The sequence below is a fragment of the Odocoileus virginianus genome, chromosome 32 (assembly GCF_023699985.2).
Source record: "Odocoileus virginianus isolate 20LAN1187 ecotype Illinois chromosome 32, Ovbor_1.2, whole genome shotgun sequence".
In the NCBI taxonomy this organism is placed as follows: Eukaryota; Metazoa; Chordata; class Mammalia; order Artiodactyla; family Cervidae; genus Odocoileus; species Odocoileus virginianus.
In genome coordinates this window covers 19,253,288-19,325,376 of record NC_069705.1, presented here as the reverse complement: position 1 = coordinate 19,325,376, position 72,089 = coordinate 19,253,288, and the positions used below count along the sequence as shown (strand labels likewise).

General features: G+C 40.9%; 1 protein-coding gene and 1 long non-coding RNA gene across 5 annotated transcripts; one reads left to right on the top strand and one right to left on the bottom strand.

Moving 5' to 3' along the window:
• Window positions 1-42,704: 42,704 nt before the first annotated feature.
• LOC139032593 (uncharacterized) lies at window positions 42,705-51,185 on the bottom strand. Its single transcript, XR_011485131.1, has 2 exons — window positions 49,190-51,185; window positions 42,705-42,895 (listed from the first exon to the last, which is right to left on the bottom strand). It is a non-coding gene; the product is annotated as an uncharacterized lncRNA (long non-coding RNA).
• A 21-nt stretch (window positions 51,186-51,206) lies between these two features.
• Window positions 51,207-69,452, top strand: ERI1 (exoribonuclease 1). 4 transcript variants are annotated; one of them, XM_070459946.1, is made up of 7 exons: window positions 51,207-51,456; window positions 55,315-55,493; window positions 56,746-56,956; window positions 61,767-61,850; window positions 63,182-63,291; window positions 64,974-65,088; window positions 66,401-69,452. In XM_070459946.1, the coding sequence occupies exons 1-7, from the start codon at window positions 51,349-51,351 to the stop codon at window positions 66,641-66,643; spliced, it is 1,050 nt and encodes a 349-aa protein (XP_070316047.1). In that variant the 5' UTR covers window positions 51,207-51,348; the 3' UTR covers window positions 66,644-69,452. The 4 variants fall into 4 exon arrangements, with proteins under 4 accessions (XP_070316047.1, XP_070316049.1, XP_070316050.1 ...); XM_070459948.1 differs by lacking the exon at window positions 51,207-51,456 and adding an exon at window positions 51,489-51,624; XM_070459949.1 differs by lacking the exon at window positions 51,207-51,456 and adding an exon at window positions 51,689-51,851.
• The last annotated feature ends 2,637 nt before the right edge of the window (window positions 69,453-72,089 follow it).

Genomic DNA, 72,089 nt, shown 5'->3' with positions numbered 1-72,089 from the left:
ATGTGTACTTTTTATAAAGAAGAATCACTTTATTTAAAAGCATGATTTTCATCTTTTGATATATATTATCTTTAATCTTTATCCCTCTTGTACAAATAAAGTGTATCTATTCAATATTATAAAAAAGTCAGGAAACACATGTAGGCCTAGTAAGTCCTGAAGTGAAGTGAAGTCGCTCAGTTGTGTCCAACTCTTTGCAACCCCGTGGATTGTAGCCTACCAGGCTCCTCCATGCATAGGATTCTCCAGGCAAGAATACTGGAGTGGGTTGCCATTTCCTTCTACAGGGGATCTTCCCGAATAAGTCTTAGGACCCCACATAATCCAATGGCCACAGAGAATTCCATCGAAGAAGCATGGTAGGCTAGCCTGTATGCCTCTAATGGTGCTGTGCTGATTATGTTCTATTTGTTGCACCCCATTTCCTCCAGAAGCACTTCCCCAACCTCCTCCATGCTGCTTCATCCTCTTAGAAGCCATGTCTCATACATACAGCTCGTATACACACCATGTCACCCGGGTTCCCTGCCTTCTGCTTGGGTTCATCCAATGGGAAGACAAGTAGCCCCACATTTCCACATTGTAAAGTAACTACTTCCCAGAAGAAATATGGAGTCCTACTTGGGGATTGTGCAAAAGTAGATCTTGAAACAAGGCCTTGAATGCAAGTCATTTATTTAGGGGAGTGATCCCAAGAAACAGTGGTAAGGAAATAAGGAAGAGAAGGAAACAAACAAGAAGGTATACTGTCAAGCAAGTCATGCTGTGGGCAATTGAAATTTAATCTCTTGGGAGAAAACAGGGAGAAATTTTAGAAATAGTGAAGAATATGCATCTCAGAGCTGTCAACCCTGTGAAGGGTGAGTTATTTATCATCAATTTCCATCTGTCATTATGGGTGGATGACCCAGGGACAGCGTATGTGACAACTTAAGGGATATGCCATCGATTTCTCCAAAGCAGTTGTTGGAAGGACTGAGTCAGTGGAGTGGGCGGGGTTGATGCCAGAATGCTTCTGAGAAAGATGTGGTGATGATGTGTGTAGACAGTTCTTTCAGAAAGCTTGATTCTGAAAGCGAGGAGAGATGCGGGGGCGGGGGGGGGGGGGGGGGAGCCTGTGGCCCAAAGGCTGTAGGTTTACAGCAATGTTTTTCAAACTGGGATCTTTGAAAGTATTCTCAGTGCATCAGACCTGAGAATTTAAACACACACACACACACACACCCATACAAATTGTATGTCCAGAATGCCCACTGGTAACTGAAAACTACTTGGGGATTTCAGTTGCTCTGATCATATTTGTGTTTACAATCAAGTCGCAGCCAGGCAGTAACACTTTAAAGAAGACTTTTCAACAGAAATTGTTCCTGCTGAACCAGAAAAACGATGATCTCCACGGAAGTAAGCATCTGTTTCTGTGTTGACAAGAACACTGACCCTGTCCTGTGTGCGACTTGTTCCAGCTTTGGAGATGTCTGAATCAGAATGAACATTCCCAATGGAAAACTCTCGGGTCTTAGCAAAGACACTGAGACTCAAAGAGAACAAAGAGAAACAGAGGGAACAAAATATTGGGGATGAGGGATTTGTAATATTAAAACAGGAACACAAACTGAAAGCTTGACCACATGTAACCAATAAATCACGCTGACTACTACAGGACACCTTTCCAGAAATCAGCTCTGAAGACTTCCAACCCCGAAGGACTCAAGGACTTGATTTTCACAGAGGAACTAATTTAGTGGGTCTATACGAGAATGTCTCAAGCAAGATGCAGTGGAATTGGGCTCCCCAGTGGCCATGGCAGCACTGGAGCTGGGAACATAAGAGGTAAGCAAGATGTGAAAAGCCACGTGTTTGGCCATCCAAGAGAATCTTCTTGTCTGTATGAGAATGCAGGCCATAAACATGATTTAGTGTGTATGTGCAAAAAGCAAAGAGAATCTGTCATAGGTAATCTCAAGATTCTGATGTCTGATAACCAAGCTGAAGAACTTAGCGTCAACGATTACAATAAATCATCTTAGAAGTATTCAGTGTTAAAAGTAGTTTTACCAAAAAAACAAAACACAAAAAGACATACCCCCCCAACACACGCATATACCCACAGAAGAAAAACACTTTAACAGCACAGCTGCTTGCAACTTGTTATCTGGTCTTTCCAATCTTGATCTATAAGCCTATGTTTATTAAATCCTGTGGTCAATGTGTTGAATATTTCATGAGTGATCCCAGACAAACCACATCAGCTCCACTAGTCTGTTTTCCTATCAACAAACAGGGAGAACTGCCTTGATTTCACAAGGTTATTATGAAGCACAAGTGAGATAATATAACATAAACACAATTTGTAAATGCTAAAGTGTAAAATTATGAGATATAATACTCACATGTGATTGCTTCTTATATGCTTTTATGCATCATTTTCAATAGTTACAAAATATTCAAATTGAATTGCTATCATTGTTTATTTAAACAGTCTAATTGTTGCTTATTCCTGCTTTTTGCTATCATAAAAAAGCTGATTACAAACATCTCTGCATGATTAGCAATTTTCCCTTCTGAAATATTTCCTTAAAATGAATTCCTGGAAGAAGAACGACTGAGTCCAAATAGTAGCTGGGGTATATTTTTCTTTAGATGATGTACATCTTCTCTTAGTACAACACCCCTACCCCATCCAAAACTTAATTATAATACACCACAATTCAGACAAATTAAAAATGAAATCCAATCCTGGTGATGGCAGAAAATCAGGATATACAAAAACCATAACATAATTTTTGAAAGCAAATAGTTAGATTTTTTTTTGATCCTGGATCATGTCTCCCACTGGCTAAAAATCCTCTTTTTGAAATGCAAAGACCCTGACCTGTTAACCTTCTTTTCCAGTTTTAGTATCCTCTATTTATGTGAGACCTGGTTTTCAGAGAATAAATGTCTTCCCATTTGAGGCTTCAGGCATCATCTTCTCAGTTGGATTAGATTCAGAGCAAAGTAATTTTGGTGAAAGGACTGTTTGCTACACAGATTTTTAGGTTAAAGCCAGGGACATTAATTTTGTGCCACATGTATATAAAGTCCATATATTCCTCATGATCTGGTTGCAGTTTTCTGGAAATACTATCTTAATATTTGTAATGTATCTGCAGATTCCTAGGCTCCTGAGCTCTACATGCTCACAGTATCAATTATGATACTGTTTTTGGAGGCTTAAATGCTCAGAATGGCAGGAGTTCTCTCTGTGTAAAAGATTCCTTTTTTTTTTTAATTGAAATTTTGCTTTCCTCCAGGCCATTTCTTTAGGGATGGCTGCAGGAATCAAACAAGAAATATCTGACCAAAGAAATATGGTTCAGTAGAAACTTTACCTATAAGATGTTTCAGGGAAATTTAACTTATATCACTAATGAAGGGACTAGTGTGGTTGATTATTGAATGATGAACTGCACATGGATCATTTTGCCTCTCCAGATATTTCTTTTTGATTTTTCAAAAAATTTTTGACCTTGCCATGTGGCATACAAGATCTTAGTTTCCTGACCAAGGATCAAATCTCTGCAATAGAAGCTCAGTCTTAACTATTGGACTGCCAGGGAAGACCCCAGATATTTCTTTTATAAATGGTCTGAGAGGGAATTCAGTTCAGTTCAGTTCAGTTCAGTCACTCAGTCCTGTCCGACTCTTTGTGACCCCGTGAACCGCAGCACGCCAGGCCTCCCTGTCCATCACCAACTCCCAGAGTCCACCCAAACCCATGTCCATTGTGTCGGTGATGCCTCCAATCATCTCACCCTCTGTTGTCCCTTCTCCTCCTACCCTCAATCTTTCCCAGCATTAGGGTCTTTTCAAATGAGTCAGCTCTTCGCATCAGGTGGCCAAAGTATTGGAGTTTCAGCTTCAACATCAGTCCTACCAATGAACACCCAGGACTGATCCCCTTTAGGATGGACTGGTTGGATCTCCTTGCAGTCCAAGGGACTCTCAAGAGTCTTCTCCAACACCACAGACCAAACACATCAATTTTTTGGTGCTCAGCTTTCTTTATAGTCCACTCTCATATCCATACATGACCACTGGAAAAACCATAGCCTGGACTAGATGGAACTTTGTTGGCAAAGTAATGTCTCTGCTTTTTAACATGCTGTCTAGGTTGGCCATAACTTTCCTTCCAAGGAGTAAGTGTCTTTTAATTTCATGGCTGCAATCACCATCTGAAGTGATTCTGTAGCCCAAATAAATAAAGTTGGCACTGTTTCCACTGTTTCCCCATCTGTTTGCCATGAAGTGATGGGACCAGATGCCATGATCTTAGTTTTCTGAATGTTGAGCTTTAAGCCAACTTTTTCACTCTCCTCTTTCACTTTCATCAAGAGGCTCTTTAGTTCTTCTTCACTTTCTGCCATAGGGTGGTGTCATCTGCATATCTGAGGTTATTGATATTTCTCCCGGCAATCTTGATTCCAGCTTGTGCTTCCTCCAGCCTAGCTTTCTCATGATATACTCTTAGGAGGAGGAATAATGAAAAAGTGCAGGCTAAGAGATGTGTCTGATTTCAGCTTTCCCACTAAACAGCTACAGTAACCAAGTTACTATTTGAGCTTCAGTTTCTTCAGCTACAAGGTTGAATCTAACAAACAATCTTTCTATATGCAGCAAAGGTCATGTAGAGAGCCAAGTAACATAGAAAGTCTTTTTCTAAATGTTGTGCTGTTGTTGTTCATTGCATTTGTGTGTGTGTGTCTGTATTGTATTGGTAGAGCTTCCTACTTCTCTAGTTCTACTTCTCTAGTATCAGTAATTGAAAAACAGGTTGGAAAAAAACAGTGTTCTCCTATGTTTGGGCAAACAGGAATCAGGCCACTCTGACCTCATGGTCACAGAGAGATTGCCAGAAATCCTACAAAGCTCATCCAGTGCTGCCCAGACAGTGTGTGTGGCTGAGAGGAAGATGGAAGATGTGGTGGAGAGAGTTAATGCCTGTTCAGAGCTGAACAGGTACTGCCAAGGTGCTGCATGTACTAAATGCTACAGTAACACCTGCCTGGCAGTCACTGTTAGCTCTTACAGAAATGGCCAGTAGAGTTATCTCGGGAAGCTGCTGTCATTGTTGCTCAGTCGCTAAGTCATGTCCCACTCTTTGTGACCCCATGGACTGTAGCACGCCTGTTTCCCTGGCCTCCACTATCTCCAAGTTTGCTCAAATTCACGTCCACTGAGTTGGTGATGCTATCTAACCATCTCATCCTCTGTCTTCCTCTTTTCCTCCTGCCCTCAATCTTTCCCAGCATCAGGGTCTTTTCCAATGAGTCAGCTCTTCACATCAGATGGCCAAAGTATAGGAGCTTTAGCTTCAGCATTAGTCCTTCCAATGAATCTTGGGGTTGAATTTCCTTTAGGATTGACTGGTTTGATCTCCCTGCAGTCCAAGGGACTCTCGTAAGTCATCTCCAGCACCACAGTTTGAAAGCATCAATTCTTTGGTGCTCCGCCTTCTTAGAACATGCACTCTGCAGGGCTGTGTGGTCATCCCAGTGGCCTCCGGCTCACCCAGGCTACATACCTCTGCAAATGTCTGTTAGAGTCACCCTTTCATTTCTCCCTAAAACTTCACTAGCCCTGCCACCTGGCTGAACACCATGCTGCTTCTTTACAGCCTCCTCAGCTCCAGGAAGAACCAATTGCTCTTGGCTTTCAGGTGCCCTTCCCTGGCTCTCTGCCTGGAGGGTTCTTGCCCCTGCTTGCTAGCCTGCTAAACTGGTAAGCCTGTCACCATTCAACATCCAGCTAAAGTGTCTCTTCCAGGTGTTGTGTCACTTCCTTCTTCGAACTGCCTTACTAGCACCCAAGACAATACTATCTACACAGGACAGCACGAGTTTCTTGGAATCACGCATTTCATTTTGATGTCTGTATTTCCAGAACAGAATCTGGCAAACAGGAGCTCAGTCCGTACTTTGCCCTGCGTTCTAATCATCTCATCTGCAATTCCTATTTGGAACAGGGAGAAGGGAGGAGGAGCTTTAGATGAAGAAAGTTGTGGAAACTGCCCTGGGAGAATCTATATGAAGCCATGTTCAAATTTCAATTTGCTTTATGGAAACTCATCTTTAAACAAAGGAAAACGGGACCAGATGACGTAGGGTCTCTTTTAGTTTCAAAGATCTTATCCCTCCACATTCAACCCCCAGTTCACTCTCCCACGAGTTTCTTTTAGAACTTTTTTGGGTTGTACGGGACTCTCATTGCTGCACGTGGGCTTTCTCCAGCTGCAGCGAGCGAGGGCTACTCTTCGTTGTGGTGCACGGGCTTCGCGTTTGCAGAGGCTTCTCTTGTCTGGGAGCATGGGCTCTAGGGCACACAGGCACACACGGGCGCCAGCTCTCAGCTTCTAGAGCAGAGGCTCAATAGTTGCAGTGCAGTGGCTTAGTTGCTCTGGGGTGTGTGGGATCTTCCCAGATTGCGGGTCAAACTCATGTCTCCTGCATTGGCAGGTGGATTCCTATCCACTGTACCACCAGGGAAGTCCTCTCTTACACTTTCTATCAACCAACGGCCTATTTAGGTTAACAAATTACTTTTTTCAAAACTTCATTACTTGCTGGGAAAGCTAAGCCTTATTTACCCTTTAGTGCAAATTATTCTAAAAAGAAATTTTGCTGTGGAAAGTCACGTGCTGGGGGCAGTGAGAATACTTCATTGCTTGCTTACTGAAGTATAACTGACTTACAATGTTATATTAGCTTCATTTTGTCTTTTGTTTATGAAGTATAAATGATTCACAATATTATATTAGTTTCAGGTGTACAACAGAATGACTTGATATTTTTGTACAATACAAAATGATCACCACGTGGAGAAGGGTACTTTGAATGGAGGACTCTCCAGGCATATAGGTTACAGTTCTAATGCTAATTAGTGCTTCTGCACTGCAATCCACTTTTGGCCCAAATTCCTGGCCTGTGCAAAGCCATTCTCCATGGTGTAAAGGATCCGGGCATCCTTGCCAGGCAAAGCTCATTTCAAATCCTGGCTCTGTCACATACTGGCTCTATGACTTGGGTGCGTTACTCAAATTAAAGAGAGCCTATTTCTTCACCCATAAAATGGTGAAAATAACAATATATATCTCACAGGTTGTCAGGGGGTTAAATGAGATGATGGGGCTAAGGTCTTGCCATCCAGCAAGTGCATGTAAGTAGGGACCATCACACCTTTGTATGACCCTGGGGTTCCCCAGACTTGCCAGCAGTAGGTCTGGTTGGTTGGCTATCAGGTCTTGCTCTGAGCTGGAGGGGGGTTGGTGTGAGAGTGGTTTGGTGGTAGGACAGGAGGCCTAGTGGTGACCAATCACGTACGGCACACTGTGGGGCCCTGAGGTTTGATCAGCTGGGGGCAACACACTTTCCCGGAGCTCCAGGAAAATCGTCAACCCACAACCTGCCCATGACCCTAGATTCTGGAGGGTCTTGCAGCTGAAGATCTTTTCCATTCCTAGCCTGCTTAACTATGGAAACCACTGCTCTTTATAAAGCTGTGAAATACTCAGAATTTTTTTGTTTCAGACATAAAATAAAATGCCAGGATCAGTTTTGCACCTGTAAACACTCTATCTCACCTTTGGAAGTGAAGCCCATAGAAGGTTTTTTCTCAAAGTGGGTGTTCAGAGTAGCTACACCTAGGCTCCATCTCAGACTCTCTGAATCATGATCTCTGAGATGGGGATGAAGAGCCTACAATGAGTCAGGTCCTCCCAGGTAATCCTGCCACACCCTGAACCCTTGCTTCTGCAAGTGCATCACCTGAGAGCTTGTAAGAAATGCAGATGCTCAAGCCTTGCCCAGACCTACTGAATCTGCACTTTTAAATAACTGTGCTAAAATAGGCATAACACAGAATCTGCCATCCTAACTATCTTTAAGTGTACAGTTCAGGAGTGTTAAGTATATTCACATTGTTGTGTGGCCAATCTCCAGAAGTCTTTCCATCTTGCAAAACTGAAACTCTGTACCCATTAAGACAACTCTCCATTTCCTCCCTGCCCTCCACGCCAGCCAGAGGCAACCACGCAGAACTGCAATTTGACAAGCTCCCCAGCTTATTCATATGCCCATAAAGGTGGAGAGGCACTACCCTGAGTATGAGACCCACACATAAAGTTAGGAGCCACTGTGACTTTCTTGAGGCACCCAGGCCATGATCTTAAGTCCGGCAATGGAAACCAGTCAGCAGAGCAATGACTAGACTCTGCAGACAATTCTGATGCATGCTCAAGTGGTTTGAGGACCCCTGCTTTCGACCAGTGATTTGCACGCTTGCCTACACACTAGAACCATCTAGGAACTTCAAACTTCACGCCTGAGACCCATCCCAAACCAATTAACACTAGTCTCTAAAGCCAGAGCCCAAGTAATCTGTATTTATGAAAGCTGTCTCAGTGATTCTGATAACTCAGCCAAGTTTCAGAACCACTGATCTGGACAGATGAAGGAGGGTGTTGGGATTCTGTGCCGTGCATGGAATTTAGAGGGCAATGATGGCTCCAGGGAAGGCATGTGAATGACTGCTCCATTTAAAAAAAAAAAAGCTGGGGACTTCCCTGGTGGTCCAGTGGTAAAGAATCCGCCTTGCAATGCTGGGGACTCAGGTTTGATCCTTGGTCAGGGAACTAAGATCCCACACACTGTGGAGCAACTACACCTGCATGCCACAACTACCGAAGCCAGAGAGCTCCGGAGGCCATGTGCCACAACTAGAGTCTGTGCACCAAAACAAAAAAAGATCCTGCGTGCCACAATTGAGGGCTGAGGCAGCCAAATAAACACATAAATAAAGCAATTAACAAAATTTAAAAAGCTGGCCTTGTGAAAAGAAATGGCTGTCCTCTGAGAAGCCCTCACCCCTCCCATTGCCTGTCATTATTTCCGGTCACAGGGCTCTGTTTATTTTCTTCACAGCATTTACCACAATCGGCAGTTATCATGCTTCTTGTCTGCCTCCTTTCACTAGACCAACACCTGCCTCAGTGTAACAGCCAGGTTCAGAGATCTGGCTCACCTCCCCCCTCTCACAGAGCCCCTGATAAATATTTCAGCGAGTCAATCAATCCTGCGCTGTCACCCATTTGCCCTGCCTGGTGGTGGCTTCTGATGGTGAAAGCGACGGCTAAGCTGTCAGGACGGAGAGAATCATGGTGGAGTGGCGGGAGGAACTGGGGGTCTGCATGGAGCAGTCAAGGTTAGTGAGGGAGAGTTTTCCCAGGGGGAAGAGGCCCCGGGGAAGTGCAGAGAGCAGTGTAGATGGATTCACTGGGTGAAAATCAGAATTCTTCAGTGAATGGTAGGGACTTTGAGCTAGTGAAATATTGAGTATACAAATGGGAACTCATCTAGAACCTCCCAGCTAGTGATGCTTGAACAACAACACGTTTATACAACACTCTTCCACCTGACTCCCATCCCAGGTGGAATTCTGTAATGGAAAGAGCATAGATTTTGGAACAGACCCACATTCCAGTTCTGCCCCCTCTTCCAGCTGGCTGTTCAACAACAAGAAGTTACTTATGTGAGCCTCAGATTCCTCATCTAAAAAAATGGAATAACAATGATTATCCCACAGATTACATAAAGCACCTGGAAAAGTGCCTGACAGAGCACAGCTCAATGAATGTTAATTCCCCAATCTGTAATCTGGATTTACTAAACTACTCTTTTACAAACTGCTTCTTCCTTTACTTTTTTCTAAAAGTAATTTTTATTGGCATATAGTTGCTTTACAATGCTGTGATTACTTCACTGATCCTCTACATGTTTGAATGGCAAAAAAAGAAAATCACACATTGACTTGTGGATTGACTTCTATCACTGCATTGAGAGCTCTTGTATACTGAATACATGAAAAGTTGAAGGATTTATTGAACTTACTTCCCAGGCTAAATGGAAATGCCTTTGAGGACAGGAACCTTACCTTCTGCTTCCTTCTGTCCTCTGCACTGAATTTTGCAGTCAGATACGAAGATCTGAAATGGACTTCCCAGATCTTCCTGAGCTACTGATATGATGGGAAGCCGTGGTTGCTCCAGAATATTCTGCATCCCTGAGACAATCTCTGCTCAAATGCAGCCCATCTGTGCATTCCTGACACTATGACTCTATCTCAATTCTGATGACACTCTGTACTAATTGAACTAGGTTTTTCTCTTTTTTAAATTAAGGTTTTTATATGCTTTATCTTTTAACAGAATTCAAAGTATTATAAAGAGGTATAACATCTTTCAATCACCATGCTATTATTTAAGACATTGTCCAGGAATGCAAACTTCTTCACCCAGTCTAATTTTTCCCTTTTCCTTTAGTAACAGAGCCCAAATTCTTGGCTGTACACTGCAGTCCAATTAAAGGATGACATTTCTGATTCTCACGAGCAGTTGACTGAGTCAGATGTTGGGGTATTTCCCATAGAGATGTGAGAATACTGTGTAGCACTTCTGGCTGAAGTCTCCTTATTAAGTGTTTATGTGTTTATTCTTCCTCATCTGTTGCCAGCCTGGAACATAGATGAGATGGCTGGAGCACCAGTTACCTTCATGGACCATGAATACCAGGTTCACACTTTTAGAGATTACAGAGCTAGCAGCCAGAAGGAGACTGAGTTCTTAAGAAGAATTCAAACCCCAAACTGCCTGTAAAATCCCTTTGCAAGAGAAAGTGGCCAACTACTACATAAAGCTGAACTTAATTTGAACTAATATAGGTATAGTTAAATTATGCTTCTTGAATATTCAATTCAAATAAATGAAGTATAATCACAAATAATTATTGCACTGATTCCATAATGATCAAATAGTTTACAGTCTACTAACTGCACTGAACTACTGACTGAATGTAGCATTTTGACTTGTAATGCAAAATTTAAAATATGAAGATGTTTAGGGAAGTGTAGCTGATCCAAAAAGCCAGTTTTACACAGCACTAAATAGCCCTAAGCCTCTCTGGGCACCACATATTACCCCTTCAGGAAAACATAAGCAAAAAAGCACCATAATAAAGTAAAAGCATACTGTTGGTTTTATGGATTTTACTAGCTATTTTTATTTATCTGAAGTTTTGAATATATTTTAGGCACATTTATTGTGCTTGAAAATTTTTATCACTAGTAAGAAATAGTCTCTGTCCTAGAAACACATACATGCCCTTTTGGTTTTTGCTTTTTGTCAGAAAATGAGCAGAGTGGGAGAGAAAAAGAGACAATATGAGATTAAGGGAATATAGGTTAAAGGCAATGAAGTGAAAGGTCATGAAACTGGTCATTGGGAAACAGGGAAAAGCAGAACTTGGAGAACGGTGATGAGAGAGTGTGTCCTCTGGGCTGGATGGACATAGGGTAGAGATAATGTCTGCTGGTTGAATGATGGATTTCTGATTATAAAGCCCGTGAATTATCTTACTCAGAGACAGGTGTGGAAACACAGGGAAGGGTTGCCAGGGGTTACTAGTTAAGAGAAGGAATGACTAGGAAGGAATTGCAGGAGGCATTCCTTGGGATGACAGAAAAGATAATGTCTCTATACTCCACTGTCTGAGATAATGAAGGTTGGCCAAGGTTGGGTCAAATATTAGGGAATGATTCAGATTTTGACCTCATAATTATACTTTTGTGAGATGCTCTTTATGAAAAATACAAAATTAAGTAAGCCAGAGTCTTGAACAAGACTCTGAATAAACAAATGAGAGCTTATCAGCCTTAGCCTTGTTGTAAATCCAAATCTGATCATTTATCTATACTTTAAAAACAAACAAAACAGGGACCATACTGTAAAGACTGTTAGTAAACATTTTCCCTTCAACTGTACATTTTGAGTACACTTCCCTGTCAATACATGTGACTGCAGCTCATCTTTTAAAATAATTCTGTGGTTTTTCTATTATTCATTATACACACACACACACACACACACACACACACACACACATATATATATATATAGAGAGAGAGAGAGCAAGCAAGAGAGAGAAAGAATGATATTTAAATTTTTTCCACGTGTTGATTCTCTCACTGGGAGATGCCTTCCATAACAACAGAGCCTGGAATATGATAAGCCCTAGATTAAATGTTTATTGAATTAATACCTTGTTTGAGCTGTGTAGTTTCCAGGTCTGACAGGGCTAAAAGATGGTGATTTCCACTCTGAAGTGCCCCCATGGCTGGAGTGGTGAGTCGGAGACCAAAGCACCAGTACTCTATTTCTGAATGCCTGTCACATCCTTACATCCTTCCTCTCTCTCTCTCTTTCTCTCTCCCTTCTGGGCTGTCAGCACTCAAGGCTCTTCTGAATGGTGGGAAACCTCATTTGCTCAGGAAACAAAATGGTATTGCAGGAATATGCTCTAGATTTCAAAGCACGTCTAACCTTTCAGGGTAAGTTTCCTGAATATCTTACCCTGGATCGATGACAGCAAAATCCCAAGCATATAACTGGAAAGATAGTGGCACTCGGAGAGTCCTGAGTCCATGTAGCCACTCTGAATTTGAAAAACAAAGAATATTAAAAATGAGTCAAAATTTCACAGGATCAAGGGGTGTGGGATTCTGGAAATGAAGTTCTCTTTCTATTCTTATGTTTCATCCCCAGTGCCTGAGTGTGTGGCAGGCACAAGTTTCAGTAACCAGGTCACATGTTTCTCTGAGTTTTCTCCAGATCCTCGAGTTATCTTGGCATCTCTTTTTGATATCCTATTTTTTAGGACGAAGACCTTAGATGGACACTGTTAGTTCACTAATCACCATCTGTTTCTACTTCCTAACATACTTACATTGTCTTTCTGATATTTTCCAATTTCCTCTGCAATCCAGACATTTCGGGAAAGCTGACCCCATCTCCAGCTCAAGAGGCGGGCTACAGGCCACAAGCCCGTTACAGTCCCCTGGTCAGTTCATCTGCTCAGGAAAGTGCCTGTGACTCCAGGTGAATCTCAGTGTCTTTCTTAGAACACAGGGACTGAGGCGCCCTATTCTCACTGAGAATAAGCCAGAAAACATTTGGCTCCCATTGCAGCTGGTGAAAGCTAATTAAACATTCTCCAGTGTTTCCTTTGTTCCTGGGCACACAGGTCACTCCATTTCCCAGCCTCCGTGGCCATATGGCCGAGTTCTAGCCAATGGAATGTGGGTCAAATCCCTGTCTCCCCTTTCAAGCCTGCTCAAGTGATCCTCCCTCTTCTTTCCCCATCTGCTGACTGAGAGGAGAACCACAATGGGGAGAGCCTGGGTAACCACTTGGAGGACAGCGTACCAAGACTGTTGCTTGACCAGGAATGCCAGACTGAACTGCATGGAAAAACAATTTTATATTATGTGAAATCATCAGAAGTTTGAGGTTATCAGTTACAGTGTTAGTCTCTCCTGATTAGTTCACTTCTTTGCTTCTTTCCCTTTTTATGGTCTCACAAATCCTTTTTATTGATTAAACATCTTTGCATTGGGTTTCCTGTTACTATTTAGAACATATGGATCCTGCCTTGCATCTTAGGATTGCACTATGGCTTTCTGGCTGTGCTCTTGATACTTATTCATCAGTTCATTTCTGGCATTCAATTTCACCCTGCCTAGGGAGCGTGATCTTGTTTGGTCAATGGTTTAACTAGTGGTTGTGGTTAGATGCTCTGCCTATTTTCTCTATTCACTAAATTAATTCTTGTTTTTTTCACTACAATTTGCTCTCCACTTAGGGACTGAGGATAATCACTACTGGCTCTATGTTGCTCCTGATTAATTATTTAATGCTTCCTAATTACTTACTAAGGAACCCAGTAGCCAGATAATGTAACTAACAGCACAAGGTAAGAAAAGACAGAAACTTAGACAAGAGCGTCTTATCCCTACTTTCATGGGAGTTATATTTCTCTATGACCAGATCAAAGTATCCACATTCCTTGTTCCCATGATTTTCACAGGAACCAAAAGACCTCAGAGGCAAATGGCAAGGGTCAAAGGAACAATAAAGTGGTTTGATTTAGTCCTTCGCAGAGAACTATTTAGAATAAGCAGCCTCCTGTGTTAACAGCAAAGGCCACACCTATGTCATATCCACATTCATAAACAAACCAATGTTAAGGAAGTGCCAAATAGGACCACAGGCAAGATCTTCTCTTTCTGCTCCAACCTTTCTTTCTCACAACCCTTTACTGTCCCACCCAAAGAAGCCTTCCTGTGCCACTCACTCCATCAGATTAGATGTTTTAAATATCATATCAACTATTTTTTAACCTATTAATCCTGCTTCCCATCTTTTCTACCCTCATTTGTATTGACCACTGGAATTACAAAAATGATTAAGTTAAATTTCCTTCCTTGAAGCACTTACAACCTCATGAAGGAGACCAAACTCATATTTAAGTTTAGTAAAATGTGAAATGCGGCACAGAAAAGGACCACTTAGCCCAGTATAAAGCTCATAAAGGTTTCCAGGGGGAAAGATGTCTAAGCTACACCATGAAAGCTGAATACTATCTGAACATAAACCATGAGGCAGAGATGCCAGCATCTGATGAGTGGAGGGACATATCCAGCTAGGATGAGGAAGGCAGATTTCTTTCCTCTGTTGTTCATGTTTTTGACTCCCTGTTCTAAATTCTTGATAATATATTCTGAGCTATTTTTAGTTCACTAAGCTTCTTCTGCTGTATTCTAGTATCCAACCTGCTGAAAAAGATGTCCATAAATGTATGTGTGTGTATATATATATATATAAATTATAAAATATTTACAGTTTATTATATACATATATATATATAATATGTTTGTTCCTTAACCAATCTATGTTGTTTTTATAGTTTTCTATTTCCTGCAAATATTTTCAATATTATTATTATTATCTTTAATCCAGTAAGCAAAACAGCTTATCTTCTGACACCAGAAGTCTATACAGCCTTTTCCCGCTGTCCTGTTTCAGCTGATTTTCCCTCCTGATGTCTTTCTCTCTTGTGAGCTTGGTTACCTGTAACTGGGCATTTGCCACTGACCTTGAAGACTGCCTGTGAGGTTTTCCTCGGGCCTGAGATGACTATGCTTCCTCCTCTGGGTTTTGCATATGCTGCTGTCAGAGTCTTAGAAACGCCGCTACTTGGGAACCAAGTCAAACCAAATTTAAGGCGTGACTTTCTCTGGCTCCCTCAGATTGTACGCACCCCAAATTCAAATGCATGTGAGAGCTGGCCTGTGGCCAATTTTCTGTGGGATTATTTTTTCTTTTCCTTCTTCCTCCTGTTCTGCTCAGTTCCAAGTAGCACTTTCTAGTCTCTTGTGGTTGTGATGCAGAAGAGCATGTTTAATTCTACTTAACTCTCACTGATGTTATTGCAATTTGAGGTTAAAGGCCATAGGGACGGTCTTCCAGAAGTGCCCTCCCTGTTGGACTTGACCTCTGTCCTTCCTGCCCCTCAGGGCTAACAACCTTGGTCAGCGGGGTGTTCTCCTTCATTCTCTTCCGGCATCTGCAGTTTTGATTCCCCATTCCCACCATCACCCCTTTCAAATATTATTCTGAAAACAGTCTTCTATAAAAAAAAAAAAAAGAAAGAAACCTGATAGGAAAAATGTAGAACAGTGGCAGCTTGACTTTACTAAAGGATAAAAATGTTTATGATATGATGCAATGTTTATTGTCAATGATTAACAACATAAATAATTTCAAGTGGCGTTATTAGTCTGTAACACTGTATGAAATTCCACCTACAGCTGCCTCGCTTTCTAGACACCAGATACCCAATTGGCAAATGTGTTTTGAATAATCAAGGATGCAGATGGTGTCATTAACTAGTATCTAATCACATAACCTTCAGTTTCTATTTTCTCAGGTCTGAAATGAGAAGGGTGAATTCTGACCTCTGAAATGAGAAGGTTACTTCAGTTCAGAGTAGCCTGGCTCTTTCAGAGCTAATAATCTGGGCTAACGATATTTCAGCTCTTTTCTCTGGGGAAGGAAGAGAAAGACAGGTTTATCCAGTATTTTTTTCTCTTCTCTGTCCAAAAAAATAGGAGTTTGCAGCAGCAAGCAAAAACATATCAATATAATAATACAGAAAAAATATATTGAGATTTTAAAATGAGAGGAAGGAAAAAAGAAATGAAAGCACAGGAGTTTATCCCATAATGTATTATAGTTGGGTCACAAAATCTATGCAGCACTTCCCAGCACTTCCTAACTTAGCAAAAACATATACTATATTTCATATATATATATATTTAGTAGTTAATAGACTAAACAGAAAGCTCCCACATGAATGTGATTTTCAGTACAGAAAAGACTGATGGTATAATAGGCATTACTATGTCTTTATTCTTCAGTCACAAGTTTTGGCAGATACTCACCGGTTAAGTTTAATGCTAACTGAGGTTCTACTATATACTATTTCAAATCGCACAGAAAATACGGCACATCTTGTCTGACCCATTGATTGAGTTTGATTTTGGACTTATCACCAACCTCCACAAGAGCACCTCACTCAAAAAAAGGATGTATTGCTCTAACCCCCCTAATGTTGATAACATGCTTCCCTCAAAAGAAAAACCATTATAGAATTTTAGGACATCCTAAAAAGAATTAAAGGTCTATAATCTATCTTTCCCATCTACATTCAGCCAGGAGAAAGAAAGAGAGTTAAAGCCAACTCCTTTCCGTGTGCTGGAAGGTCAGTTCTAATGCACTGAACCATCTGATATAGTAAGTGCATTTTCTTTTAAAAGATTTTTTTGATGTGGACTATTTTTAAAGTCTTTATTGAATTTGTTACAATATTGCCTCTGTTTCATGTCTTGGTTTTCTGACTATAAGGGATGCAGGGTTTTAGCTCCCTGACCAGGATGTGAACCTTCACTCCCTGCACTAAAAGGTGAAGGCTTAACCACTGGACCACCAGAGAAGTTCCTTACATGCATTTTAATTTTTCTGTCTTGATATTTTGTGACTCCAGTGGACTAGCTACTGTTGCCAAAGCAATATGGGTTACTGCAGGGATCCAAAGGTGTTTTTGCTTGTTTGTTTTAAAACAGTAACATGACAAAAATGGGAAAAGTAAATATACAGGGTAAATTCAGCCCCTTTTCTCTTCAAGATGCATGAAATCTAGGTCCTCTGGTCATCTCTCTGATTCTACAAAGGCTCATGAAGTGACTTTCACAACTGGTATAGAGACTTTCTCCCAATCAGTGGGGCTGGCATTATCAGAGTCCTCTTCTCAGTTTCTGTTCTCAATTGAGAACCTTCTGAAAATGTGGGACATTGAATCTACACAATATTAACTACTCACCTGCAACATGTTTACCCACAAATGGAAAAATGCCTTCTTTATGTAAATAAAGGTGACCAGAAAGGTCCAAAGTGTTATATCTCAGGGAGCTTGTGAAGAGAAGAGAGAGAAATGCAGGGTGTAAACCATATAAATAAATTCAGTTGGGTTTGCAAAAGACTCAAATGCAAATGAGAATCAAGATTCCACCATTAACTGAATTTTTTCTCTGTGACTATTCCTTCTAGTCAATATAATCTAAAAATGTTCAGACATGATGATGGACTCCAATCATCTTATGCCAAGAAGAATCAATGCCTCTACTTTCTGCAATACTACATAAAACTTCCTTAAAAACAGTTAACATATTTGCTTCCTACTAACTGAAATGCAGTATTTTAAAAATCAGAAGTCTACATGCACATCAAGAAGCCCTATAGTACAGGGCACTTTTTTTTTTTTTACAGGGCACTTTTTAATCAAAACCTCCCAAAGCAGGATCTCTTTAAGACAAATCAATGATCAAGCAAAATGTCATGTTGCTACCAGAAACCTGGAGATAACAAGTCTTTTAAGAACAACTAAAAACCAACTCAGGAACCTCAGAAAAAAACCCTATTTTGAAAGAAATATGTAGAAGCTCTAGGAAAGTGCATGTCTTATGCTGGGAAGCTCACTGAACCCCATTGGCTCCTGCTCCCAATAAATTATGCTGAGAGTGTGTCTGGAAGATAAAATATGAGACTGAGCATTCACAGGAACAGTAGAGGTTTTATGTCCATGCACATTTTCACATGGTAACACAAGAGTAGAACTCTGCTTCCATTAAAGGCAAGTACTTCTCAGTTCAGTTCAGTTCAGTCACTTAGTCGTGTCCGACTCTTTGTGACCCCATGGATTGCAGCTCGCCAGGCCTCCCTATCCATCACCAAATTCTGGAGTTTGCTCAAACTCATGTCCATTGAATGGGTGATGCCATCCAACCATCTCATCCTCTGTCATCCCCTTCTCCTCCTGCCTGCAGTCGTTCCCAGCATCAGGGTCTTTTCAGATGAGTCAGTTCTTCACATCAGGTAGCCAAAGTATTGGAGTTTCAGCTTCCAATGAATATTCAGGACTGATTTCCTGTAGGATAGACTGGTTGGATCTCCTTGCTGTCCAAGGGACTCTCAAGAGTCTTCTCCAACATCACAGACCAAAAGCATCAATTCTTTGGTGCTCAGCTTTCCTTACAGTCCAACTCTCACATCCATACATCACTACTGGAAAAACCATAGCTTTGACTAGACAGACCTTTCTTGCCAAATTAATGTCTCTGCTTTTCAATATACTGTCTAGGTTGGTCATAAATTTTCTTCCAAGGAGCAAGTGTCTTAATTTCATGGCTGTAGTCACCATCTGCAGTGATTTTGGAGCCTAAAAAAATTAAGTCTGTCACTGTTTACATTGTTTCCCCACATATTTGCCATGAAGTGATGGGACTGGATGCCATGATCTTACTTTTCTGAATGTTGAGCTTTAAGCCAACTTTTTCACTCTCCTCTTTCACTTTCATCAAGAGGCTGGTTAGTTCTTCTTTGCTTTCTGCTATAAGGGTGGTATCATTTGCTTATCTGAGGTTATTGATACTTCTCCTGGCAATCTTGATTCCAGCTTGTGCTTTATCCAGCCCAGTGTTTCTCATGATGTACTCTGCATATAAATTAAATAAGCAGGGTGACAATATGCAGCCTTGACATACTCCTCTCCCTATTTGGAACCAGTTTGTTGTTCCATGTCCAGTTCTAACTGTTGCTTCTTGATCTGCATACAGATTTCTCAGGAGGCAGGTCAGGTGTCTGGTATTCCCATATCTTGAAGAATTTTCCACAGTTTGTTGTGATTCACACAGTCAAAGGCTTTGAGATAGTCAATAAAGCAGAAATAGATGTTTTTCTGGAATTCTCATGCTTTATCAACTATTCAACGGATGCTGGCAATTTGGTCTCTGGTTCCTCTGCCTTTTCTAAATCCAGCTTGAGTATCTGGAAATTCATGGTTCACGTACTGCTGAAGCCTGGCTTGGAGAATTTTGAGCATTACTTTGCTAGCCTGTGAGGTGAGTACAATCATGCAGTAGTTGAGCATTCTTTGGCATTGCCTTTCTTAGGGATTGGAATGAAAACTGACCTTTTCCAGTCCTGTGGCCACTGCTGAGTTTTCCAGACTTGCTGGCATATTGAATGCAGCACTTTCACAAGATCATCTTTTAGGATTTGAAATAGCTCAACTGGAATTCCATCACCTCCACTAGCTTTGTTTGTAGTGATGTTTCCTAACGCCCACTTGACTTTGCATTCCAGGATGTCTGGCTCTAGGTAAGTGATCACACCATCATGATTATCTGGGTCATGAAGATCTTTTTTGTATAGTTTTTCAGTGTATTCTTGCCACGTCTTCTTAATATCTTCTGCTTCTGTTAGGTCCATACCATTTCTGTCATTTATTGTTCCCATGTTTGCATGAAAACCACAATTACAGAAAACTACACATCACAGAAAACCACTTTGCAGAAAACTACACATCACAGAAAACCACAACCACAGAAAACCAACCAATCTGATCACATGGACTACAGTCTTGTCTAACTCAATGAAATTATGAGCTATGCCGTGTAGGGCCACCTAAAATGGACGGGTCATGGTAGAGAGTTCTGACAAAACGTGGTCCACTAAAGAAGGGAATGGCAAACCACTTCAATATTCTTGCCTTGAGAACCCCATGAACAGTATGAAAAGGCAAAAAGATGGGACACTGAAAGATGAACTCCCCAGGTCAGTAGGTACCCAATATGCTACTGGAGATCAGTGGAGAAATAACTCCAGAAAGAATGAAGAGACGGAGCCAAAGCAAAAACAACACCCAGTTGTGGATGTGACTGGTGATAGAAACAAGGTCTGATGCTATAAAGAGTAATATTGCATAGGAACCTGGAATGTTAGGTCCATGAATCAAGGCAAATTGTAAGTGATCAAACAGGAGATGGCAAGAGTGAACCTTGACATTTTAGGGATCAGTGAACTAAAATGGACTGGAATGGGTGAACTTAACTCAAATGACCATTATATCTACTACTGTGGGCAAGAATCCCTTAGAAGAAATGGGGTAGCCATCATAGTCAACAAAAGAGTCCAAAATGCTGTCCTTGGATGCAATATCAAAAATTACAGGTACTGTCATTTCCAGGGCAAACGATTCAATATCACAGTAATCCAAGTCTATGCCCCAACCAGTAATGCTGAAGAAGTTGAACATGAATGGTTCTATGGAGACCTACAAGACCTTCTAGAACTAACACCCAAAAAAAGATGTCCTTTTCATTATAGGGGACTGGAATGCAAAAGTAGGAAGTCAAGAAATACCTGGAATAACAGGCAATTTGGCCTTGGATTAGAGAATGAAGCAGGGCAAAGGCTAACAGAATTTTGCCAAGAGAATGCACTGGTCATAGCAAACACCTTCTTCCAACAACACAAGGGAAGACTCTACACATGGACATCACCAGATGGTCAATACCAAAATCAGATTGATTGTATTCTTTGCAGCCAAAGATGGAGAAGTTCTATACAGTCAGCAACAACAAGACTGGGAGCTGACTGTGGCTCAGATCATGAAAGCCTTATTGCCAAATTCAGACTTAAATTGAAGAAAGTAGGGAAAACCACTAGATCATTCTTCAGAGTGCCTGAAGAACTATGGATGGAGGTTTGTGACATTGTACTGGAGGAAGGGATCAAGACCAGGAAATCAGTCCTGAATATCCACTGGAAGGACTGATGCTGAAGCTGAAGTTCCAATACTTTGGCCACCTTATGGGAAGAACTGACTCACTAGAAAAGGCCCTGATGCTCGGAAAGATTGAAGGTGAGAGGAGAAAGGGCCAACAGAGGATGAGACCGTTGGATGGCATCACTGACTTGATGATGGACATGAGCTTGAGTAAAGTCAGGGAGTTAGTGATGGACAGGGAGGCCTGGCGTGTTGCAGTACATGGGGTCGCAAAGAGTTAGACACAACTAAGCAACTGACCTGAACTGAGGGGGAAGGTTTTTTCACATAAAGCTAAAATAAAACATGAAGGTCTTTGAGACCAGAGACTGCCAAGAGGGCAGTGGAAGGAAACAATGGGGAGAAAGGAATACCTCCTCTGAAGTTAGGGTAGTTTTTTCCAAGAGCCAGGTTTATTTAGTCTCAGTTTTAGGAGAACACTTTTAAATACCTTGGACAGCTCAAAACTGCTGTTCAGGGAACCAAAAATCAAATGAAGCAAGAACAACCAGAGCAGTGTTTTAAAAATCCTAGCAAGAGGGTGGGGACATATGTATACCTATGACTGATTCATGTTGATGCAGAGCAGAAACCAACACAACACTGTAAAGCAATAATCCTCCAGTTAAAAATAAATTAAAAAGAAAAGAACCATACAGAATTAAAACTCTACCACCTTGCAGCTATGTAAACTTGGACAAGTTACTCAATTTCTGTAAGTCTCAATTTCCTCACCCATAAAACAGAAATAATAATAATAATTGTGACTACTAAATGAGATAAAGCAGGAATGAGTTTAAAAAGAAAAAAATCCTGGCAAAGCAGCAAGAGGATGAAGAGTTGGTTTTGCAGTTTTGAAGACAGGAGTGAAGAAGCAGAGGCAACTGCTCCAAAAGGCACTGAAATCCTCCAGCGTCAATGGATCAGTTACAGGGGGCAGAGGATGCGGTGGGGTCGCCCGGGGCACGCACCCCTCCCTACGCCACCCTACTATGCTGTTCACCCTTTCACTCTCCACCTCCAGAACCCTGCGATTAGCATCATCTCTGCAGCCGGGATTCCTCTGGGAGCATGGAAGCTTCTGGCACTGGAAGCCAGCCTGGTAAGGGCGCAGTCTGACCTAGAGGGCGGGGTAGGGGCCCAGCGCTTTAAAGCCCATCCACGTCCTCCAAGGAGAGGGAGGGATGCATTCTGCTAACAGTACTTCCTCTGTGGCCAGCCTGTGGTTGGCCTGTGTTGACGATGATCAACACTCACTTGACCCCGCAGGAACCACCTCCTAACTGTGCCCCTCATTTCCACCCGAAGGGTCCTCAGGTGTCTGTGACCTAAATTCGGGCGAGGCCAGGGCTTCAAGGGTCCCTCCAGTCCACCCCCACCCCGTCCCCGACCCTCAGGTACTTCATTCAATAGAGGAAGGAGCGCAGAGAAACGTGGCTGAATCAAGGGGCCTGCCCGCCTATGGACCAGTTTTAAGCCGGAAAGGTAGGTAAAACCGTTAGTCGTTCAGTCATTTCTGACTCTTCGCGACCCCCTGGACTGTAGCCGACCCCGCCCCCGCCCCCCGCCCCAGGCTCCTCTGTCCATGGAATTCTCCAGGCAAGAATACTGGAGTGAGTTGCCATGCTCTCCTCCAGGGGATCTTCCCGAACCAGGAATCGAACCTGGGTCTCCCCAAACCTACTGTAAGGGGTGAGGGGGAAGAGAGGATAAAGGCTGAGAGGCTGAGTCCCACGCGGGACCCCGCACAGCACCCCACCACCACCATCCCCCACGTCCCCGCCGTCGGGACGAGAGGCGCTGAGACCCAATTCCCCTCAGGACGCGCAGCCCGGGCCCAGGGAGCCGGGCGGAGGCCAGCCCTAGACGGGGGACCCAAGTTCCCGGGACTGAGGCGCCGCGCGCAGCTCTCCGTAAGCGGCGGCGGCGGCCCGCAGCCAACACCTCAGCCGGGACGGGCGCACGTACCTGACGCCGGCCCCCCGGGCTGCCGGGGCTTCGGCCGGGGCCGGGGCGTCTGGAGGAGGCTGGGAGGCCTTGGGCGGGGTCGGGGTGTCACACCGCCTTCCCCTCAGGCTCCAGGGAGCCGGGGGAGCGGCAGGGAGGAGCAGGGCGCCTGCTTTGGCCGCAGGACAGCGGCTCAGCTGAGGCCCTTCACAGACGAGGACACGCGCCCCCTACGCCCCCGTGTGCGCCCCACTTCACCCCCTACCCCGCGCGCGGCCGGCGCCAAAGCCTGGTTGCGAGCGCCCCCTGGAGGCTCCGGGTGGAGGGCACAGTCGGGAGCGGAGAGCGCCGCCCCTCCCCGCCCAGAGAGGGGTCCTGGACACCGGGTCCAGGACTGGGGGTGGAAGGGGGGTGGGGGTCCGGGCAGGGGGTCCAGGACTGAGGGGGTCCGGTCTCGGGTGGTCACAGCCCCGGCTCCAGGACTGGGGGTTCCGGTCTTGGTGGTCACAGCCCTGGCTCCGTACCTGGCCCCGCCGCTCACCTGGGGTTTCTAACCCTGAGGACCTCCTCTCTACTTCGCAGGTAAAGCGGAAATAACTGGAAGGTGGTGGGAGCGATGCTTCCTTTCAGAACACATTCCCGGAAACTTCTCGGATGGATGCTCAACTGCCACCAAAACCGGCGACGATATCGCTCCCCTCTGCATCCTCGGTGTCTGTAAGAGCGCCGGGCATATGGTAGAAGCCTGGTAATTATTCTTTATTGAATAAATGCATGGATAAATGAATGGACAATGTGGCTTTTTTTTCCTCCATTCTATGTCTTCCTGAGTACATTCACTTCACAAAACATCTAAGATAGAAATGCTTAGGGAGCACCAGTATTCAAAAACATACATAAACACGTTGACTTACATAAGAGGTAACCAATGCCACATGTTATGAAGCAACTTAGAAAGAATGCATGACTTTTCTGTTCCAAACAAATTAAAGGTCGAATTCTTGCCTGGAGAATTCCATGGGCAGAGAAGCCTGGCCGGCTACAGTCCATGGGGTCGCAAGGAGTCAGACAGGACTGAGCGCTGAACACTTTCACTTTTCAGACAAATGAATGCTGGAGGTATATACTGCACATTGCATCTGTTTGTTTTTGCAAGAGTAGGTAAACTAGACAGCTACATTCTCTCAGTGTAAGGTATTGTCAGAACCACAAACTGGACTTCAGAATCCATAAGATTCAGAAATGGCTGTCTCTGACACTGGGATGACATGGAGGATACTATATACAGTGTGAATATAGATCCAGGGACATAGGAGGGTCTCCCTCCCCATCCTTTTAAGGCATATCCAACAAGAACTTTCTGAAAATCTAGAGGGTGGATGGCAAGAAATAATCTCTTCGGTCTTTGTTTGAATTCTCACTTCCTTTTATGAAAATAAATAAAAGGAAGGTTTTCGGGATCAAACCCTTTCAGATTTCAGATTTACTTGTTGATGTTGAGTCACTCAGTCATGTCTGACTCTTTATGACTCCATGGGCTGCAGCATGCCAGGCTTCCCTGTCCTTCATTATCTCCCAGAGCTTGCTCAAACTCATGTCCATTGAGTTGGTGACACCATCCAACCATCTCGTCCTATGTTGTCCCCTTCTCCTCCTGCCTTTCCCTCCATGCTGGGAGGGAAGATGCTCAATGTTTGCCAGCATCATGTTCTTTTCCAATGAGTCAACTCTTCTCATCAGGTGGTCTAAGTATTGGAGCTTCAGTTTCAGCATCAGTCCTTCCAATGAATATTCAGAACTGATTTCCTTTAGAATTGACTGGTGGGATCTCCTTGCAGTTCAAGGGACTCTCAAGAGTCTTCTCCAACACCACAGTTCAAAAGCATCAATTCTTTGACACTTAGCCTTCTTTATGATCCAGCTCTCACATGCATACATGACTATGGGAAAAACCATAGCTTTGACTAAATGGACCTTTGTCAGCAAAGTAATGGGTCTCTGCTTTTTAATATGCTGTCTAGGTTTGTCACAGATTTTCTTCCAAGGAACAAGTGTCTTTTAATTTCATGGCTGCAGTCACCATGTGCACTGATTTTGGAGACCAAGAAAATAAAGTCTTTCACTGTTTCCATTGTTTCCCCATCTATTTGCCATGAAGTGATGGGACTGGATGCCATGATCTTAGTTTTCTGAATGTTGAGTTTTAAGCAAGCTTTTTCACTATTCTATTTCACCTTCATCAAGAGGCTCTTTTGTTCCTCTTCATTTTCTTCCATTAGGGTGATGTCATCTGCAGATTTACTTGTTCATGTTCTATTAATATTTACACAGAATTCATAAATATATTAGTACTATTTGGCCCATTTAACTGATCAGATACTGACAAGGTGTGATTTATGTGCTCAGAATGACACGGCTGACAGACTATTTGACTGTAATTCTTAGGGTTTTATTACCTTCCCTCCAAATGAAAAGTATGCAAATATAAAAGCACCAGTTGTTCCCAATTACTTGAGATATTTTCTGTAAACATTTAACCCATTCCTGTATTTTTATTAGTCAAACTGAAGGGAAAATATTCAGATGATTGCATGAAATTTTAAAGTAAACAAATGTGCCTTAAAATTGGTTAATAAACAGTTAAGTGGTTAAAATATGATCATCTGAGATAATAATGGAATTCAATTAGGATGATATGTGTCACATCTGATAGTCAATGGAATGGTAAATAACAAATCAAATAAATAACAAATCAAATACATAGAAAATACAATGTAACATTTTATGAATAACAGCTTATTGCCACAATTAGATAAAACTGACTTCACAAATATAAATAACAAAAGAAATACTCCAAAGCAAACCTCTTTTTTAAATCAATTTTTCCTCCCAACAACAACAACAAAAAAGCCTAAGAAGTATAGTAAAATGAAATTAGGAATTTTCTCTACCTACTAATCTATGTTTTTTCCTTGGATACAAAAAATTTTACATGCATTTGGTTGTAGAAGCCTGTTGACCTGTTAAACTAAGGGGTATTTGATTTTGTTTGTGTGACATTATGTGCATGCAGAAGTGCTAGAGTTCTTGAGCCTGAAGATATTTCAAAACAAGAAAGAGAAACAAATTTTCAGGTTACTCATGCTTGTTACACTGAACTGTTGAGGTCCTCGGAGCTCACTGGCAGAACAGTTGGCTAGTTGTCCCCTTAGGACAGTCTGCACCAAGTGGGTGGACATGCTGGAAAAATTCAAAACTATCCTAGAATCTCAGGGTCACAGAGTACCTTCTATACCAATGAGAAGCCTGCATGTACTTATAAATGACCTGTTCAGTGGCCGAACTGTTTCATTATCATATCAAAGCATAATCGAAACGGTGACACAACATTTGGCCAAGTAATTCATAGTGTTTAGTAATTTATCTACTGGAGACTCAGCTCTAGGAAATAGTCCCCTCTAACCTACTTGATTTTAGGAGTTTAGGAATATAACAAGACCATTTGGATGACTTTACTGTTCTGTCATCCCAACATTTCCATATGCCCTAACTTTTGTTGCACACATGGGCTTAGAGATTTTTACAAATAGAAATAGTTCCCTTCTCCAGGGGATCTTCCCAACCCAGGGATCAAACCCCAGTCTCCCACATTGCAGGCAGATTCTTTACCAGCTGAGCCACAAGGGAAGCCCAAGAATACTGGATTGAGTAGCCTATCCCTTCTCCAGGGGATCTTCCCGACCCAGGAATCGAACTAGGGGTCTCCTGCATTGCAGGCATATTCTTTACCAGCTGAGCTACTGGGGAAATCCTCTTCTACCCCAGTTCCTTATATTATACATATAGTGGTTACAAATAGAACAAATATGACCGTTTGCTGGTAATAGTGCTAGATGACTTTTTTAAAAAAAGACAACCCCTAATCTCTCCTAACTACACACATTTTTCTACACAATCTAGATAAATGAAATATTAATGTTTCATATGGATCAGATAAAACCCATCATCCTTCCCTTACTGTTAACTTCTTAGATAGTTTATATTTCCTGATGCCCACTGTCTGGCTTCTTTCCACTCCGTTTTCTACTTTTTTATTTAGTTGATGCTCAAGAGCCTACTGAAATGGACCCACAAGAACCGAATGGAATCTCTCAGGCAGGAATTTCTTATATACAGTGGTCTCTCACTGAACTATGGCTTTGCTCACACACCAGACTTACAGACAGCAGCTGACTCTGTGCAAAGGCTGTCAGTGGAACCAACCCAAGGGTCAGTGTAGGGGCTCATTCAGGTACTGAGCGCCCCTGCTGAGATGAGAGCCTCTTCCCAAGGCAGTTTAATAAGACAGAGATGTTCAAAGTTGAGTACTCAAGAAAGTTTTCAAAAGAATAAAACATCCTCTGAGAGGTCCAAAGATCCAGTGTAAAAACACTCATATTTTATCCTATAAAAAGATGTTTTGAATGTAAATGATCACTGCAAAAGCAACAGTTTGTAAGAGGGAGTGGCTTTTGTAACTCGGTCTTCTGTTGCTGTTGCTGAGTCGCTAAGTTGCATCCAACTCTTTTGTGACCCATGGACTATAGCCTGCCAGGCTCTGCCCATGGGATTTCCCAGGCAAGGATACTGGGGAGGGTTGCCATTTCCTTCTCTGGGGGATCTTTCCGACCCAGGAATCGAAGTGCATCTCCTACATTGGCAGGTGGATACTTTACCACTGGGGTAAAGAAGGGAAGCCACGAGGGAAGCCCATGGAAATGACGAAAGTTTGGTTATCCTTTGAGCTTCTCCTATAGTTATTATTCCCCTTATGGAAGTTTAGGAACTTGTATTATTTTCTATTTCCATTTTCCAAAGAATTGCAGATATCTTTGGCAGGACAGATAACTGAGGAAAGTGCCTAGGCTTAAAATACAATAAAAACAGCTTCTGTGGTATAAGTACATGGGGAAATAGAAGGGTACCTCCCCAAAAAAGAGTTTACTGTGCGAAAACCATATGAGAAACTCTGAATGGAACTTTGGTTATCAGGAAAGAGATAAGTTGCTTCCCGGGAAAATGGTGACATCACCAAGAACGTGGTGAGAGTTGGAGAAGATAAATTATGGCTGATTTGAAGAATCTGCCCCATGGGAGTGGGATAAATAAGCCATCTTCCAAACTCCCTCCTGATTAGGAGGGATATCAGTGTATTCTTATTTAGTGTAGCTCTAGGGACCATGGAACAAGGTAGCATTTTGGAGAAAAGAAATCAAAAGGCTCTCTCCCATTGAAGATGCCAAAAGGAGGATTTAGAATAAGTGTTCCAGGACTTCCCTGGTGGTCCAGTGGTTAAGAATCCACCTGTCAATGCAGGGCACACAGGTTCAATCCCTGGTTCGAGAAGATTCGACATGCCAAGGGGCAATAAGTTCATGTGCCACAAATACTGAGGCTGCGTGCCTAGAGCCAGCAACAAGAGAAGCCACCACAATGAGAAGCCCATGCACTACAACTAGAGAGTAGCCCCCACTTGCTGCAACTAGAGAAAAGTCCTGCACTGCAGCAAAGACCCAGCATAGCCAAAAATAAATAAATATGCATTTAATAAATACAAATTTAACAAAACAAAATAACTGTTCCATTTGAGTATATTTTCAAATGCCCTTTCCTATAAACAAAAGCAGGACATCGTCTTTAGGAATTATTTACACACGTATATTCTGAAAGGCATATGTATTCTGTTACCAAAGAAAGCTATACATGAATGCTTGTATATGAAGAAAAAGTAGTTAGACAGACATGTATAAAAATGTTAAGAGTGGCTACCTTTGGGGAGGTGATGGGGTGGGAGATGGGTGAGATTTTGCTTCCCACTTTATACACCATCTTTGAAAAAAAAGTTCACCTGAGTGCGTATCATTTTTTTTTAATGCTTTTTCCTTTTTGCTTTTTTTCGTGTGCTTGAACCTTTTAAAAATTGAAGTATAGTGGATGTACAAAAGGTATCATTTTATAACAATTAAACTTCTAAAAATATTTCTTTGTGGGGATTTCCCCGGCAGTCCAGTAGCTAAGACACTGCACCCCCAATGCAGAGGTCCTAGGTTTGATCCCTGGTCAGGGAACTAGTTTCCATATGCTGCAACTAAGAGTTTACATCCTTTGACTAAAAACCCCATGTGCTGCAAAGAAGACCGAAGATGGAAGATCCTGTACACAGCAACTAAGACCCCACGCAGCCAAGTAAATAAATAAATATTTTTAGAGAATTTCTTTGTGCACCTGATCTATGCAAGGAAGAGAATGCATTAGAGGTGTTAGAGCAATATAAGAGTGACATCACAGTGCCCAAACATGTTTGGATGCAGAATGTCAGTGATAATCATGTTTGGCTAGTAAATACTGGTATTCAGATTACTTCTGAGCTATAATCTCTTAATTGCAGATGCCAAAAGGGCCGATAATGAATTGTCAAAAATCGGCAACAACCAAAATGACCCTCAATAGGTGAATGGATAAACAAACCATAGAATATCCATACAATGGAATATTATTCAGTGATTAAAAAAAGAGAACTATTAAGCTGTGGAATTAAATGCACATTGTTAAGAAAGAAGCATATTGCTTGAAAGAAGCCAATTTGAAAAGGCTACATTCTGAGTAATTCTCACTGTATGCCATTCTGGAAAAGGCCAGACTACAGTGACACGAAAGATCAGCGATGCCAGTGGTTGGGAGAGGAGTGGGAGAGAGGAATGAACAGGTGGAGCACAGGGATTTTAGGACAATGGGACTATGCTGTGTGCCACTGTAGTGATCCATACATGACATTCATTTGTCAAAACCCATAGAACAGGGCGATAACAACAGTGACCCATAGGGTAAACTATGGACTCGGTAATAATGCAGCTATGTTCTTGGGCTTCCCTTGAGGCTCAGCTGGTAAAGAATCCACCTGCAGTGCGGGAGACCTGGGTTCGATCCCTGGGTTGGGAAGATCCCCTACAGAAGGGAAAGGCTACCCACTCCAGTATTCTGGCCTGGAGAATTCCATGGACTGTATAGTCTATGGGGTCGCAAAGAGTCAGACACGACTGAGCAACTTTCACTTTCACTTTTCATTTTCAGTATGTTGATTGATCAGTTGTCACAAATGTACTACACTAATGCAAGATGTTAAGAGGGAAACTGGGGAGGGGAGTAGGGGCACATGGAATTCTCTAGACTTTCTGCTCAATTTTTCTGTAAAACTGAAGCTGCTCTTGTAAGTCTATTAATTTTAAACTAACTTAATGTGAGCTTTTAATATTCATATGTAACAATAAACAGCCAATAATAACATTGGCATAATAAGCATTTCAAAACCAAACCAGGACCATGGTGTTCTAATCATGTTTTATAAGGCACCAAATGCTCTTCTGCCCTATCTAGTTTGTTCAGCCATCTGGGACCCGTCCAGGTCCTGCCTCGGGTGGAGCTGGTGTGGACCTCATGTGACCTTGTCCACTGGCATGACCTTGGTAAGAGCTCGCACGCCCTCCATCGCCAGGATCCCTCCAGTTCCCTCCAGGCTGTCAGGCACTAGGGGCAGCCCCCTGGGCTGGCAAGTGCCTCTCACATCGACTGGTGATCACCGCGGGCCATGGCCACAGCCATGCTGCCGGGTCCACGCGTCCCACAGCGCCGGCTCACCTGACAGACGAGCCCCTCCTGCCGCCACAGGGCTCCCAGGGATGGCGAAGATGTGTAGTGAACGGGTCTGCCCTGAATCCCCTCTGAGAACCCGGAGTCTTGGCTAACAGGGTGCAAGAGCAGGCAGCCTGGAGGCGGTGGTTGGGAAGGAAAGCCCCCACGCCGGTTTGCTTCCGCCTCTCCGCCCGGCTCAGGGCCCTAACCCTGCAAGGCCACAGATGCACTTCCACACCGCTCTGGACTTTCAGTCTGTCATTCCCAAAGTCTGGGTGGCAGTGCTTGCAGCCTAAAAATAAACCCCCACTTCCCTCGGGGGCATTGAGATTTATTTTATTTAAATTGCACACATTGTTTTCATTCCTCCGGGTTTGCAGCACTGAAAACTGGAATCTGCTTCTCAGCTCTCTGCCTGTATTTGTTTCAGTGACAGAGTCAACCTTGCAACACAGGCTGGTCCTGTGGCAACTGCCGCAAAACAAGATGAGGCTTCCACCCTGCTGCAGAACACAAAGCCTCCGAAGAAAGACAAACCCTGCTGTCTTCCACAGGTGTGACCCTCCCTTGTAAAGAATCCGCCTGCAATGCAGAAGACCTGGGTTCAATCCCTGGGTCAGGAAGATGCCCTGGAGAAGGGAATGACTAACCACTCCAGTATTCTTTCCTGGAGAATTCCATGGACAGAGGAGCCTGGAGGGCTACAGTCCATGGGATCACAAAGAGACAGACACGACTGGGTGACCAACACACACACACAGGAAGGGAGGGCCTGGTGAGCAGGCCTTGAAGAAAGACCAGCATGACAAGGCATGATGAAGTCCTGAATGATTAAGTCCAGCATGATGGAGCATGATGAAGTCCTGCATGGTGCTAACTCAACTGAAAAAATTTTTTTAAGTAAGCCCTTCCCTTTGGGTTAACGCTTATTTCAATGTTACGTGGCAGCCTGGATGGGAGAGGAGTTTCGGGGAGAATGTACACATGTATATGAATGGCTGAGTCCCTTTGCTGTCCAGTTGAAACTATCATAATACTGTTAATTAGCTATGCTTCAAATATAAAATAAAAAGTTTTTTAAAAAAAGAGTTAATGCTTATTTCAAATGGTTACATAAGGGGCAAGTGTTGTACCTTATCTCACATTTATATAATTGCATGCACTGTTCTTAATATTGTAAATATATAGATATGACATAGATATGCAAGATATAGATGGATATATATATATATGTACAGTGCATACAACATGTATATATTATATCTAGTTATAGCATATTGAAAAGTAGAGACATTACTTTGCCAACAGAGGTCTGTATAGTCAAAGCTATGGTTTTCCCGGAAGTCATGTATGGATGTGAGAGTTAGACCATAAAGAAAGCTGAGCCCCAAAGAATTGATGCTTTTGAACTGTGGTGTTGGAGAAAACTCTTGAGAGTCCCCTGGACTTCAAGGAGGTCAAACCAGTCCATCCTAAAGGAATTCAGTCCTGAATATTCATTGGAAGGACTGATGCTGAAGCTGAAGCTCCAATACTTTTGCCACCTGATGCAAATAACTGACTCATTAGAAAAGACCCTGATGCTGGAAAGACTGAAGGCAGGAGAAGGGGATGACAGAGGATGAGATGGTTGGATGGCATCACCGACTGGATGGACATGAGTTTGAGAAAGCTTTGGGAGTTGATGATGGACAGGGAAGCCTGGCATGCTACAGTCCATGGGATCCCAAAGAGTTGGACATGATTGAGCGACTGAACTGATTGCCTATAAATACATAATGCTCCACTTATTTAGAAACTTTGTACTTCTGAGCAGATATTGTTTGGAAAACACTTTTGGCACCTAATATAACACTTGCTTATATTAAATAGAGTTGAGGTTTAAGATTCCTCTGGATCCAACTTGAAAAGCAAGGTTCCATTTCCTTCTAACAGAAGAGTTCTTGATCCTTTTAGACCCTGTGCTCACTTTTTAATCATGAATATTTTGTAATGCCTCCTTAACTATCTTGAAGTGAAATTTATGGTTAATATCATTTACCTACAACTTAATTTTAAAAAATCCATACAGGGCTCCAAGTGAAATATAAAGGAGAAATAAAAAGGAAGTCATTAATACTAATATGACACAGGGACACAATGTAGTGTCCCTTACATGTAGAGTCACATACGAAAGTGACAGCCACAAATGAAGGCTTACACAAATGTCTCATATTGACAAGTAAAAAATCCCAAATTGGTGATACTATCAGTATTTTTTGAAATGACAAATAACTCTTAGTAAAGCAAGCAAAACAAAGTGTGACCTTCCTCTTTCTACTTTATAATTACATTTATGAAATTCAGTGTATATTAAAGCCATGCAAAAATATTTTGTGTTTATAGGTAAAATGAGTTGGGTTCTAGGCTCTGGTAATCATATAAATAGTGTTTGGTTTATTTGATTTTCTTACACAAAGATCTGATGGGGTATTCAAAAGTTGATGAAAGTGTCCCATGCCAACACTACCCAAATATTGTGACAATGAATCCTCTCTCCCACATAGATTTCCAGAACATACCCTCAGGGTAATTCCAAACCATCTTACCTTTTAAAGTGAAGTGAAAGTCACTCAGTCGTGTCCAACTCTTTGTGATCCCCTGGACTATACAATCCATGGAGTTCTCCAGGCCAGAATACTAGAGTGGGTAGCCATTCCCTTCTGCAGGGGATCTTCCCAACCCAGGGATCGAACCCAGGGCTCCTGCATTGCAGACAGATTCTTTATTGTCTGAGACACCAAGGAAGCTTCCCAGTCCAGTTTGGGTTGTTAAAATCAAGTTGATTTAGTCTGGATAAGTGAGGAGACACTTCCTGGCTACTGATCAGGACTTCTGGATTGTTCACAGCATCTTGCCATGACCCACCATGCTAGGTCCCTGACAGCTTTCCCTTGGCCAAACAATCCATGGAGTTCTCCAGGCCAGAATACTAGAGTGGGTAGCCATTCCCTTCTGCAGGGGATCTTCCCAACCCAGGGATTGAACCCAGGGCTCCTGCATTGCAGGTGGATTCTTTACCAGCTAAGCCACAAGGAAAGCCTTATCTTTTAAACCACTGTTCTACATGGCTGATTCATGTCAATATATGACAAAAACCACTACAATATTGTAAAGTAATTAGCCTCCAACTAATAAAAATAAATGGGGGAAAAAAAACCCACTCTTCTAGACAGAATTCTGACTCCAACAAGAACACAGTGTTAGCCTATTTTATTCACTGTTTTGAGATTTGAATCAAAGACTGGAAGGCAAAGTTGCTGAAAACCAGACTTTTCTTTTTTTAAATAGATGGAACATTAAATTATTTTAATTTTATTGTTATTATTATGGCCATGCCACGAAGCATGCGGCATCTTAGTTCCCTGACCAGTGATCTAATCCATGCCCCAAACGCACAGCCCTAACCACTGGACTTCAGGGGAGTCCAGGCTGGGTGGTAAAATGATCATAATAAAAGGAATAGCTTCTGAGAACTTGGTACTTTGAGATTAGGCTGAAATGATTTGTTTATTCACAAACCAAAAAAAGCTAGGTCTCCAAAAGCTTTTCTAAGCATTTTATATAAGAGCAGCTGGTCCCAAGACCAGGTGATGCCTTAGCAGCTCAGCCATGGGGAATAACTTGGAAGCCCAAAATGAGGCCAGTGATGAGCTCAGTGAAACGAGGGCATGAGATGCAGAATTCTCAGCTTCTCCATCTCCAAACAGCTGCCTGTCTGTAAAAACCACGTCAAGCCTGCTTGAGCACAGGATCCCTTCTGCAGGGCTAAGTGTCATCTGCTTGTCTGGAAATAACATAAATCCCAAGCAGATTCTATATGCTATCTACCAAATAGAGACATGGAGTCGTCCAAAGAAAGAAGCCTATGTTAAGAGGAAGGAGATGAGGCAAGAATTCTCAACCTTGGCTGCACACTGAAATCGTTTGGGTAAACATTAAAAAAATATGGGTAGCTAGGCCCTTCCTTTGGTATTTTTTTTTTAGTATGTGAACTAAAGCATCGCTTGCCTTATCAGTAAACAAAGGATATTGTAGTCGATGATAAGCCCTGAGGGAACTCAGGATGGAGACAAAGGGGATGCCCATTGCCAAGCCCATTTAGCAGTCAGCCGATGTAATAGGACTTAATTCTCTTCCATAAAAGCACATACTAGGCTTCATTCATTTTCCTCAGAATATCTTGCATTTTAATTTCTATCCATTTATGGAACATAAATGGATAGAAATTTATGTTCTGCAAACCTGATGGGAAGAACTGACACATTGGAAAAGACCATGATGCTGGGAAAGATTGAAGACGGGAGAAGGGGACGACAGAGGATGAGATGATTGGATGGCATCACCAACTTGATGGACATGAGTTTGAGCAAGCTTTGGGAGATGGTGATGGACAGGGAAGCCTGGCATGCTGCAGTTCATGGGGTTGCAAAGAGTCGTACACGACTGAGCAACGGAACTGAATTGAACTGATGTTCTAGAAATACTAACCCCAGACTTGTGAAACCAGCACTTTTCTGGCCCTTAGGGCTCCACCAAATGGACTAGGATCAACATCATAATGTACAGCCTACCCAGAGAGTGTAAGGTGATCTGTGGTATAGAGACTGAAAGAACAGGGTGGGAGAGTCAGCTGTTACTCACCTCTCTCCATTGCTACGACCAGAACAGAGAGGGAGAGAGAGGTTTAGCTTCCAGGCCGTAGAGCAGTGAGCTGGGCTAAGTGATGGGAAGGTTTCACCTGGCCAGGGCTAGAAGCAGATCCAAGGGGCTTCACCGAAAGAGTGGGATGAGCAGCCTCTAGGGGTCTCCTTCCTCTAAACCCAGTCCAAGTCACAGTCTCCAGAGCAGCCCAAAAGGATGAGGAATCCAAAGAAGAAGAGGGGATTGGGCTCCCTCCTGAGAGCTAGATCAGAATGCCTCTAATCCCCCAAACTGTACCTGGAAGGATCTTATTTGCGAAGGACAGAATCCAACTCCAATACCTGAAGAAGGAAGAACAGCATTTGAAGGTTATTCGGGAGCTCCCACTCCTGTGAGGACGCTGGAGGATCAGGCTTAGAGACAGAGTCAAAGGCGGGTGGGCGGCTGCCAGAACCACCAGCCAGTCCAACGAGGACACCACTGCTGCTGTCGTGGACACGAGACACCGCCCTCCCCCACCCGCCACCCACCACTGATGCTGGCACGAGATAGTGGGCACTGCTGTGGGCATTACTGCCACTGCCTTTGGGAACTTGATGTTGCTCCTCCAGCTGTCCCATCAACCCCTGTAAGTGCTTTTTTCACCTGATTCTTGAAGAGGTGCTAAGGTGGGCTTAGTTGCTCAGTTGTGTCCGACTCTTTGCCACCCCATGAACTGTAGCCCGCCAGGCTCCTCTGTCCATGGGATTTTCCAGGCAAGAATACTGAGTGGGTTGCCATGCCCTCCTCCAGGGGATCTTCCCAACCCAGGGATTGAAGCCAGGTCTCCTGCACTGCAGGTAGATTCTTTACCATCTGAGCCACCAGGGAAGCCCTGAAGAGATGCAGCCCCTCCAAAGGACAAGCAGGCTAGGCCAGACTGGGGAAGAGAAGGCAATTCCCCAAAGGACCGAATCTCAAATCATACGCTCTGGTCCTGTGGTAGTGAAAGTAAACACCCCTGTGTCTGATATAGACGTATGAGCATCTCAACCCCTGGGAGATGCAGTGGGAAAGGGCTGTGAGGAAGGCTGCTGTCCACACTCTTGGAATGAGCTCCCCCACGGATGACTTTTCTAGGGGAAAAGGCTTATTGTTTTTTTTAAAACAAATATTTTCATAGATTGGGAAAGACATGATTTTGTTGTTGCTATGTAACTGCAGTATCCTCTTATGCTTTCTTTTCCAAAGGAAGATAAATTTTTGACTTGATTTAGAAGATACTCTTTTTAAAAAATATTTTATTTGTTTGGTTGTGCCAGGTCTTAGCTGCAGCACATTGGATCTTCAGTTTTGACATGCAGGATCTTTAGTTGAGGCTGATTGGACCAGTCAAGTTCCAGCTTTGAGAGGCTGAGATAAACACTCTGAATCTCTTGGCAGCAACTCCATTAAGTGGGGGAGCACAGAACTGCCCTGAGTAACTCACATACCTGTTTTTCAGGATTCAACTGGCAAATAAGTGTAAACATAGCAATAAGATTATTTTACTATTAATGAAAGTACTTGAAAAGTACATCAAAGGAACCAGCTTTTCTGCTGAGTTTGGATTTGCTTGTTAAAGATCCATTCTATGCAGAACAGGTTGAAACAGAAATCGAAGCCTCATTGCCTGGACTTTTCTGACTAATAGAAGCACCTACAGAAGAATATAAGTCAGTTAACACAAACTGAGTGAGTTCATTTACTTTGGTAGGCAAATTCCAACTTCTTCAATCAGCATAATGTAAAAAACAAAAAGTTAATTCAATGCTTTTATAATAATGTGGTCATCTTATTCCACGACTTACTCTGTGACTGAAAGTCACATTCCTGATGACTGAAAGAGAGCTGAATTTTTAATAGTTAAATATCCTGTGGATTCTTTTAAAAATAATTTTATGCATTTATTTTTGGCTGTGCTGGGTCTTCATTCCTGCGCAGGCTGTTTGCTAGGTGCGATGCATGGGTTTCTCACTGCAGTGGCTTCTGTTGCTGCAGATCACGGGCTTCAGTAGTCACGGCTCCCAGGTTCTAGAGCACAGGCTCAACAGTTGTGGCGCATGGGCTTAGCTGCTCCACAGCATCCTGGATCTTCCCGAACCAGGGACTGAACCTGTGTCTCCTGCATTGGCAGCGGGATTCTTCACCACTGAGCCACCAGGGAAGCCTCCTATGGATTATCTTGAGAAGCCTGATTTTACTCAAAAATGTTCCAATAGTCGATAGGTGCAGAATTCTGAATTGCAAGTAATTCTTTCAGATTTTGGAAGATATTGCTCCAGTGTTATCTTTTTTGCTTCCAAGGTTACTATTGAGAGGTCAAAAGCCTGTTTGCTAATACTGAGCATACTACTACTTCTGTCTAGAAATGAGTAGTATCTTCTCTGTATCTCTGGATTTCTAATATTTGACAAGAACTTGCCTCAGAGTGGATATATTAGGCAGTACCTAGGGCTTTTTCAATCTGGCAATTTACATCATTCAATTCCAGGAAATTTTCTTGAAGTTTTTCTTTCATTATTTTCTTCCCTGCATTTTCTTTCTTCCTGGAACTACTATTATCCAATTGTTTGATCTCTTGGATGATCCTATGGTTTTTTTTAATCTTTTCTCTTTGTCTTCTGTTTCATGAGAGGAGTCCTCAAATTTACTTTCTCAGGGCCATCAATAGAGCTTTCTGCGATGATGGAAACATTCTATATTCGAGCAGTCCAACATCTTACCCACTAGACACATGTGCCTTTTGAGTACTTGAAACGTAACTAGTGAAAACAAGGAGTTAAATCTTTAATTTTGCTAATTGTGAGTAATTTACTTTTCAGTAGAGCGGTTAGTGGCTACCACATTGGACAGCACAAGTGTTAGTTTTCTGCTACCATGTTTTTAATTTTCAAGAGCCCTTTGCAGTTGTACTTTTCCCCTAAATCTTCCATTTCCATAGCTTTGGTTCTTGTTTAATGGATGCAATATTCCCTCTTCTCTAAGGATATGATTATAGCTTTTGTTTTTAAGTCTTGACTAATTTCTGTTTCCTCCAAGATGCTTCTTCTCTTGTTGCCTGTTTGTTTTGTTCTCTATCTTCTATATAACAGGCTTCATCAGGTAATCCTTGGTGGTCTGCGCAAAATTAAGAGTGGAGAATTTAAAAATTGATTAAAACTCTGAGCTTGTGACTTTCACTAAAGGGTGATGTCAGTAGAAAGTGAAGTGAAAGTTGCTCAGTCATGTCTGACTCTTTGTGAACCCATGAACTATTCAGTCCATGGAATTCTCCAGGCCAGAAAACTGGAGTGGGTAGCCTATCCCTTCTCCAGTGGATCTTCCTGACCCAAGAATATGAACTGGGGTCTTCTGCAGTGAAGGTGGATTCTTTACCAACTGAGCTATCAGGAAAGCCCTGATACTTCTATTGATTTTCAGTAGAAAAGCTGTAGGCAAAACCTTGACATCAGTATATTTAAGCGTTTTCTTTTTTGGCTGGTCAGTCTTCCAATCTCCTACCTAGAGAGAGTAAAGATCTATCAGCTGCATTTTGGGGACCAAGTGGGGGAAGAGACTGGGGAAGGAGATGATTTCTTAATCCCCCTCAGTGAGACTAAACATGCAGACTTCTACCAGGCTGAGGAAGGGTCTAGAGCTCTAATTTCTTCTCAAACAGGTTTCACCCTGGTCCTCCTTACATTAGCTCTTTTTCTTCCTTTTACCTCCAGTCCTGGAATTGCATGAGCTTACAAATCATGCCCTTTGATGATTCTGCTATTTGATTCGGTTCAGCAGTTCAGTTCAGTCGCTCAGTCATGTCTCTTTGCGACACTATGGACTGCAGCACACCAGACCTCCCTGTCCATCACCAATTCCCGGAGTTTATTCAAACTCATGTCCATTGAATGGGTGATGCCATCCAACCATCTCATCCTCTGTCACCCCCCTTCTCCTCCTGCCTTCAACCTTTCCCAGCAACAGGGTCTTTTCAAGTGAGTCAGTTCTTCGCATCAGGTGGCCAAAGTACTGGAGTTTCAGCTTCAGCATCAATCCTTCCAATGAATATTCAGGACTGAGTTCCTGTAGGATAGACTGGTTGGATCTCCTTGCTATCCAAGGGACTCTCAAGAGTCTTCTCCAACTCCACAGTTCAAAAGCATCAATTCTTCAGTGCTCAGTTTTCTTTATAGTCCAACCTCACATCCATACATCACTACTGGAAAAACCATAGCCTTGACTAGACAGACTTTTGTTGGCAAAGTAATGTCTCTGCTTTCTAATATGCTGTCTAGGTTGGTCATAAATTTTCTTCCAAGGAGCAAACATCTTTTAATTTCATAGCTGCAGTCACCATCTGCAGTGATTTTGGAGCCTAAAAAAATAAACTCTGTCACTGTTTCCATTGTTTCCCCATCTATTTCCCATGAAGTGATGGGACCAGATGCCATGATCTTAGTTTTCTGAATGTTGAGTTTTAAGTCAACTTTTTCACTCTCCTCTTTCACTTTCATCAAGAGGCTCTTTAGTTCTTCTTTGCTTTCTGCCATTAAGGGTGGTTCATCTGCATATCTGAGGTTATTGATATTTCTCCTGGCAATCTTGATTTCAGCTTGTGCTTCCTCCAGCCCAGCGTTTCTCATGAGGTACACTACATATAAGTTAAATAAGCAGGGTGACAATATACAGCCTTGACGTACTCCTCTCCCTATTTAGAACAAGTCTGTTGTTCCACGTCCAGTTCTAAGTGTTTCTTCATGGCCTGCATACAGATTTCTCAAGAGGCAGGTCAGGTGGTCTGGTATTCCCATCTCTTTCAGAATTTTCCACAGTTTCTTGTGGTCCACACTGTCAAAGGCTTTGGCATAGTCAATAAAGCAGAAGAAATTTTTCTGGAACTCTCTTGCTTTTTCAATGATCCAACAGATGTTAGCAATTTGATCTCTGGTTCCTCTGCCTTTTCTAAATCCAGCTCGAGTATCTGGAAGTTCACAGTTCACGTACTGTTGAAGCCTGGCTTGGAGAATTTAGAGCATTACTTTACTAGCATGTGAGATGAGTGCAATTGTGCGGTAGTTTGAGCATTCTTTGCCATTGCCTTTCTTCAGAGTTGGAATGAAAACTGAACTTTTCCAGTTCTGTGGCCACTGCTGAGTTTTCCAGACTTGCTGGCATATTGAATGCAGCACTTTCATAGCATCATCTTTTAGATTTGAAATAGCTCAACTGGAATTCCATCACTTCCACTAGCTTTGTTTGTAGTGATGTTTCCTAAGGCCCTCTTGACTTTGCATTCCAGAATGTCTGGCTCTAGATTGGTGATCACACCATCGTGATTATCTGGGTTGTGAAGATCTTTTTTGTATAGTTCTTCTGTTTATTCTTGCCACCTTTTCTTAATATCTTTTGCTTCTGTTAAATCCATACCATTTCTGTCCTTTACTGTGCCCATCTTTGCATGAAATGTTCCCTTGGTATCTCTAATTTTCTTGAAGAGATCTCTAGACTTTCCCATTCTATTGTTTTCCTCTATTTCTTTGCATTGATCACTGAGGAAGGCTTTCTTATCTCTCCTTGCTATTCTTTGGAACTCTGCATTCAAATAGGTATATCTTTCCTTTCATGGGTATATCTTTCTCAGCTTTCCCATTGATGGACTGAAGTTCAATTTTCTCAGGTCTGTTAAATCACTTACCATTGATCCATGTTTTTCAGCTTCCAGAAATTTGTTGCTGTTGTCTCCTCTCCTGTTTTCCTAATCTGTGTGAGCTTAGGTCCTAAAACACTTATTTTTTTCTGTTCAAAAGGGAGGAAAATTAAACACCTATGTTCAACCCCCTACTTTAACCTGCAAGTTCAAAAGAGTCTATTCATTCTGCAAGGTTCAATTCACGAGGGATTCTTCTGACTTATTTGCCTTTGGCAGAATTAATCTTGTCCTTCAAAGCATTCAATAATTTTTAGTACAATAATTAGATCCCCAAAAGGGTAGTGGTGAACCTCCTAGAAAATCAAACACTTATTTCAATATGTTGTTGTTGTTCAGTCACTAAGTCATATCTGACTCTTTGCAACCTCAGGGACTACAGTATGCCATGCTTCCCTATTCTTCAATATCCCCCAGAGTTTATTCAAATTCATGTCCATTGAGTCAGTGATGCTATCTAACCATCTCATCCTCTGCCACCCTCTTCTCCTTTTGCCTTTAATCTTTCCCACCATCACGGTCTTCTCCAATGAGAATCAGGTGGCCAGAGTATTGGAGCTTCAGCTTCAGCATCAGTCCTTTCAATGAATATTCAGGTTTGACTTCCTTTAGGATTGACTGGTTTGATCTCCTTGCTGTGCAAGGGACTCTCAAGAGTCTTCTCCAGCACCACAATTATTTGGATATATTTCTACCAACTAAATTTTTAATTCTTATTCTTTTTTTGATGTCTTCCCAAAAAAACTGAAAACCCACCTCCGCAGCACAGAAGCCTGTTTATACATCATAGATCAATTTTTGAATTTATTGCCCTCTAGTGGCACTTCAAGAAATTAACTTCTTGTACAGCCTATGGGTTGTCTTTAAAGAGAAAATATATGATATTCAGTTCAGTTCAGTTGCTGTCGTGTCCGACTCTTTGCGACCCCATGAACTGCAGCATGCCAGGCCTCCTTGTCCATCACCAGCTCCCGGAGTTCACCCAAACTCATGCCCATCGAGTCAGTGATGCCATTCAGCCATCTCATCCTTTGTCGTCCCCTTCTCCTCCTGCCCCCAATCTCTCCCAGCATCAGGGTCTTTTCCAATGAGTCAACTCTTCACATGAGGTGGCCAAAGTATTGGAGTTTCAGCTTCAGTATCAGTCCTTCCAATGAACACCCAGGACGGATCTCCTTTAGGATGGACTGGTTGGATCTCCTTGCAGTCCAGGGACTCTCAATTGATATTAAATTCTCAAAGGAATGCATTGCTCTATTTTTAAAAATTTTCCTAATTGAATATGCATAGCCTTTACAATCAAAGAAAGCTACAATTTTCAAAATCATTCAATGAGTTTCTTTTATAATATAATTACATTAGGAAGCTGAAAGAAAGTTTCAGTACCAATTATATGTTTTTAAAATATAACCTATTTGTAATGTTTACTTTGCTTTTCTTATTTCTCAGTCTGACTCAGCTGAATTACAATAACTTTCAAATGAATCATTTATGATTCAAATGGTAAGTAAATATCTGATGTTCTTTACAACAGAAAATGTTTTATTTTATATACCAAAACCCTGAACTGAGCTGCTTCTGCTCAAATTCAAAATCAATCTGACATCTTTAATATGTAGGTTTAATCATGTTTATTTAAACACAGACATACAAAATGTGCAAGATAAACTTTCTTGGATGATATAATTAAGGAGAGGGTCAAAATTTGCAAACACCTCCCTCATCACTGGGTCGTCATGCTGGTCTGTGCTTGTCAACAAGGCTACACATGCGGATGCGGTAGGCAGAGCGGAGGCCCCTGTTTGGGTTCAAAATGAGATAGGATATGATTTGTACAGTTCTCAGAAATGTTTTAAGCAATTGTATAACACCACACCAGAAGAGAAACCACCAGAAAAAAGCATTATTTAACTCACAAATCATATATGTGTATCTATATATATGCATTTATATATGGCATGCATACGTTTGTATATCTAAACTGAATAAAAAACTTTCAAATGTTTTACGTAGCAAAGAAGTTCATGCCAAGCAAATATAAGAGAAATGAGTATTATCAGATGAGAGCCACAGAAGATGAGACATACACCCCGGTCCTTCCCCATCCCTCTGAAAGCAGAAGCAGTGCTGGCCAGAGGAGTTCAACATTCTGAGGTCAGAGTCTTTTTAGTTCCTGCTCAGCACAATTGGTCATTTCTGCGAACTAGTGACGGCCTGCATTTTCCATTTCTTCCTCCTCCTTCCCCCCACCCCTAAATCAGCATTCTTATTCCAGTTATCCTGCTCTTACCACTTCATACTGGGTATCACCAGAGCAGATAACTTGTCATTTGGTTTATAAGTGGCTGGACCAAGAGGTGCCCCATCTGAGCCTCCCTTAGAGAGCCTAGACACAGAGCTTGAGGCACCAGCTGAACAGGATTGGGGGTGGTCTCCACTCGGGAAAGGATGGATGAGTATGCTTTCTGTGCAGAGAGAGGGTGTGCATGGATATGTGTGTTTTACCACGACTGTGGCAGAGACTATTAGTTGTCCAGGTATTCGATCTCCCCTTTCTCTACAAGGGACTTACAACTGTTCATAGGTAACTGTTCACAGAACCAAAAAAGAACATTCTGCCCAGCCTCTTCTGCAATGAGTGTGTGGTTATGTGACTAAGTTCCAACAGATGGGATAAAAGCATGAATAATGTGCATGGCTTCTGGTTGTGACTTTAAAAGCACATTCTTCCTTCCAATTTTCCCCTCTTTCTGCTGGTTGGAAGGCACCCAGAGTGCTGAGATGTCTGGAACACGGGGCTAAGGAAGGGATACTAGAATGGTGGAAGGACAAGATAAAAGAACTCCAGGCCCCAGACATCTTTGTGTTACAAGGCCAAGCTTTAACCTCCCAGATAAACTTCTATGTCATCTAAGCCACTGCTCTTCAAGGTCTTTTCTTACACAGTCAAATCTTTATTTAAAAAGAAAGAAAAAAAAAAAAACATGCCCAGGAAGGAAGCAGATCTCATTAAGAGTAGAATCTAACCAAATCTGGAGATTTGAGGGAAACGTTCTGGAGAAAAGTTTAATCTCTGATCTAAAGAACGAGAGGAGGACTTCCCTGGTGGTCCAGTGGGTGGGATTCCATGCTCCTAATGCAGGGGGCCAGGGTTCGATACTTGATCAGGAAACTAGATCCCACATGCCGCAACTGAAAAATATTCACAGGCTGTAACTAAAGATCCTGTGTGCCACAACTAAGACATGGTGCAGTCAAATAAACAAATAGATATTAAAAAAGAAGAAGAAGAATGAGAGGAACCAGGCTGGAAAAACTTTCAGATAAGAACAAGATGAGGTGTCGAAGTACAGAAAAGAATTCTGGAAGGAGACAGAAGGTATTCCCTGCTAAACCTGCAGAGGTCAGCACAACCCACGTCATTCTACCTTTGTAGCCTCTTGATTAAGGAAGGTGAAGAAGATTAAAAGTCATAAGTAAAACCCCAACGTGAATCCAACTATGTGGTTTTTAGAACCATTTACTGAGAAAAGAAATGACAGTAGGTTTTAGGAGAAAGATGAGTTCACTTTTGGATGTGTGGCCTTGGAGGTGTTCGTGAGTAGGCAATTGGTCATGTGTCTCTGGTGCTGAGAATTAACATCCTGGATGGAAAAATGTTTAGTAGGAGTCATTGGCAAGCAGATGGTAAACAAAACTAGAGGAATGGATAAGAATAACTAAGACCATCTAAACTGAGAAAATAATGTAAGAGAAGACAAGAAAGTCTAAAATCCTGCCCTGAAAGAATTCCCGCATTCAATGATTGAATGTGAGTGGGGACTAATCAGGAAGACTGAGAAGGAATGACCAGAGAGATAGAAGGGAAACCAGGCAAGTTCATTGTCAAGGAGACCAAAGAAAGAAACTGTTTCAGTAAAAACGATGACCAACAATGTTGGATGCTGTTTTTTCAGGGTCACGTAGGATGAGCTCTGATAGGAGCCCACAGGGCTCTACCATAGGCAGATAGTTGATGACCTCAAAGGAGAAGGAAAGGCCTTGGGCAGTGGAGATGGAATCCAAATTAGGGTTAGGTTGTATCCAGAGCAGATGGTGTAGGAAAAGAGACAATACCTTCTAGAAGTTTAGCTCCAAAGGGCGAGACAGAGAGAGAGCAAGCAAGCAAGGAAGCAGCAGCTGCAGGGGTAATGAGGTTGAAGATGTTTGGTTTGCTTTGGCTTTTTAAGTTGGAAAATTTTTAGTTGAGTTCATTTAAATACAGGCTTCCCAGGCAGCTCAGCTGGTAAAGAATCTGCCTACAATGCAGGAGACCTTGGTTCGATTCCTGGGTTGGGAAGATCCTTTGGAGAAGGGATAAACTACCCACTCCAGTATTCTTGGGCTTCCCTGGTGGTTCAGACGGTAAAGAATCTGCCTGCAATCAGGGAGGCCTGGGTTTGATCCCTGGGTTGGGAAGATGTCCTCAAGGAGGGCATGGTAACCCAATCCCGTATTCTTGCCTGGAGAATCCGCACAGACAGAGGACCCTGGTAGGCAAAAGTCCACGACTAAGCACAGCACATTTAAATACAAAAGGGAAAGGTCCACGTGCAAGGAAAAGATTGAAAGTACAGAAGACAGAATGGAGAGCACCAAATTCAAGGTTCCTGAAAAGGTGAGAAGTGTAAAATTCAGAGCATATGGTGACAGTCAGCAGAAAATGAAAGAGGGAAGGAAGCATGGGGGGATGGAGCAGGGCCAGGACTAGAGTAAAGCAATAAGGCACTCAACTTGGGCACAAAATTTAGGGAAGCACCAAAAAGAAATCCTCAGTAATTAAGATAAATACTATTTTAGTGCAATCTCTATATAGATCAAAACTAATGCAAAGAATTTATGATGAATAAAATATTAAAATCTTAGACATCCAGTCAGTGGGTAATTTGTTATGGCATCCCTAGTAAACTAATATAACACATATCTCAATATTGCAGAAAGAATAATGTCACTTCATAACTGATTAATCCCTCTCTCCCAAGAACTCTGGAAAAATTCTAGAATTAAGAAAACACATGGAGTTGAGAAATGAATATTAAAAACAACAACAAAACAAGAAACTCCTTGGGAGCCTGAAGGCCGTTTTGAAACGGTGTGTGAGGCAGATGTGTTTATCTGCAGGGGACAGGGCTCTGCCAGGGGGTGGTGGGCAACTAGAAGCTGCCTTGGGAAGGCCTGAAGGAAAGCAGAAAGGGACAGCAACACCCCCAGCTTGCCCAGGATGTATCAGAATTGAAGCATCAGTGCACTTGGCTGGGGAGATAGGTTGATGAAAACAACAGGCTGACCAGCTAACCTCTGACACTGATTTCTTTTTCCCCTCCCCCTCCAAATCCCAGGGCTGATGGATAATGGACTGGGGAGTGGGTCTCTCAAAGCTACTTCTTCCTTAGAGATCCATGGTATAACTCTGAACAGAGTTGTCTTTGTCAAATGAAGCGACAACAAATGAGGGTGATTAAAACAAATTCCGTGGTGATGCGGGCTCCTTGGCTTCCTTCTTAAATTCGTCTGGAGGGTCACACACATGCCTCCTCCCCACTTTACATTAGCAGACACTCCCATGGGCACAAGAGCTCACATGAGCTCAAAATAACCCAGCACTTGTGGAGGAGCAAAGAGACCATGAAATGCAGACAAGCTGAATCACACATACCAAGTGAATCAGAATCATTAGAACAGATGAGCCAAGAATGTCAAAGATGCTTTAGGAGATAAATGAAGATATTATTAATCTGAACTAAGAAATCATGAAAAAGTAGAAATATGAGGCTCTCTTGTTAAATACTCACCATTTTCCAAAAATCCACAAACTACTGAAATCATTTTCTTTGATACCTCTGTTGGCTTATTCAAGTTGCTGGTTAACCACTATACCCCAAATATGTGCACACCAATCACTATTTCCAGACTGTGGCCTTTTCTGCTCTCTTTTGTGTTTAAAACCCTGTTTTTGCCTTTGTTTCTTAACAATAGTGAAATGACTGCTTTCCTCATGTGACTAAATGGCTGAAGCAAATTAACTAAAGGCCCCTGGGTTATCCTTTGACTAAATAAAATAATTAGAGGGGAAATGCAACAAATAGGAAAAAGGCACAGAGGATATAGCTAAAAAGTAAGTTAGAGACTGTAAAATCAGGTCAAGGAACTTTCCCAGGCAGCTACAGGAAAAAATAAAGATATGGAAAACATAAAAGGAATATGTGATATGGAGGGTATTGAAGGTAGAAGCATAATGCCAATATCTAGATTTTATGGATTCAAAATGGGGAGAGGGGAATTGGAAAAGATACATTTAAAGAGACAAAGAAGGTAAATTTTCCTAAATTAAAGAAAAATGAAGGATCCCTGATTAAAAGAAATAAAAAAAAAACAAATATTAAAAAAAAGATCCCTAACTAGATCCATTATTAGTGAAATTTAAGAACATCAACAACAAAAATAAATGATGCAGAATTCTCAGAAAAAGGGAACAGATACCTAAAAAGATCAGGAATCACACTGGTAGCAGACTTTTGAAACAATACTAGATTCAAGAAGAAAATAAAGTAATATTTTAAAACAGTAAAGGAAAAGACCTTGGAACCTGCAGAAATTGTTACATTAAATAGATTCTATATGCAATTTCCATGAGTTCAGTGTGGATATCATTACTATTAACAAATTACCAAGACTTCTAGACAAAGCAGTAAGAAAAGAAAAAGATAAAGGTGTATAAAAGTAGGAAAAGTAAAGCTAAAATATTTATAGAAATATGACCAGCCATCTTAGGAAAAAATCAACAGAATAAAAAAAATATTAAAATTCATAAGGAAGTTTAGGCATTATAAAAATCAATAGTATTTTTTCTCACCAAAAATAACCTACCTAAATAAGTACAATGTAAGATAATATACCATTCATAACAATAATAAAAGCCATAATGTGCCTAGGAAATTAACCAACAATGGACAAGTTATCTATGGAAAAAACTAAAAATTTTAAAGCATACAACATGGTCTGAATAAACAGTCCTATGTTTCAACAGAAAGACTTAATACGTCAGTTCTCTTCAAATTAATCTAGTGAATTCAATTTTAATGAGAAGCTTTATTGGATTTTTAAGCACCAATACATTTGTCCTCAAATGTATGTGAAAGACCAAAAACACATAAAAGAGTCAAGCTAGTCTTGAAAAAGAGGGAGAACTTGTTTTTATCAGATATTAAGACATATTGCAGAGTCAAGCAATAAAAATAGCCTGGGAAGGGCATAAGAACAGACATCACAGATTAACAGGACAGAGCTCAGATACAAACCCAAACAAATAAAAGTGAAGTGAAGCCCCTCAGCCGTGCTGCGACTTCATGGATTGCAGCCCACCAGGCTCCCCTGTTCATGGGATTTTCCAGGCATGAATATATTGACACCAGGCAGCCATGGGTAAACCACTCAGAAACAAATGACATTCTACTCTGCCAAATATCACATATTTAGTTCAGTCTAGAACAATTTAAAAAACCTGGTATTCAATATACAGATCTATCATTGACAGTGGATTCATCCAGGGACTTTAATGCTATGTGAAAGCAGGTATGTTTTTCACTGGGGTTAGTAAGAGAATAACTGATTCTAAAACCCCTCTTTTAGGCTTGGGCCACACCTGAAACATTTAGGGAGGCTCTCCCCCTTGAGCTGTCCAATTTGGGGAAGTCATTTTCTTAGGCGGAAGGCATTGGAATCATTGGGATTTTTCCCTAGGTGAACCTGGAGAGTAACAGCAAAATCACCATTTACAGAACATGGGTCTCCTGCATGCTGATACCATACAGCGAAAGGAAAGCGTGAAATATGGTGGTATTTCTTGAACATTCCAGGCACGTTGTCAGCGCTGGGCCTTTTCATTTGTTGTTTGCACTGCCTGCAATTCTCTTCCCTTAGAGAGCCTCACAGTTGGCTCCTTGCCTCCTTCAGGGCTTTGCCCAAGTAGCACATGTCAGAGAGACCTCCCATAACCATTCTATTTACAATTCCAAGACCTCTTCCCACAGAATCATCCCCACCTTCCTCTTACCTGCTTAATTTTCCTCCATATGTAAATGTTTTGCTTATTTCTTTTGTTTGTTGTCTTTATTTCACTTCCTGAACATAAACTCATTCAGAGTTTTTGTCATTTTGTTCAGTGCTCATTCCTGGCAGGTAGAAGGTGCTCCATAAATCTTTGTTGAATAAGTGAATGGTTATTGTATCTTAGCCTTCCCATAGATACTGGCAACAGTACTAAGGTATAAGCTCATCATCTGAAGCGTAGAGAAATGATCAACCAATCCTTGGTAGTGAATCTTCTTTACTTAACAACTGAGATACAACAATTAAATCAAAAAGTTCAAGCAGAAAATTTGTAGTTAGCACTTACTAATGTTGACATATTGTGAATCCTGATAAGTGTTTACGGGATCGTTCTTTGAGAGAGATGCAATTAGCAATTCTTATTAATTTTCTGTAGTTGTATGTCAGGACTCACAATCATTATCTGAAGAGAAAACAAATAAAGCCTAAGAAAAAGATGATCAGAGCTGTGCCTTAGAAATCTTTGTGATTTTTAAGTCTATAAACCTTTGTTTATAAACACAAAGGTGAGTCTGCAGTTACAAGAGGAAAAAATACAGTCCACTTAGAAAGAAGCAGGTGATTTCAGAAGTAAAAAATTGGTGGTAGATTTCCAATTGTGTTCCTTTTGCCGTTAGGGAATTATCTGTCCTCACCCACTACCATGGGCCTTGAAGTGATCCTACACTCATTATTTTTATAATAATGCAGAATAACAAACCATCCTAATGGCTTACAATAAGCATTTAATTTTCTTCCTCCCAAAGTCTGCAAGTCAGCTGGGATGGTTCTGCTTCAGGATGTGGCTTTCCTGGACTTGTTTGCCTGAAAAAGTCTTTGTTTCATCCTGTTGAGTATAGAATTCCAAGTTGACAGTTTTGTTTTGCACTTTAAAGTTGTCATATCATTTTCTTTTGGCTTGCAGTTTCTAATGAGAAGTCTATGAAAACTTAACTATTATTTCTCTGCATAATGTGTCTTTTTTCACTACTGCTTTTAAGATTTTCTCTTTAAGCTTTTGAGGGGTCTACAATAGCTTTTCCTTTAGACCCCAGAGTCTAGGGCTAGTTTATGTCACTACTAAGGCAAGACACTTCGAGGGTCTCCATTGCATATTCCATTCAACAACTGTATTCAACAGTCTCCCCACTCTGGCTCCAGGGAACTCAAACGATTCCTAGTCCTGTGAACTCTGAAAATTGTTTGGCTTACTGCTCCCCCATAATTGCTCTTTCCTGGCCTTGTGGAATAGTCACAGAACATAATCACTGATTTTTATTCAATTAAAGACGCAGATTTCTGAAGCTTTTTCTCCATGAACTCGGCCTCATAAATTCCAACCAATTTGGTCTCCCCAAAATCCAATCCCCGTCTACTCCATTCGGTAAGACCTGTCCTCTCAGGGAGACCCTAGGCTCTGTTAAAGTTCCCCTTGTACTTGCAAACTGGAAACTGCCTCTGGACAGAGACCCAGAGTCATACCCGGCTCATCTCATTTGTTTCTCTTCTTTCAGGTAAAAGGACTGGATCTGCCTGCCGTTCGATGTCTGAAAACAGTTTATTTTCACATTGCTCAGTTTCTTAATAAGTCCCAGACCCATTTCTTCTTGTCCAGCAGTGGGCGTCTTAAATGCCTTGTGGAAAACGCAGATTGTTTTATAAACGTTATTTTCTGTGGTTAAAATTCACCTCTCACTAGGGCACTCCTCGTTTACTTCCCAGGAGTTGGTGATGGATCACTTCCTCTGGTGGTCTGCTCCACAGACCAGAGTCCGGACCCTGGAGCCGCTTCCACTCTGCGCCGGCAGCGTCCAGTTTCTCCCGCGCGCGCTTCCCTCTCGCTTGGCTCCTCCCACCTTTCTTCTTGCCCCTCCCTCCTCGTTTCTCCAGCCCCAGTCGACGGAAGCCCTCGCGTTCCGCACGCCGGCTCACTGCGCTTGCGCGGCGTCTGGACGCCTCACGTTCCCGGAAGTGGGAGGTACCCGCTCGAGTTTGTGTGGCTGCCGCCGCGGGAACGCGAGCCCGGTAATTTTTCAACGGAGAAAGGCTAGGCTTTCGGGCTTGGCCAGGTGAGAGTGAGCGAGTGGCGGGCTCCAGCAGCTCCCTTCTGACGTGACACGCGACATGGAGGATGAGCAGAACCTCCAACCTGGCGGCGAGGCCGTGGCTCCCGCGCGTCGCGCGTCTCTCGGGTCGGAGTGCGGGGACGAAGCCCAGCGTCCGAATCCCGAGGTGAGAATCTGGCCGCGCGCCCCTGAAATAAGAGGGTTTCCCGCGGGAACCGCAGCTCGTGCGCCCTGGGACCCTAGCCCTGGCCGCCTTTCCTGGCCTCAACTGCGGGAGCCGTTTTGTGGGGGTAGTTGTCATTGAGCCCTTTCCAGTTCCAGGTACCGTCTGGAAGTAAGTCAACAGCCCAGACGAACTGAGTGTGCGAACTGAGGTTTTAGACGTTCTGAGTGGGAATTCTGCTCTAAACTTTCGGAGTTAACAATCGGTTACACGGTTGCTATCGTCATTCGGGTAGCCCTAGTCTGTAATAGGTAGTTTATGTTTTTAGAAATCTCACCCCAGCTCCAAGTATATCACCCCTTAAGACCTTTAAGGCCATCTCCCAGCCTTCGCAAAAGGTAACTCTGCCTGTTGGCTGGGACTTCGTCTATGGTTTTTGGACCATTTTACTCCTGCTTCGTATAAACATAATGTATGAGTGGTGGTGGTAATGATTTTGACAGCTCAGTGGTAGATCCTACAGTGACGAAGTTGTAAAGACGGTCTTAAAACGTCTTTAATCATCTTTTTTGATAGGTATAATTATTGTTGACTAGCTGCAGACTGTAAATAATACCAAAACTGGTCATTTTCTATTAATAATATACAAATACTGAGTGCCTCATAGTGTGGGTAGTTGGAGGAGGCGTCCTAACTTTTGCTCTTTCCACCTACAGCCAATTCTCCACATAGCAGCTGGAATAATCTTTAGTAACATGAATCTGACTGGGTTTCTCCCCTCCTAAATCTTCAGTTTGCCGGCCCCAGGACTTGGCTCCTTCCTCCATTCTTAGCTGTAGCTCTTCCCACTTGCTCTCAGTGGCCACCATCCTTGGTGTTATGGTGGGTGGTTTTTCTTGTTAAAGGTCTTTTGTGTGCTTTCTTTGCCCTGAGTCTTTGAATAGTTAATCTGGTTCACCTTATGATGCTACTTTCAGAGAGGCCTCCATATCTCTTCTCTCTAAAGAACCATTTCTACTCTGCCATCCTTCTTCAGTTTAAGATACTGTCAATAACACTGTCATGTGAGTTGTACAAAAATAATTTTTAAAAGTTTATGTTTAATGAGAGTAGCGTGATTGAATACACTTTATTTAAATGTCTTAAAACTTTGAGCTAAAAACAAAACAAAACTGAGCTGTAGTGACTCAAGGCCTGAATCTGTGTTCCTGGTTGGTTTTAGTGACCGTCATATTTGTTAAAATCCTGTTGTTGGATGCTTTTAATAAATGATGATACAGTCCTTTTTTTTTTTCAGGCTTAAGTAAGCAAGTTTGGATTTCAGCTAAGTAAATTTTCATTATCCTTTATATCAACAAAAGTGTTTTCACAGATGAATAGGTATTACATTTTTATGTTTTTAACGAAGTAGGTTCAAATTTCATCAGAACTCTTCTTTGGGAAAGATTTTAATCAAGTTCAATTCTGCTTCTGATTTCTTTAATGTGTAGATTCAGAGGCTTTTTAAAAAAAATAGGTAATGTGCAGGGGTTTTGGGGGCAATAAAATAATGGAAATGTTTCTAAAACATCTATTTCCTAAATGTTCTTGCCACAGAAAAGGTTTCTTTTGATCATGGTCGCTTCCATATTGTAAAGATTCTCTCATTTGAGATAATATAACCTATGTAATCATTTACTGGGACATGTGAAAATTGCAGAATGTCACAGTATCATGAAGTTGAATATTCCTTCCTATACTGTGGAGTCTCCTTACTTTGCTCATTGTATGGCTGATACTTTATGTCATTGGACAGATGGACTCAGACATTGGGGAGGGTACCATTGTCAATCTGTGTATTACTTGGTAAACTAACCTTGTGTTTTTGCAGATTAATAATACATACAGGGTTTTAAATATTTTCTTTCTGCTTCTTAGTGGATTGTCTTGAATAGCTTTCTTTGGAAGTTTGTGTAGACTGAAATTTGTGAGAACTGCACCTTGACCGTGTCCTGAGCTTCACTGAAGGAGGAGGACTAGAGTTGGACCCAGGGGATGAGACAACTTTCTTTATTGAAATCATGATTTATAACATATTTAGAAGAGGCCTTTTACTTGTGGGTAATTTTTGTAACTACAGTTCTAGATGAAAATAAAGCATGTGAGTAGGAGAGAGGACTAAGCCAAAGAGAAAACTCGCTTAAATTGACTGAGACATCTGTTTTGGTAGGCAAACTGTTGTTCAGTGTAGAACCTAAATTTTAACCTGATTGAAGATGGAGTTTAAAATTCACTGTAAGTATAACAACAAAGGGTGAATTAGGAATCCTGATTATATTCTAATGATAAAGTAGCCAAGCGTTGTAAATTTATTATTTAAAGCAAATTATTTTCTTTCCCTTTAGTCAAAGATCTGTGAAATAAGGTTTCTAAAACATTTGTTATCAAGTAACTTCAATATAATTATTCTTCATTTTACGGACAGTTCATACTTTGGAATTCCTGACCTCTTCCTCAGAGGAGATGGGAGTGAGTATTTCTAGTACAGTGTCTGCCGAACGTGTGTTACATTAAATGGAGAGTTAAGAGTGAGAAATAGTCCCTGAGTCATCAGGATTGGTCCTGACTCAGAGACTGTGGCCTTTCCATGGTTATCCCTCCTCAATGTGTAATTAAAGTTCACATGGGGGCAGTATAGTAAATTATAACTAACAAGTTTTGTATAGATTGCTAGTAAACCCCAAAGTATTTTTGAAAATTCTGGAACATACCTAATATTTGTGACATTGCATGTGGAAAATAACTTGTAAATGAATCTTTGGAGCTTAACATTTTAGTAATTTAGGGGTTACCTGTGGCATAATTAGAGTCGAATTGTCTTTCTCAACTTGAATTTTAATTTAAGAATGGAAGAACAGTTTATAATGTAGTAACTATAGTTCTCCTGAATAACCTATATATATGTATGTAACTGTTGGAAATTGTGTGTTTTGAAACAATGTGTTTTGATCTTTGCTTTGGGTAATAACATGTTTTTGATTAGATTTCTCGCCATTTTATTTTTATATTGGCCAGTTTCTGTTAACTTTGTGAAATGAAGTCAGGCTAAAAATTCTCAGGAAGACACTCATTTATACGTGTTAAGTGTTGTGAAAGGTTATTTAAAAATTGGTTCATTTGTAAATTTTAGAATATTGTTTGTGAAAAGGTCTGATCTTCAGTCTGTGATGGTAATATTTATTGATAGCCATGGTAGGTATGGGTTTTTCCATTACAGTGATGCCAGTGGTAAAGAATCTGCCTGCCAGTGCAGGAGTTGTGGGTTCAATCCCTGGGTCAAGGAGATCCCCTGGAGAAGGGAATGGTAATCCACTCCAGTATTCTTGCCTGGAACATTCCTTGGACAGAGGAGCGTGGTAGGCTACAGTTCATGGGGTTGCTAAGTGTCAGATACCACTGAGCAACTAAGCACATGGTGGGTGTGGCATTGGGAACCTGATATACTTGATTTCATTTAATCCTTATAATGACGTCTCCCACATACTATTTATCAGTTATTATTATATTTTATTTTATAGATAATGAAACTGAAGATCAGAGGCTAATAAGTAATTACCCAAGGTTATGCAGCTAGTAAATAATCAGCTGGGGGCTCTGTCCTGAGGTTGTTCTGACTCCCAACCCCAGGGCTCTTTTTATCTAGCTTCTTTTCTTGTAAGATAACCTCATGACTCAGAAGAGAGCAGGGTAAATTGTTCTGGAAACACATCTTTCTTCTTGCTCTGTGCTTTTATTGAACATACAGCACAAAGAGGCCTTAATCTTTAAGATGCTTATACTAACTGTAAACTCTATATATACCCACACTTTATTTTTTTGTAGAAAAAGCAACGGTGTAGACTCGATGGCCAAGAAACAAAAGCATCTAAGTTGATTACCTCCAGTGCAAGTGATTTCAGTGACCCAGTTTACAAAGAGATTGCGATTACGAATGGTTGCATTAACCGAATGAGTAAGGAAGAGCTCAGAGCCAAACTTTCAGAATTCAAGCTTGAAACCAGGTAACTAAAAATAACTTTCAGATAGCAAAAGTAGTACACGTTCATCCTAGAAAAGCTGGAAAACACTGACAAAAATCATCTGTAATGATTAATTATCAGCTGATTAGTTATCAGGATTTTTCGTGGATAAGATTCCTTTTCAGTGGTAATTTCAAAAGGAAAACAAAAGAGTAGAAACATTTTTTCTAACAGTCACTAATTGATGATGTGACCAAAATGCCTTCCTTGTCACTTCCCATTAGTTACAGTTTTTAGATCCTCTTATTTTTACTACCATTTTGTATTTGCAAGCCCCTCTAGGACTCAATCAAGTAACAATGAAGGACTTTAGATTTTTTGAAGAAACACATACTATTTGACGAACCAGTGTGACTGCCTTTACCCACCGTAGTTATCTGTTTAGAACAACCTTGTCCCACCTTCTGTTTGTGGAACACATATTTTAAAAATAACTGTAGGGACTTCCCTGGCAGTTCAGTGGTTAAGACTCCAAGCTTCCACTGCAGGTTCAATTTCTGGTTAGGGAACTTTGATCCTGCATGCCATGGAGCATGGCCAAAAAATAAAAAAAAAAATCTGTAAAACTGAATCTTCTAAATCATATTTTACCCATGGTAAATTAGAAATCTATTTCCAGTTAAGAATCTACTGGCTATGGCAGTGTTCTTCTGGACATGGTTTATTTTAGGATGTCTCCTAAATTAGTTTTCCTAGTTAAATAGCTGAGGGGCATTCAACTTTATATACTAGGCTCATAATACTTTTAAATTTACATGGATTTTTTTTTTTAAGTTATCTAACTTACAAAAGCCAAAGCTAGGAAAGAGCATAAGTTGTTTAACTTGCCTGGATTTTTATTCTCTGAAGTTTGTGTTTGGTCGGTAGAATAATTCAGTCTTAATTTCAGTTTTTGTATCCTGTATGTCATCTTATTGTATAAGGCAACAGGGCTAGGTAGGTGGTGTATGCCAGCAAAGCTGCTGGTGTGAAAGACCAATATATAGTTTATATACTGTACAACAAAAATGAAAAATTACATGTGAAGGAAAATACTGATGCTGTATTAGGTGCTCTGTTTTAATTAGTTGCTTGCTGACTTAGCTCTGATTCCTGCTTTCTTTACCTTCATTTGGCTAACATTTGCTAAATTAGGCTGTGACTATCAGTGTTCAATCCAGTGCCAGCAGGTAGGAGTTCACGTTCTTGACTATAAAAGTCACCTCAGAGTTCATTTTATTCTTATTTTCAATAGAGGTGTAAAGGATGTATTAAAGAAGAGACTGAAAAACTATTACAAGAAGCAGAAGCTGATGTTGAAAGAGAGCAATTGTGCTGACAGTTACTACGATTACATTTGTATTATTGACTTTGAAGCCACTTGTGAAGAGGGAAACCCACCTGAGTTCATACATGAAATAATTGAATTCCCTGTTGTTTTGCTGAATACTCATACCTTAGAAATAGTAAGTGAATTTATATTTTAATTTTTGTTTTAGCAGCAGCTGTTCTGGGGTTGACTAGTAAGGTGGAGGATTCCATTTGCTGTTTTAGTTAGAATTCTAAAGGGGGGTGTTTGCTCTTGATTCATTCTTAATAGATGGGCTATAATAATTTCAGAGTCTGCTGCTCTCCTTTTCCAGTAGCTTAAAAAAACACAAAGCTCCCTGATGCCTGGCCCTTGTCCCAAATATTAGTTGTTCTGTGGTGGGGCCCCTAGCATCAGCTTTTTTGTTTTCTTGAAAGCTCAGTTGGTATGCAGTCAAGGTTAAGAACCACTGCAGTAGACTACTGTATACTTTAATCTATAAAAATGCTAAGGTACAGAAGTTACCTTTCAACCTAAAACCAGTTCACTTTCTGATGAAAAGTTTATGGGCGAACAACTCTTGTAACCTTGGCTTTTAAGCCATGTAACATACATGCACTGTTAGCTCAGAAGCTCAACAGGATCCCTCCAGATAAATGCCATTCGCCTTGTAAAATCTGACCAAGGATTGAAACAGCTCATCTATGCAGAGGTACCACTTTGATGGTATCCCCAGTTGCCACACACTGGGAATAAATATAAAAAGGCTTTGTGCATTAAAATACACAGCATTTTCCCTTTGTGCCGTTTGAAGCCTCTTAATCAGCCCATTTAAATAATTCCTTGTCCAAGTCAGATTAAAGGTCAGTAAGTTAAAAGAAGACTTCCCTGGTAGCTCAGCTGGTAAAGAATCCACCTGCAATGCAGGAAACCCTGGTTTGATTCCTGGGTTGGGAAGATCCGCTGGAGAAGGGAGAGGCTACCCACTCCAGTATTCTTGGGCTTCCCTAGTGGTTTAGCTGGTAAAGAATCTGCCTGCAGTGCGGGAGACCTGGGTTCAATCCCTAAGTTGGGAAGATCCCTGGAGAAGGGAACAGCTACCTACTCCAGTATTCTGGTATAATTAAAAGAAAAAATGACAGCTATGAAAAAATCATCTTGCATAATTCACTAGGTCTTACTTTCTCAGTGATGGGTGAGGCTCTTGCCACTCTCCTCCCACATTTAGACATGAATGATTCATTGCTTTCTACTGTGTTATTACATCACATTGTTGTTATTGTTCAGTCGCTCAGTCGTGTCCAACTCTGAGACCCCGTGGACTGCAGCACACCATGCTCCCTGTCCTTCACTATCTCCCGGAGTTTGCTCAAACTCATGTCTGTTGAATTGGTGATGCCATCCAACCATCTCATCCTCTTTCACGCGCTTCTCCTCCCGCCTTCAGTCTTTCCCAGCATCAGGGTCTTTTCCAGTGAGTTTGTTCTTTGCATCAGTTGGCCAAAGTATTGGAGCTTCAGCTCCAGCATCAGTTCTTCCAATGAATATTCAGGATTGATTTCCTTTAGAATTGACTGGTTTGATCTCCTTGCAGTCCAGGGGACTCTCAGGAGTCTTGTCTAGCGCCACAGTTCAAAAGCATAGATTGTTCGGTGCTCTGCCTTCTTTATGGTCCAACTCTCACATCCGTACATGACTACTGGAAAAACCATAGCTTTGACTGTAAGGGCCTTTGTTGGCAAAGTGATGTCTCTGCTTTTTAACATGCTGTCTAGGTTTGTCATAGCTTTTCTTCAAGCAGCAAGTGTGTTTTAATTTCATGGCTGCAATCCCATCACATACAAACTGGTTATTTTCACACCATAAAAAACCTTCGCTTGATCCCACTTCCCTGACAACTACCCTGTGTCTTTGTTCCTCCACGGCAGATTTCTTTATAAAAGTTATATACATTTCTGTCTCTCTTTCCTCCCATTCTCTTAAGTCCCCACCACTTGCAGATATAAGTTATGTATTCCGTCCCATCACTCCACTAAAATCACTCCTCAGTGTCATTTTTGACCTTTGCTTAAGTCCTGCTGGAACTGACCGCTCTCTCCTTGAAACACTTTCCTCAGAGAACTGCCAATACCCCTCATTGGCCTACATTTTTGCCAGCCTCACTGGGCTCCCTTTCACAGTTTCCTTTGCTGTTTCCTCTTCTCCCGCTTCCTAGTATTGGACGCCATAGGTTCAATCCCAGCTCTTCTTCTCTGTATACACTTTCTCCCTTAATGAACTCGCCTGTCATCTAGTTCCATAGCTTTTAGAAATTCCATAGAAACGGATATCTTCTGAATACATATCTCCAGCCTCATCCTTGATCCAAAATCCAGGCTGTTACTTAACATCTCTACTTTGACATCTAAACATCCTAACGTGTCCCAGACTGAATTTACTGTCAATTGTTTTATCTTCAACCTTCCTGGCTTGAGGGCTGGCAACTCTGTCCTTCTGCTTGCTCAGTCCTGAAACCTTGGAGTCATCCTTGACTCCTATTCTTTTGCATCACACATCTAGGCTATCAGGACTCTTGTTGGTTCTGCCTTCAGAGTGCATCCAGAACCAGCCACTTAACTGCACTGCTATGCCTGTAGTTTGAGCCCCATTGATTTCTTGTCTGGGTTTACGGCATTTGTTCACCATTTAACCAGTCTCTGTTTCTAAGGACTTTCCTTGATAGCTCAGTTGGTAAAGAATCTGCCTGCAATGCAGGAGGCCCCAGTTCAATTCCTGGGTCAGGAAGATCTGCTGCAGAAGAGATAGGCTACCCACTCCAGTATTCTTGGGCTTCCCTTGTGTCCTTGTTCCCTATAGCCAGTTCTCAATTTAGTGACCTGTGAAACTGAAAGTTGCTCAGTCGTGTCTGACTCTTCGCAACCCCGTGGACTATACAACCCCTGGACTATCCCCTTGGAATTCTCCAGGCCAGAATACTGGAGTGGGTAGCCTTTCCCTTCTCCAGGGGGTCTTCCCAACCCAGGGATCAAACCCAGGTCTCCTGTATTGCAGGCGGTTTCTTTACCAGCTGAGTTATGAGGGAAGCCCCTTTAGTGACCAGAGTGCTCCTTATAAAATAGAAGACTTATGATTTCATTCCTCTGTTCACAGCTCTTTTATGGACCCCTGTTTAACTCAGATTAAAAGTTATATTCCTTTTACAATCTGGCCTCTAGTTACCTCTGATTGCAGCATGTTGACCTGCTTGCTGCTTCTCAGAAACGCCAGGCATGCTCCACCCCCTCACCTCCCAGAGCTTTAGCTCAAATTCCTTTCCTCCAGAGATCTTGCTGCTAATTTCCTTCCTCCCCCCCTCATCCTTCCTCCCTCCCTTCCTTCCAGGCCTTCCTTAACTCCTGCCTCCTAAATAAAGTCTCACTGGCTCTCTATTCACTCTGAACACCCCCAGCCACCAGTGTTTCTGATCCCTCTTATCTACTATTATTTTTTAAGAACCTTCATCACCTTTTAACTTACTATGTACTTTATTTAAGTAATTATACACTATTTGGTCAGTGAATGCATAGTTAGTTCTCTGGCATCATTCTCTTACAAATGTTAAATAATACCAGCTTGTGATGGTAAGAGAGATTGGATCTTTTTTTTTTTTTTTAAATTTTCATTTAAAATTATGAGATAAAATCCTGATACTTAAAAGGATGAAGTAAAATGAAGTAAAGTCACACTTAAAAGGATAGACTTCATTTATCTAAGAAATCCAAGAAGTAGAATTTTTTCTTTTGAAATATGTCTGATAAGTAAAGGACGTCTCTTAACTTTAGAAGTTCAGATGTTCTTTGCTGGTCTTTCACTCTTTTACAATTATTGTTAACTATTGATAATTCATCTGCTTAATACACTAGTGTGTAAAAAGAATTTTGTAAACACTGTTTTTTCTTAATTTTTTAATCTTCTATTATAAAGAATATTCTTTGTCTTTTCCTTCATAGCTACCTAGTATTAATAGTTGCTGCCAATAAATCTTTAAAAGACTTTGAAATTGTCCTTGATTTGAACAAGTGACTTAGTGTGATCTGGTTTAGGGAAGCTGCATTGGGCTAAAGGAAGAAGCACTTAGATCTGAGCTTGATGATAACAGTTCTGTCCTTACTGAGTTCACAGAGTTGTTGTGAGCACAGAATAAGAATGCAAACCTGAAAGCTTCTTCAAGAGGTTAAACATTGCTAAAATAATTAGTGCTATTACTATGCTTTATTTATTTATTTTTTATTTTTTTTTAATTTTTATTATTTGGAGGCTAATTACTTTACAATATTGTAGTGGTTTTTGTCATACATTGACATGAATCAGCCATGGATTTACATGTATTCCCCATCCCGATCCCCCCTCCCACCTCCCTCTCGACCCGATCCCTTTGGCTCTTCCCAGTGCACCAGGTCCAAGCACTTGTCTTATTACTACGCTTTAAACTGCTGCATGTCATATAGTTAAATTTTGATTACTCAGAATTCAGTTTAGTGAAATCTTAATATAAAAATAAGATCTAATTAGTGAATGAGAGCAGGAATCTGAACTAATTTATTGTAACTGAAAACTGGCATTTCTTCAGCATACTTTCTGTTATTTGAAAAGCTCTTAATATCTTCAACTAGAGATTGTGTTAATAGGCTTTACATTTCCAAAATATTATAAGCAAAGTCATCAGTGTTTTGCTCCTCTGGTTAAACTTTGGTTTGAAGATTTTAGATACTTATTCTATCTTAAACGTTTGTAAAGTGTGAAACATAATTTATTAACTAAAAAATTAGAGTAATTTGGGAATAGGGCATTAGCCTTAAATTGTTAAAACTGTAGTCTCTGCCTTAACCACCTGTAAGGTTACAACCCGGTGTGGCTGATGTTGTCATGTATTATGTCATGTATCTTAAGTCATAGAAATACTTCAATCTGCTGTCCTTCCCTTGCAGGAAGATACATTTCAGCAGTATGTGAGACCAGAGATTAACACCCAACTTTCTGACTTCTGCATCAATCTAACTGGAATTACTCAGGTTATCATTCTGTGTTCCTTTTTGTAGAGTTTGAAGGAAGTTTTGAAATTAGGGATTTATTTCATAAAATTATTGTTGTAAACAATTAAATGTGACACTTTCCTTGCTTGGTAAAGATCTTTTGCTTTGTAATATTTAGAAAACAGGAAAGCACATTTTACACCTGATAAGATTTTTTTCAGCCTTTTAAAGTGTTGTAATGATGAATCTAAGCATTTCATTTGTTTGGAGCATTAGTGCAGAAAAAGTTAAGTTACCATGCTGCACTTGGGGATGAAGTTTTAAAATATATCTGTTTACAACCTGATTTTATATATAGCCTAATTTTTTTTAGGTCTCTGACTTTTGGTTGTATTCTAATGTGGCAGGCCCTTTGTCCATTTACTTAGTTGCTTTATTCATTCGTTCAGCAAATATTTGAGGGTGTGCTTAATATCTGCCGAGCTACAAGGGATACAGGATACAGCAGTCAGGATAGTCTCTCTCCTCAGCTCTCTTAGCAATTGTAGATTGGGGGGACTGACACAAAAAAACAGTGGTCACAGTATAGTTAGGAAGACTGATAGTGTTTCCTCAGGGTGTCATGGGCATCTGTAGAAAGACCCTTCTCTGACAAAGGGAACGGAGGACTATCCTGGGCAAAACTCAAGTTGGTGAGCTTGGGCAGAGTCACGATGGGTAAACAGATGTAAAAGAATGACTGGGCATTTCAGGTGTGAAGGGCAGAACTTTTAAGTGGTTCAGGATGGTTCAGGTGTCTTAGGGGCTGAGGAGAAAATGGTCACAGATAAAGCTGAAGTAATAGAGATGAGCTATATCGTGAAGGGTCTTATATGTCTTTTTTGTCTGGAAAGCCTTGGTGAGTGTTTGGAGGATTTTCAGTATGAAAGTGATGTGATGGATGATTTACATCTTCGGAAGATGTATGTAGTATGTTTTGGAAAGACGTGAGCTTTGAGATGCTGAGACCCTGTAGAGGGCCGGGGCTTTCAGCTGAGAAGAGATGGCCCTTTTCTCCCCTCTGGAGAATCAAGAAGCCACTAGGTTGAGGCCTGAAAAAGAATGCCTGCGGATGATCTTACATCTTCATTTGGGGACAGTTATATACTTCAGTTGAAAGCAGTTCCTAATATTTGGCTATAAACAATTCTTAATTGTCTTAAAATTGGAATTTTGGATGAATCTTAGCCTAAGAAACCATAGAGTTCAAAACATCATAGATAAAACTTTGTCCTGCTCTTTCATGTCCCTCCAGTGTTTGTGTCTTGAGTATTTTGTAGGACTGTATGTAACTACCGTGATTTTTATGTATTTTACTTTCATATCTTCAGGAGCAAGTAGACAGAGCTGATACCTTCCCTCAGGTACTGAAAAAAGTCATTGACTGGATGAAATTGAAGGAATTAGGGACAAAGTATAAATATTCCATATTAACAGATGGGTAAGTATTTAGGAAATTTATCTTAATCTACTTTTTAAGATTTAAGATACCCTTATTCATATAACTTTTAGAATAACCACAGAAAATATTATTTCCTGAAGGAGCCCCCACAGTAGACAGTAGTTTTCCTTTCATATCCTTATCCTTAGTTAAATTTTTAAGTCCTAGGGGTCAAACAGAGGAGCGAAAGAAATAACAGTCTGATCCAGGACTAGAAGAAGATTAAATATTAATATGTAAAATCTAAATGATTTTATTGTTTTTATCATGACATTTCTTGCTCAAAAAAGTCCAAACTCTTCAGTCTGGCTTTTAAGGCTCTCATCTAATCCCACCCTACCTATGTAGCCTAATCCTCCTGCTGTTTCTCTTTTTCACTCCAGTCAGGCTGACACATGAATCATAGGGGTTTATCCTTCCTCTGTGTATGCATGCAACTTTCCTCTCTGCTGGAAGGTTCCCTTCCTTCGCTACTTACTTCTTTATTACTCAAAGCCCAGCTCGTGTTTTACTCCATACATTATAACTCATGTTGTTTCTGTTGAAGTCTTACAGCCTCTGCAATAGGTACCATTCATGTTGGCATCTAACTAAATATTCTGATATCTAAACTTTTATGTGTGTAAGATTTATGTTTGCAAGGAAATTAACAGTCCTTTCAGAGCAAGAGGTTTTGCAACTTGAGAATCTTCCATATTGCTTACTATATAGTGCTGAGCTTGAAATTATGCTTCATAAGCATTAGTTACATGAAAAGTCAAGTATGGAGATGAGAGTGATTAAAACAGGGATTAAAAATGGAAATTTATGAATACATTGATGAGCCTCTTTAGAAATCTTATCACTGATTTTCAGCATAAATGAGTAGTGTCCCTGCTTAATTACACAGGTGTCTCTGTCATAATACAGTGTGTGCAGTTCTGTAAAAACTTTGCATTCTGGGACAAATTGTTCAAAATCTGTGCAGTTTTGTAACCAGAGGACTAACAAAAACAGTGATTACCTCCAGAGATAATTTGGACAGTCCAGGCAAGCAGCCCGCGGTCTGTGGAAGTCACCTCAGAGGATGTTACAAGTCCACAGAAGCCAGAGGATCGTGGGGGCAGGCATTTGTTTTTAATTTTCTTAAAAGTACTCCACTTGCCATTACAGCAGCTGAGTTGAGAATTTTTCTTTTTTCTTTCTTACTGAAGAGTATAATTTCAACTGCTTCAATTCTGACTCCCTTGGCTGAGGAAAAACTATATATGAAGCAGTACAGTTTCCACATGATACAGTCAGGATTCTTGATTTGTGTTGTAGAAGCATGTACTATGGCAGAACAGATTGTGTTCTAACTACTTGATATTCTCTGTGTTTCTCTCAGGTATTTTGTTCATTTGTTTGTAGTTTTCGTTTTATCTCAAAGCATACCCTCTGAGGGTATGTGATAAACCTGGCATTAAAAGTAAGCTGGGCAGTTCCTTTAGAGTTGTGAAAAAATACTCAAGAGGATAGAGGGGAAGTTTATTTTTGAGTTATTGTGGAGAAAGAGAAGTTAGATTTCTGAGCTTGATGTTATGTGTAAATATAAGAAGGATGATGTATAAATAAAAACAAATAATTGAATGACTTAAGATCCTCATTTTAAAGAATGGTATAGCATGTATTTAATTCAGTTTTCTTTCCTCTTTCGACTTAAGTTCATGGGATATGAGTAAGTTCTTGAACCTTCAGTGCCAGCTAAGCAGGCTCAAATATCCACCTTTTGCCAAAAAGTGGATCAATATTCGAAAGTCATATGGAAACTTTTACAAGGTACGATTACTATATTGATTATACTGCTCTTGATGATAGATTTATTATATTTTGCATGTACATGAAGTTGTAATTTACTAGGGACTTTTCACAGAAGATCATATAATTATTATGCAGACTCTAAATAGTTATGTTCATGTGAGTTTAGAAAAATAAGCTGTCTTCCTCACTCAACCTGTTACTCAAACAGGGTAAATGTATATATTTGTTGTTGTTCAGTTGCTAAGTCGTGTCTGACTTTGCGACCCCATGGACTGCAGCACGCTGGGCTTCCCTTTCCTTCATTATCTCCCAAAGTCTGTGCAAGTTCATGTCCACTGATGATCTTTAGTAACAGAGATTTGAAACTGAAATATATGGCTTGCTTCTGGAACAAACAGTTCATACTGATTTTTAATTTTAGCAAAGTTAATATGTGTGTATAGTGTGAATTATTTAAAATACTAAATAATATTGCAGGTCTTAAATAGCAGTCTTCCCCCATGGCCCTTACCGGTACTGGTTCCATTTCTCCCAAACACTTGGCAGTTTTTTAAGCTGTTTCTTCTCATATTAACCTCCTATTTCTAAATTATATATTTATGCTATTTCTTGAGTTTTCAGTCTGAGTTATCTGTTGAGTTCCTGCAGTGGACAGTGAAGATTTAGCTCTATTAAACAGCGACCATTCCTGCCTATCCTTCCTCTCCCTGCATCTTTCTAACTCAGTCACATTAGCTTTATAATCATTATTCAGTGTTTACATTTCTAATGACTGTGGAGAGTGTTCTCAGCTTTCAGTCAGATTGTTTACTTTTTTTGTTGCTGCATTTTAATAATTCTTTATACATTCTAGATGTTAATCCCTTTTCATATGTGTGATTTGCAAGTATTTTCTTCCATTCTGTGGGCTACCTTTTCCCTCTGGTAATAGTGTCATTTGATATATAAAAAGTATAAATTTTGTCAATTAAAATAATACATTACAGAAAAATACCATGCAAAACAATTAGTTTGGGTTAAAACAGTAGGGCTTCAACTTAGATGTTCAGAACAATGTATTTCTTTTCATAAATGATTTATTAAGTTACAGAACTGCAAACTTTTTGTTTTATGGACTCCCATCTGTTTGTATTTTTATCTAAATCTCTTTAAGATCTTTTTTTTTTAAAGTCTAAGAATTCTGTTTGCTTCATTTGATCTAGGAGTTTTTGCCCTTTGCCTAAATTTTTACTATTTTGCCTATTACTGTTAATTTTCAGTCTCTTATTTTCTACTTCACTGAGACTTACAAAATACTAAAGAGTTATTCACTGAGCTGTTCATGTTTCAGGTTCCTCGAAGCCAAACTAAGCTGACAATAATGCTTGAAAAACTCGGAATGGATTACGACGGGCGGCCTCACAGTGGTCTTGATGACTCTAAGAACATTGCCCGAATAGCAGTCCGAATGCTGCAGGATGGGTGTGAACTCCGGGTTAACGAGAAGATGCATGCGGGGCAGCTAATGAGTGTGTCCTCTTCACTGCCGATAGAGGGCACTCCAGCGCCACAAATGCCGCATTCCAGAAAATAACAGCATTTTTGCCCTTTTGCCTGTGGATCATTCACTCTAGCTGGAGCTGCTACAAAGAGGTAGCAGATGAATACCTATTGAATTAGTCCTGCAGTGCAAAATTTAAGCACCTTAAACATTTAAAATCTTATTACAGTAATAGGTATATGCATACATATGTGAACAGATTCCGTGGGAGGGCATATTGAATTCTTTGTCACCAGCACTTTTGATATGAGCAGTGTTTGTTACACAGTAACAGTTCCTGCTTAGAATTGAATTTTATAATTTAAGGTGTCCAAGATGTGTTCCTTTGGGTTTAAAATGCAAGGTTTATTGGCTCTCCCCTTGAATGTTGTATCTTACTGATGTTAAAATATGTGATGTATTTCTACATCAACATCATTAGATCAGATTTCTTCAAATGCAGAAAAGATCAGAAAGGTGGGCCTTTATCTACTAGCCTTTGGGTTTTAAGAATATCAGAGTCCCTTTGATTTTTGAAGCTTATTTGTGAACATGAGCTGTGAGTGGTAAATTTCATAAAGTACTTAGTACACATATCTGCCTGTTTGGTTTTTTTTTTTTTCTTTTTATAACTGGAAGGCTCATGATAGGTTATAGGGTCTGGTTAAAAATTCAGTTACTGATGTCAATGGAAAGTCAAAAGAAAATACCACTTAAAGGAATATAAGGGCTACAGCTTGAAGTTTATAATATATAGATTAATCATTGAGGTCTTGGATTTGGTTTTTCGGTTCCCCTCCCTCTTGTGACATATCTGCCCTCTTTCTTAAATCTAAGAGACCATGCTTTGATTTAGACTTTCAAGGTCACTACTTAATTTTGCATTTGTATTAAGCATTATGAGTGAGGTTAATAAAGTCAAATAATACTTTCTACCATATCTTATGTTTATATTTTTAAAAACTGATTTTACATAGTGAGTGACCACCAAATGTTGAATAGGTAATTCTTAACTAATTCTGAAAACAAAAATGTGTTTATGTAGTTTAGAAAGTAAAACTCTCCTTATCTAGAAATACTTATTTTCAGAATTGGATTTCCCACTGTAATTTTCCTGGAACAATTTCATTAGCATTGCTTCTTTTCATTCACTTCCTAATAGTAATTGTGATGCTACTTTATTTTGATGATTTATACCTTATAATCAAATGAATTTTATAAAAGTATTCCAATCCTGATACATAGGAGGAAAGTAGGCATTTTCAGAGTGCTGTAGGTTTTTAACTTAAAAGAATGAATTCCTGCCTCTGAGCAGTCATTACAGCATCAGCATAATAAAGAATAATTAGAGGATAACAGAAGGCACAGTGTATGTGATGCCCTTAAACATACAGTTTATAGTAAAACAGGGACATCTAGGTGTCTTTGACTTGAACAGTAAATTCTTGGGGCGAAAGGGATATATGCTAAGATTTTTGATAACCCAAATAGCACCATACAAGATACCATAAAGTATTACTGGACATTTTAAAGCATTTCCTTCAAATGCTTACAGAGGAACTGTGCCAGGGCCAAGCATTAATATTCAGAAACAGCATATCACCAGCAAGGTGTGGACACTGGGATGTCCAGTCATGCTCCCTAGGCAATTTCTCCACGTAGCCATCTCACCGTAGAATTCAAATATATGCCACAGCATAGCTGGAGTCCTCTCTCACCAGCTTCCAGAGTTGCTCACAAGAGCTGAAATTTGCAAGGGAGAAATCGGAGGATAGCAAAGAAATATATTAAATTGCCTTCCTCTTTTGTTTTCAAGTCCAGCTGCTAATCTCTTTGCCTATTTTTCTTTTTGCCAAATATCAACAAGCTCATTTTATATTTCTTTTTTTAATATATATATTTCTTTTTAAGACCTTCAGCAATATAAGCTTTCAATATCCTTTTGGCTCACTAAGTGTTTTATCTGGTGATGCTTTACTGTCCTGACTCTCTCTTTAAGACTTTATTGAGGAATAATTGACAAATATGTATATATTTAAGTAGAAACATGGTGATTTGATGCACATTGTGGAATGGTACCAAGATCAAGATAATTGGCACGTACATCACCTCATATAGTTCGCTTTTTTTCTTTTTTTCATGATGAGAATGCTTGAGGTCTTCTCTCAGCAACTTTCAAGTATTCAGTACCATATTATTAAGCATGGTCACAATACTATACATTATATCTTGGAAATTATTCTTTGTATAACTGAAAATGTATATCCTTTGACCTATGTTACCTCATTTCTGCCATCTTCAGCTCTTGGCAAGCACCATTCTGTTGTCTGTTTCTATGAAGTTGGCCTTTTTTACTTTTTCTAGATTCCCCATATAGGTGATACCATAGTGTTTGTTTTCTCCGTCTGGCTTATTTCACTTAAACTTCCAGGTTCATCCACATTGTCACAAATGGTAGGATTTCCTTCTTTTTTTTATGGCTCAATAATATCCCTCTGTGTGTGCATGTGTGTGTGTGTACCATTTTTTCCCCCCCAAGGTATTTTTTGAGTTCCCTTTTGACTTCTTTGAGCCATTAGTTTCTCAGAAGTGTATGTATAATTTCCTGTTATATATGAGTTCACTTTTGTGAACTTACCAGCTTTCCTCCTGTTATTGATTTCTAGTTTCATACCTTTGTGATCAGAAAAGATACTTGGTATGATTTTAGTCATCTTAAATTTGTTGAGACTTACTTTGTGACTTAACGTATGATCTATCCTGAGATGTCCTTGTGTGCTTGAGAAGAATATGTACAGGTAATACCTCAGAGAAAGTGCGGGTTTGGTTCCAGACCACTACAATAAAGTAACTGTCACAAGAATGTGAGTCATGTGAACTTTTTTTGTATATTTACACTGTAGTCTACTAAGTGTGCAGTAGCATTATGTCTAAAAAAATTTAAACATGGTATTGCTAAAAAATACTAGTCATCTTCTGAGCCTTCATTGAGTCTTAATCACTGTTGGTAGAGGATCTTACCTTGATGTTGATTGCTGACTGACCAGACTGGTATCTGTTGAAGGTTGGGGTGGCTGTGACAGTTTCTTAGTAAGAGACAGTAATGAAAGTTTGCCACATCAGTTGACTCACAAATGATTTCTCTGTAGAATGCAGTGCTGTTTGACAGCATTTTATCCACCTTTCAAAACTGGTGTCAGTTCTCTTAAACCCTGACACTGCTTTATCAACTAATTTTATGTAATATTCTTAGTCCTTTGTTGTCATTTCAACAGTCTTCACAGCATCTTCACCAGGAGTAGATTCCATCTCAAGAAACCACTTTCTTTGCTCATCCATAAGAAGCAACTTCTTCTCCATTGGTTTTATCATGAAATTTCAGCATTTCACACCTTCTGACTCCACTCCTAATGCTAGTTCTCTTATTATTTCCACCACATCTGCAGTTACTTCCTCTGCTGAAGTCTTAAACCTCTCAAAGTCATCCAAGAGGATTGGAATCAACTTCTTACAAACTCCTGTGAATGTTGATACTTTGACCTGTTCCCATGACTCACAAATGTTCTTAGTGGCATCTAGAATGGTGACTCCTTTCCAGAAGGTTTTCAATTGACTCTGCCCAGATCTATCAGGGGGAATCTCTGTTTATCACACCTGTAGCCTTCAGTTCAATTCAGTTCAGTGTCTCAGTCATATCTGACTCTCTGCAACCCCCATGAACTGCAGCACGCCAGGCCTCCCTGTCCATCACCAGCTCCCGGAGTTCACCCAAACTCATGTCCATTGAGTTGGTGATGCCATCCAACCATCTCATCCTCTGCCATCCCCTTCTCCTCCTGCCTTCAGTCTTTCCCAGCATCGAGGTCTTTTCCAATGAGTCAGCTCTGCATCAGGTGGCCAAAGTATTGGAGTTTTAGCTTCAACATCAGTCCTTCCAATGAACACCCAGGACTGTTCTCCTTTAGGATGGACTGGTTGGATCTCCTTGCAGTCCAAGAGACTCTCAAGAATCTTCTCCAACACCACAGTTCAAAAGCATCAATTCTTCAGTGTTCAGCTTTCTTAAGTCCAACTCTCACATCCATACATGACTATTGGACTAAAGAATAAGACTTGAAAGTTGAAATATTCCTTGATTCATGAGCTGTAGAATGGATGTTACTGTTGGTAGACATGAAAACAATGTTTAATAATGTTGCTATTGCTGCATTACCAATGAGCAGTAATAGGTTGAATTGTTTTCTGAGCAGTAAGTTTCAACAGTGGGTTTAAAATATTCAGGAAACCATGCTGTAAGCATGTTGTCATCTAGACTTTATTCCATTTATGGAGCACAGACAGAGTAGATTATTATTCTTGAGGGCCATGGGATTTGGGGGACTGTAAATGAGCATTGGCTTCAACATTAAGTCACCAGCTGCATTAGCCCCTAACAAGAGAGTCCGCCTGCCCTTTGAAGCTTTGAAGCCAGGCATTGACTTCTCTCTAGCTATCAAAGTCCTAGACTTATCAAAGTCCTAGACGGCATCATCTTCCAACAGAAGACAGTTTTGTCTACATTGAAAGTCTGTTGTTCAGTGTAGCCACCTGGATTAATTAGCTAGATCTGGGTGACTTGCTGCAGCTTCTACATCAGCACTTGTTGGTTTACCTTACACTTTTATATTATGGAGACTGCTGCTTTCCTTAAACCTCACAGACCAAGCTCTGTTGGCTTCACACTTTTCCTGACACTTGTCCTCATCACTCTCAGCCTTTATAGAATTGAAGAGAGTAAGGGCCTTACTTTGGATTATGCTGCAGCTTAAGGGAATATTGTGGGTTGTTTGATCTATCCATACCACTAAACCTTCATCAGCAATAGGACTTTCACTTTCTTAAAATTCATGTGTTCACTGGAGTAGCACTTTTAATTTCCCTCAAGAACTTTTCATTTGCATTCACAACTTGGCCATTTGGTGCAAGAGGCCTAGCTTTTGATTTCAAATGAGAGTTGTGGGACTATTCCTGTCACTTGAACACTTAGAAGCCATTATAGGGTTATTAATTGGCCTAATTTCGATATTGCTGTGACTGAGATACAGGAGAGGGAGAGATGTAAATAGCTGGTCAGTGGAGCAGTCAGAACTCACACAACATTTACTAAGTTTGCTGTCTTACATGGGCCCAGTTTATGTGCCCATAACTATTACTATATTAATATCAAAGATCATTGATCACAGGTCACCATAACAAATATAATAACAGTGAAAAAGTTTAAAGTATTGCAAGAATTACCAAAATATGACACAAAATGGGCAAATGCTGTTGGCAAGATAGCACCGATAGATTTGCTTAACATAGGGTTGCTACAAGTCTGTGAGGCACAATAAAGCAAAATCCAAAAATGAGGTATGCCTGTATTCTGTTGGATGGAATGTTTTATATATATATGTGTGTGTGTGTGTGTGTGTGTGTGTGTACATGTGGGGTCTATTTGATCTAAAGTATCATTCAAGTC

Coding starts and splice junctions, on each gene's coding strand:
- ERI1 (XM_070459946.1), top strand. CDS start 51,349: ATGGAGGATGAGCAGAACCTCCAACCTGGCGGCGAGGCCGTGGCTCCC. Junction 51,457..55,314: donor CCCAGCGTCCGAATCCCGAG/GTGAGAATCTGG, acceptor ATTTTTTTGTAG/AAAAAGCAACGGTGTAGACT. Junction 55,494..56,745: donor GAATTCAAGCTTGAAACCAG/GTAACTAAAAAT, acceptor TATTTTCAATAG/AGGTGTAAAGGATGTATTAA.